This window comes from Hakea prostrata, chromosome 1 (genome assembly GCF_041222555.1).
Source record: "Hakea prostrata isolate BN-2017 chromosome 1, UWA_Hpros_2, whole genome shotgun sequence".
In the NCBI taxonomy this organism is placed as follows: Eukaryota; Viridiplantae; Streptophyta; class Magnoliopsida; order Proteales; family Proteaceae; genus Hakea; species Hakea prostrata.
The window spans coordinates 41342525-41414613 of NC_142600.1; the positions used below are offsets into that span (position 1 = coordinate 41342525).

General features: G+C 38.1%; 2 protein-coding genes across 2 annotated transcripts; one reads left to right on the forward strand and one right to left on the reverse strand.

The window, feature by feature from the left end:
* The first annotated feature begins 5685 nt into the window (after positions 1-5685).
* On the forward strand, positions 5686-24264 carry LOC149028969 (ADP-ribosylation factor GTPase-activating protein AGD5-like). Its single transcript, XM_089139754.1, has 11 exons — positions 5686-5914; positions 7575-7633; positions 8045-8135; positions 20160-20214; positions 20309-20399; positions 20510-20741; positions 22012-22231; positions 22427-22605; positions 22932-23192; positions 23293-23351; positions 23484-24264. Exons 1-11 carry the CDS (start codon positions 5864-5866, stop codon positions 23653-23655), a joined length of 1470 nt encoding a protein of 489 aa, XP_088995880.1. The 5' UTR covers positions 5686-5863; the 3' UTR covers positions 23656-24264.
* A 36292-nt stretch (positions 24265-60556) lies between these two features.
* On the reverse strand, positions 60557-61093 carry LOC149028970 (uncharacterized). Its single transcript, XM_089137579.1, has one exon. The coding sequence runs from the start codon at positions 61091-61093 to the stop codon at positions 60557-60559; it is 537 nt and encodes a 178-aa protein (XP_088993705.1).
* Positions 61094-72089: the final 10996 nt, after the last annotated feature.

Below are 72089 nucleotides of genomic sequence, written 5' to 3' on the forward strand. Positions count from 1 at the left end.
CAAACAAATGATTGGCGGTTGATTTATAATATTTATTGCATTATCCTTTGAACTTCAAGTTCACGAGTGCTCGATCTGAGGATCTAATGAGATAATGATAATGCATACAATCAATCTCTTTTTCCAATTGTTTATTCTCTCCCCCTCATGTTGGAAAAACTAATTCATCAAAATAATACTCAGCAAGTATTGCATTAAATAAATCTCCTATTCTTAGCAATATCTTGAATTATATAAGGAGATTTATATCCAACATATATTCCCAACTTTATTTTGGGACTCATCTTTGTGCGCTGTGGTGGAGCAATTGGAACGTAAGCCGTACATCCAAAAATTTTAAGATGAGAAATATTTGGCTTCTGACCATAAGCCAATTGTAATAGGGAGAATTTATGACAACCTTTTGGCCTGATGCGTACAAATGATGCTTTGTTCTCATAAACAATGGTTTAGCAATTAATTGGAGACAATTAATAAATAATTTTACCAAACCATTTTGGATATAAACATGAGTAACATGCTATTCAACTGTGATCTCAGTTGTTATACAATAATCATAAAGCCTGAGATGTAAATTCACCAGCATTATCAAAACAAACTGTCTTTATCTTATAATTCATAAATTATGCTCTTAATCTCATTATTTGAACAAACAATCTCGCAAACATCAAATTGCGAGTTCATAATGAACATACATGTGACCACTTTATAGATGCATCTATTAAAATCATATATTATCTGAATGGTCCACATGATGGGTGAATGGGCCCATACATTTCACCCTTTATATGTTTCAAAAACGTAGAATGTTCAATCTCAACTTTAGCTGGTGAATATTTAATAATAAATATTTCTTGAGAACAAACAATACAAGAAAATTCACTTAATTGAAGAATCTTCCGGTTCTTCAATGGATGACAATTGAATTTTCAATAATTTTTCACATCATACTTGATCCGGTATGGTCCAACCGGTCATGCCAAATAATAAAATTATTGGAATCAATGTTCATTTAATTTACCCAAGCATGTGTTTCAACCATGCAATATCCGTGTAGTACAAATTGGGAGAAATATATAATAATTTTGTATAGATATTTATTTATACCATTATTTGTAGTCTCAATCTGATAATAATTTTGGCAAATAGCTTTGAAACTTAATAAGTTTCTTTGAAACTTAATAGATTAGCTCTTCCGAAGCTTCCAATCAATGTTGTACTACCGATTTTATATGAACATTGGCTTCCGCATCATCAAATAAGAGAAATATGTATATTTTTCTCTCAGTATAATATGCGTCACAGCATATAAGAGAATATTCACATTCTTCATCAAAATGAAACAAAATATATTAAAAGATATATAGAAAGTCAATAAAAAAATACATAGAAGAAAAAGATTAAATTTAAGATAAACTAACATATGAGATGAGATTTGAAGAGAAAAGAATTACATAATCAAATCTTCAACTATTATCTTCAAAGAAGTTTGCAGCATCTAGATATGTAGTATCTGTGAAGCCATCAAAATCATTCCTTTTATAGGCAAAAATTGCTCAAGTATCATGATTTTGGAAAATCTAATTTATCTCCACATTATTTTTATTTCTTTAATTAAGGCTTGACAAATCTTAATTAAATATTGTGGAGTATGACAGATACATGTCTAATAGCTTTCATATCACATTGGTAACAAATATTATCTTCACTCCTTGAATTGTTATATTGAGAATCCTTATTATTCTCTTATTTATTTTCATAATAATGACTGTAATTATTCCGTCTTTTGTCTCATCCTCTTCCACAGTCATGACCATAATTTTAATTCTGCCTTCTTTCAGGCATATCATGAATTGTTGCTTTCACTTCAGGGAATGGAATAGAACCAATAAGACGAGCTTCATGACTTTTCATTAATAGTCCATTATTTTACTCAGCCACAAATAGGCATGATATCATTCAGAGTATTTCTTAAAACTCCTTTTACAATATTACTATTGTAACAACAAATCTGAAACTTGAAAATTTGCTGGGATATTTTCATGAATAATATTTTCTCCTTATAATTTCAAAAGAGAATTAATTTAAAAAACTACAGAACTGTATTTATTTACAGTTTCAAATCTTGCAACTTCATGTGCATCTGCCGAACTGTATTCATTTACAGTTTCAAATCTTGCAACTTCAAGTGCATCTGCAGAACTGTACTTATTTACAGTTTCAAATCTTGCAACTTTATGTGCATCTGTAAAACTGTATTCATTTACAGTTTCAAATCTTGCAACTTCATTTGCATTTAATAATATTTGTGGTGCAAAGCTAGCAACCACTATATACAATAAATAAAACCACAATTGTTAAAGCAACATAATATCTTATTATTTGATTGATTATTAGATTCAATAAAACATATACCTTTTTATCATGATGCACTTACATTTCAAGATGGACAAGGTAAACTCCATTGTTTACAAAAACGTGCGAGGAGGTCGATCATTCTTTTCACTTTGGAATAGAAAACATAATGATACATAGTCTGCTGTCTTTCTTTTCAAAACGCAATACTTCGAGCGGATTCATTCTTCGAGCGGAATCGTGCTGATAACGTATTATAAAATAAAGAGAATATATCAGAGACAAAGAAGAAAACTAGAACAAGATCAATCAGAAGTCATTCATTCAGTTGAGTGCATTACATATTTATAGTAGAAGGAGCATCTACTCTGATATGGAAATACAATATATGATTCTTGCACCCAATAAGATATTCTTGATATGGAAAGATAGATTACCGCCCAAGATAGAAGGTGCATGTAATGGAAATGTTGACTGCCAACATTGTGTGTTGAGATCACTGTAATCTTCAATTAAGATGAGAATGTGAATCACCAAGATTGTATGCTGAGGTGGTTGAGATCTTCAATTGGAAGTATTGTCTATTTGGGGGTGATGGATATCCATAATCAATATTATTTATAACAATTTTGAGAAAGTATCATACTAATTGGTAATCTAACTCTTAAGTAGGAGTGTAAATGGATAACCAAAATCCTCTCCCGAATTAGTATCAGCATCCATTTAGCGGTATCAAAATCGATCCAATTAAGTTACTTATTTGAATTTTATTTTTCGTGATTTTATAAATTTTTTATGTGACTATTTTTATAAATTTTTACTAAAATAACTACCAAAGTTGCTAAATTCTTAAATTTCAAACCTAGCCTCACAAATAAAATTCTAAATATGTCAACATGTAGTCAAAAAACTTAGGGTAAATATCACTTACCTCCTCTCTTATCTAACAAATATATCAAATACCTCCCCTCTGTTGACTTTCTTGGTTAAATTTAACTTTTACCGTTAAATGTTTTTCTAAAACCCCAAACTACCCTTGGCTGAAAACATTTTTTTAGCTTAAACCCTAAATTACTGTAATCACCTTAACAATTAAAATACTAAATTACCATCAATTAAAATAATTGTTAAAAACCAAAATACTATAGTTAAAACCCAAATTAACTTAAAGATAACATTAATTGAGGGTATTTTGTGCTAATATATCTCAATTTAAATTGCATTTTGATATCAAGTAGTATTTTTTTTCCGATTATTTTAAAAAAGAAGAAGGATATGTTGGGGTTTTAATAATTAAATATAATTTGGTTTTTAACTTTTAACTATGGTATTTTGGTTTTTAACAATTATTTTAATTGAGGGTAATTTATAATTTAGTATTTTAACTGCTAGGGTGATTATGGTAATTTAAGGTTTAAAATAAAAATATTTCAGCCAAGGATAGTTTGGGGTTTTAGAAAAATATTTAACAGTAAAAGTTAAATTTAACCGAGAAAGTTAACAAGGGATGTGTTTGATATATTTGCTAGGTAAGAAAGGAGGTAAGTGACATTATCCAGGAATTGGCAGCTCTTTATTTCCGAAGAACGACGTCTATCTTCCCAACCCTAGCGACTGAAGACGCCGTCCGCCGCCACCGCCCTTTGAGGTGGAGAGACTGTCTCTCCACCTCCTCCTCCACCTCTTTTCTCATCCACTCCCTTCCTCTCTCCGCCTCTCTCTGTTTTTTCTGGTTTTTTCATTTTTTATCACTGCTGCTCCCCTCCCTATCTCCGACTCTCATCCGTTTTCCTTTTATCTCCCTCTCTCCGCCTCTCACTCTGTTTCCTTTTATCTCCCATGTTCTGATTTCTCCATCTCCATCTCTCTCCAAGTGAACGTTTATAGTTTTCTCCACTTCTCTCCTCACCCTCTCATCTTCTTTATTTCTCGAATTCTTCTATTTCTTTTGTCTTCTCTGCTTCTGTTTTCGCAACACAGCTCTGAAGTTTTTTAAAAAACTTCGATCTGTTTCTCTGGTTGTCGATCTCTCTCATTGCCTCTATATTTTTTCGTTTCTTTCTTCTCTCCCTCTCTTCGTTTCCCATTTCTCTCCATCTCTGCCACATCTATATTTCGCCATTTTTCTTTCTCTGATTTCAACTTTTTCTGTTCAAAAAAAAAAAAAAAAAGAGAGAGTGGTGGTAGATGCAAGTTCTTGGACGAGTTTTCTGCCGTTTTGGAGTTTGTTTTGCTATGTTCTGTTCGTTTCGGATCGCTGGTGGTATACTAGGTAGCGGCTTCAAGATGGGAGTTCGGAAACGGGTGCTTTTTGCCTCAACAATTGAGTTGGGGCCTTTGTGGCGTGTTCTGTTTTCGCGTTTGTGGCGTGCTAGTTTGTCACCTTTGTGGTGTGTGGTTTGTAAGCCTTTGGGGCGTGTGTTTTGTCCGCCCTTGTGGCGTGTTCTATCTTTGCCTATGAGGTGTGTGGTATGTAAGCCCTTGGGGCGTATGTTTTGTCAGCCCTTGTGGCGTGCTCAAGTTTTGCCTTTGAGGCATATGGTATGTAAGCCCTTGTGGCGTGGTCATGTCTGCGTCGATGTCCGCCTTTGTGGTGTGTCTCCGCAGGCGGTAGTGATGATACCCATTATGTTTTTCTGACTTTGTGGTTGTCACAACCAGTATTCTGAGGGTTTATCGGGCTTGGCCCATCCCTTAGTTCTTGTTATTTTCCTTTTGTTCGGTGTTTGTGTCTGTGTTTTATTTCAATTATAAATGAAATGTTTGACCTTTTGACCAAAAAAAAAAAGACATTATCCAACTAAGAGGGGTCTAAGTGCTATTTGTTCAATTAAGAGGGGTGGTAAGTGATATTTACCCAAAAACGTATATTCAATTTTTATACATGTCCATTTAGAAGAATCTACTTAAAAAAATAATTATCTGATTATCATCTAAATTCTAAAAATTGATAAATTAGATGTGGATATGATATGTCCATTTAGAAGAATCCACTTAAAAAAATAATTATCTGATTATCATCTAAATTCTAAAAATTGATAGATTAGATGCAGATATGATATTACCACTATTCAATCCGAATCCAGCTGTTTACACTCTTAATCTTAAGGAAGAAAAATGCATTTATACCCCGCCCAAAAAAAAATAAAAATACATAGATAATCATAAAACATCTGAAAGAATAAAAAACCAATTTCTTTTTGGTACGGAAAAAAATAAAATCACAGACAACGGACCTAAGTGGGAATCTCCAGGTGTCGGGATTTTTCTCTCTCTACTTCTCATTCGTCAGATTTTGGAAAGAAACCTTCAAAACTTTTAACGGTTCAACCAAAAACAAGAAAAAATAAGAGAAAAAAAATTCTGGAGAGGAGATAGAGAGAAGGTAGAGAGAGAAAGGGTGGGAGACTCGTTGGTTGTCTCTCTCTGCGTTTCTCTCCTTCAGGTTGATCAGTGCAGAAATAAGTTCGAATTTTAGGCAACCCAGGTAGCATCGACGAACACCAGCATGAACGAGAAGGCCAACGTCACCAAGGAACTCAATGCTAAGCACAAGAAGGTTCTTCTCTCTCTCCCAACTTAATTTAATTTTCTACTTCTTTTGGTTTTTGATTCTGACCTTAATTCTCCTTGATTTGAATTCCTTCACTCTAATTCGTATCAGTTTGATTTGTGTTTTTAAAACCCTAAGTTTTCCCATTTTCCCTCTCCCTTCTCTCTTCTTCCCTGGTTGTTTATCGATCAAATATATATATATATATATATATGTATCAATATTTAGATCTGCCATGGATCTAAAAGTCACTCATGAGGAGTTTTTGGCATTTGGGAAATCATTTTTACGCATCGAGGGATTGGATCCAGCATCAGAAATTCGTTTACCGTTCCCCACTTTGTTTTCTCCAGCGACGTGAATTTTCGACACATTTTGACTCTTGGGTCATCTTGATCGTGAGTCTATGGTTTCCACGTAATCTGAAGGCTCTAATTCATTTTTTTCATTAGCTTACGAAAAAGAAAATTCTTCTACATTTATATGCGTAGTAGTGAATATTTCAAATAGATCGCTGTTTAATTAGCACGTTAGCAATTGTGAATGCGTATTATTCAAAATGAAAACTTGATTGGAGAACAGCTTATTTGTGTAGTACATCAGTTAAGAGACTCAAGCCTAGAACGTATGCTTCTCCTGGGGGGAATTTTGTGTTGAAGAAAATAAAATTGATCCTTTTCCTGTTATGCCAATTTTGTTTCTTTGTACATATTACAATTTACAAAGTTGCCCGACAATCTATTCAAAGGGTGAACCCGGTGCTGAAGGCTTCTGCACCAGTAGAGTCCGGGGGAGGGGAGGGGGGCAATTTCCCTATGCAGCCTTACCCCAGCAATTTTTTCTGGGAGGCTGTTTCAAGGCCTTGACCTCAGGCTATACATCTGTGTCCACCGACTTATTGGTTTTATATTGTTAACATCCCCATGTGTCTTGCCACTAATCAATCTGGGAATGATTGTGTTTAGATGCAAGATTACCTCAACAATGAGTCATAAACATTAAAAAACTGTTTAAAGAAACAGATGGTTCAACCAGAGCCAATTCCAGTAGCTAAGTTTTATAGACCTGATGTCTTGTTATTTTATAGTGAATCTCATTATTTCACCTCTGGTATGACATCCATAATTCACTCACTCATCTATATTGTTGATTTGGAAGATGGAAATGAAGTAATATTTACTTTTCTTTTCCCTTTCCCTGTGTCTGGTGGCTATAATTGTTCCTCCCCCTAAAAAAGAAAGTTGTGGCAACCGTCCTATTAAATTTTCCTTTAAGCTTTAAAGAGATATTTCGATTTATACAAGATTCCAGTCACAACCACCTTACTTTAATCCTTTGGGCAACATCATCATCTAAGGCTCCCTTCTTGTTTACGATTGAACCCAATTATCTAAAATGATCACTTTGCAGTCGGGCAAGTTATTGGATGAAGATGTTAATTTGTCTTTTTATCTATGAGAACATCTTTAAATAACGTTACTGCAGTTGGGCAGCAGGGTAATGTCTTGGATTACATGTATTTGTGCGTGCATGTGCATGTGTGCTTCCTTTTTTTTTTTTTTTTGGGGGGGGGGGGGGGGGTGTTGTCTTTGGTCCTGATTCTCTCTGTTTCTTGTCAAATTTGTTTTGTTAAATATTTTATTCAGTCTTATGTTTTTATTTGCAGATATTGGAGGGGCTTCTTAAGTTGCCAGAGAACAGGGAATGTGCTGACTGTAAAGCCAAGTAAGTATTTGGAAGCAATGAGGACACCATATGAATTGCCCCTTTTTAGACGTTGGGGGAGGGTTGGGGGTGAGAGGTGAATAGTATCCAAGGGGAAAGCTTCCCCACACTGCCAAAGTGCATTTTCCCTGACACATGTATTTTTATTTATTTTCTCTCTCCATAGTACATTTTTTAAGACAGCCATAGCTTTGGTGTTCAACTCTTAACCCACTTGCAGAATAGAAAGCCCTTTCCTAATATTTAATTTTTTGTTTGGATCACATTGACAATGGGATGGTAATTATTACATGGTATTGTTACACAGAATTATATAAAGTTTTCTGATTACTTCAAAATTTAAGATCTCCTTATTTTTATGGCTTTACCTATTCTGTTTGCTCATCATGATCATTCTTTTTTTATATATAGAGGGCCAAGATGGGCGAGTGTGAATCTTGGAATCTTTATATGCATGCAGTGTTCTGGAATCCACCGAAGTCTTGGGGTACACATATCAAAGGTGTTATTTTTTCTTTTGTCGACTGTCTATTTTGCATATGAAGTATTTGATTTCTATTCTAAATTCTTTTTTTCCTGTTTACATATGTAAATATTTTATTTGGAAATGCAGTAAATTCTAGTGAAAAACCTTGTTTAGAGAACAAATTTTTTCAATGGAATGTCTGCAAGTAATGCTTGTCAAATTTTTAGAATTTCCTGTTGCAATGATGCTGCAAATTGGTTGCTGGTAAGAATAATGATTCAACATTTAAGGAGGTGGGGGCTGGAAATTTTCGCATTTGGTTTGTTTCATGTGTGTATATGTTTTCATGTGCACTCCTCCACGGTTCTCAAGTTGTGGCCTAAGTATCCACACACCCTGGTTTCTTGGACATTTGGATGCCTGGGCAGGTGTCCTGGCTGTTTGGCAAGAGGCTAGGGCCCGATCTATGTTGGTTCATCCAGATCTGGTAACAACTATGTGCCTCCAGACATCTAAATGGGTTCCCCCTTTCATTCTCTCTCTCTGAGAGAGGGATGCAGCTGATGGAATTGTGTGTGTTGTGTGTGAGGAATTACAGATAAACTACAGCTGTTGGTTAAGCACAAAGCTTTGTATACTGCTTAGATGTTTATTACTGACCAGAAGTGCAACTCTTTATCCACATCAAAAATGTAATTATGAGCCTAGTTAAAAAGTTTTTTAATTTCTGCCAGGCCAAAAGGATATGCTATGTTAAAATGAAAAAGTTGCAAAGTTTTGAAATTTCAATTTAACTGTTCGGGTCAAAATTTTGGTTACTTCACATTTGGGAGATGGGGAATGCCTAAGTTTACATGGAAAAGAGAAGAAGCATGAGAAAAGAGGGGGAGGGGGTACATGCTCAAACCAGCTATGCACTCTCACAAAAATAAACTCAATTTGTATTTCCATTTTGTCTTTTAACACTGAGGAGTTACATCTCTCTTATAGAAAGGAAAATAAAAGACTACTAAAATACGACTGACTTTCTAACTAGGACACTAATTCAAATAAGGAAACTATAAGAATTTGATACCAAATATTTATCATTCTAACTTCTAATGAAGAAATTAAAGTATACAAAACTTTTCCCAAATAAGGTAAATTCCTAAAGACCTACCTCCATGACTCAAATTACCATTTCATCTTTGTCTGGAAACCAAATTGGGTTTGGGTTGGTCCAAGGCAGTCTATTTGCATTATTTACACCCCAAAATGGCCCAGAAAAGTCAGAGGAAAAAAATACAATGTTTTGGTAAATGTCAGTTTGGCTCCAATGTCCTTTTGAAACAAGATTTAGTGGTGCGGTTATGAGTAGATATTTCAGGCATTATCAAGGAAAGGAATACATTATATGATTCTCTCCTTTTATGGATAGATTGAGAACTCACGAGATCTCGCAAGGCATCTCGCTCTTTCAGGAAGGTGAGGTGAGATTATGGTTGAATTAGAAGAGTAGAGTAACTTGGTTGAATTGAGATCTTGGTTTGACTAGGTTTTGAAGCAGATCAGTGTAAAAAGATCCAAACCCAATCGAGTTTTGCATATTTTGCTTGCTTTTGCTGTTGGAAGCTTCATTTTCCAAATTTCTTCGATCTTTTTGCCTGATTCTTGGTCGGACACTCCACTTTATGTGGTTTATAGGATATGTAAACCACTTTGAATTTGAAATTTGGACATTTATATTTTGAATCATAGACTTGTTTGGACATGAATGTATAAGTTGATTACTTGGTACAATTATTTGATGTGTAGAATAGGGCATTTTAGCCTTTTGCTTCATCATGGAAGTTACAACTTGTGGCTCAAAATAAAACTCTGTTTGGACTTGTTTTCTCATAAATCTTAGGGCATCACTTTATTCAATAGTCTGAATGGCAAGTTTCAGTCCCAAACAGCCATCATGCACTCGTCAAGATGGATATTATTAGAGTTGAAAAATAAAATTATGGTAACTTGCCAAGATCTTGAATCAACTTGGTTTTTTGGTGGTCAAGTTACCCCTTGAGTTTGAGTTATTGATCCATGCTTTTTTCTCTTGATACATGCTTTAGTACTATTATCATTGTCTTTTGTCCTCCCTATTTTAGATATAGTGTTTGGCTTGCTTAGCTTCTGTATATCATCTGTTTCGGATGGTGGTTGTATTTTCTATATGGTTGTCATCAAATCTTGTAGACATTTCCATATCAACATTTGGTCATGTGGCTTCATTCGATAGGCATCTCACCACCTGACTGCATGAAGCTTTTGATAATTTCTAAGAAACTTAATCTTCTTCCCCTTTTTTTTTTTGGTTGAAAAAAACTTCAATCTTTTGATGGATTGGTTTTAGTGGCTGGAAATACAGTGGGATAATTCCAATATATGGTTGGTGATTTGGGTGATTCAAAGATATTTTCTATAATGGTCAATTGGCCAGATTTATATCACTTGGACCATCAATGAAAACCTTCCTTCACAGGCAGTCAAAAAGATATTTCTGCTTTTATGATCTATTTTTTTCTTATGTAATAAACAATTGTTATACTCTTCTACATTTTAAGCATCTAACATTTCTGATGTAGCCTAAAATAATATTGCGTCCAATAATTAAGATCCCTAGAAGAACCAACTTGAACTTGGGGAAAATGAGGACCTTTCAAAAAATCAGTTAGGTTGTGTAGAAAATAGGGTATCTCAAATCAGCATCCAAGGCTTTTTTGATTAAGGATTTAGGGAAATGTCAGAGATGAGTTAAATATACGGTGTTTTTAATTTGGAATTAATCTGATATTAGGAGATAGCTTTCTTGAAACACACAGGGTTTCAGGGTGTATGGATAAAAATCGGTCTTTATTTTCCAAGTTCCCGCTGGTTGGATTTAATAGAGACTTGAATCACAACTACGATAGGTTTTGTGAAAATGATGCCTAGAGTTAGTTGGGGATTCAATGGGTGTAGATCTTGTTTCTTGATTGGATCAATTTCAAGAGGGAACAGCTGTCTTGGGCAGGGGGGTCTTTGATGGATGAATGGGCTTCAAATTAGCTTGTAATGAAGGATGAGGATGGTTGTTGAAAACTGGACAATAAACCCTAATAAAATAAAGTTGTAGGTTTGGGGAAGAAGGTTGTAACCTGGGTTGGACCCCCAAAATTGGGCCCAAAAATCCAGACCAAGAAGCTACCTAAAGCTGGCTGAACTACCCAGGTGGTATTTTGGTCATTTTCAGCTCCCTTTTAGGGCTGAATATGGGTCTTGTTGTAAACCTTACGATCCCAGGGTTAGGGATTGACTTTTTTTTTTTTTTGGGGGGGGGGGGGGGTTAGTCAATTGTGAGTTATTTTAGAGTTTTAGATAAAGTCAGTTGGGTGGGCGATTATGATAAGGTTGTTAGTTGGTTGGGATAAGGGTCTTTATCTTAAGGGACTTTATCTCTTAAGAGTTAATTTTATTCTAAAATTAGTAATTGAGTCCTTATTTACTAGGCATTTGTTAACTTAAAGTCCAAGTTATGAGGTAGTTGGATCCCTATTAGTCAGGGAATCCTTAGTGTCAGTTTGGGTTTTGAAGGCTATAAATAGCCTAGTCAATGGTTGTAATTTTTAGATTGATTTGATGAATAAAGTTATGATTTGAAGAATGGACTTGAGAGAAGTAATGGGATCCTGAGATGGGCGACTTGTGGCTGGATATGAGATAGTTTTCTGCAATTTTAGCTTTCTTCTTCTCCTTTAAGCATTCAAGCACAGTCCAACAAGCTGTTACAGTTTACAAGTACGGAAATGTCTCCACCCCTTTCCCACCTCTCCTAAGCCATCACACCCCTACCCCCCCTCTCCAGCTTTTGTGCATAACAGTAGCACCATCCCCTCACCCAGGCAAGCCCTAGTAACCCCTCACCTTGCTGTTTCAGACCTGTAGGAATCCCTTCCACCCCATCTGGTTCTCAGTTTTGGCAGTAAATAGGGAACCAGAACATAAATCAGAAGTTCCTGCACTTAGTTGAAAGGTCCAAGATTCTGAAACCCTAGATTTCTGCTACCATTCAAGCCCTAATTAGTGCTGGTTCCTATTTAAGAAGATCCTAGAAATCTAACCCAGACCCTTGGTTACATCAGTGGTATCAGAGCTATATGAACCAGCAGTAGTCAGCACCATGAGAGATTCAATGTATTGTTGCAAGGAAGAAACTGAGTTCGAAGACTCCTATGGCAGCCCCTCCATCAATGTCATCTTAAAGGTCTTTTCAGCAGAGCAAGAAGAAGACTGAAGAGGAATTTCCCCTTCTACTCTAAAAGTTCAATTAGGTGAGCACAAAGCTTTGGTAACTGTTGATGGTGGGAGCAGCTTCAATGTGGTGTCTGAAGAATTTGTAAAGAGGGTTGATTTTTAAATTGAGAGGCACCCCAACCCCATAGGGTCTCCCTTATAAACAGTGAAGAATTAGAAGTCACTTATAGGTGCCTAGTTCCCATCAGTCTCCATTCTTACTCAGAGGAGATATGGTGTGATATAGTATCCATGGGATTGTCTGACATTATTCTAGGGAGACCCTGGTTATATGATAATGATGTAAATATCATAGGGAGAGAAAACAAGTGTAAGTTAACGCCCAAACAGAATTGCACTCTAACCCTTGGACCTACCAATAGAGATCAGGAAGAAGCAGACCCTCAAAGCAACTCAAGAGGATTCCCAATTTGAAGGATCTAGCCAAGAGAACAACCAAGACACCACTACATCCAATGATAAGGCTCCACAACAAGATGGTGTACCCTCTCCACCAATCCAGAAGCTTCCTTTGTCAAAGGTGCTAGAAGAGATTGACAAGACTACTATAGGAGTGGAAGATCCCATTGATGAAGTACCCAATATGCCAGTGGTTCCCTATGCCCTTAGCATTAAGGGTAGAGTACTGCTGCCCACAAATGTCTGGACCGTACCAGCACCAATCCCATGCGAACTGGCCCTCTTTTGGGTCTCAAATTCTTTATGGGAGAAGATACTATAAACCTTCTAAGGGCATTAGCTACAGAAATGATAAAGGTCATGAGACACACGAAGACACCAAAGGCATGGTTATCGACTCCATCCTTCTTCCCACGGCTCCTAACACTCAGGCCTCTAGGATTGAGGATTACATTGTTGCCAGTCCAATTTCACCAAGGTTCTGTCAAGGAAAGGTGCAAGCAGCCACACATCTACTTCTCCTCCGCACTGCAAGATGAGAGGACGAGTTCACATGTGCAAGCCCTCTAGAGGGTTGACCCTAAAGCACATGATAAGCACATTCATCAGGAGATGAATTTTTTCAAGAAGGGGAGAACTCATGCAACATGAGTTGGACACCCCAAAATTGGGCCCAAAAATCCGGACCTAAGAAGCTGCCTAAAGCTGGCCGAACTATCCCAAGGGGTATTTTGGTCATTTTTGGTTCTCTTTTAGGGCTAAATATGGGTCTCATTTTAATCCCTATGATCCCAGGGTCAGGGATTTACTTTTATTTACTTATTTATTTTTTGGGTCAGTCAATCGTGAGTTATTTAAGAATTTTAGATGCAGTCTTTTAGTTAGTTGGTTAGGTGTTTTGATAAGATTGTTGGTTGGCTGGGATAAGGGTCCCTATCTTAAGGCACTTTATCTCTTAGAGTTAGTTTTATTTTGAAATTAGTAATTGAGTCCTTATTTAGTAAGTATTTGTTAACTTAAAGTCCAAGTTATGAGGTAGTTGGATCCCTATTAGTTAGAGAATCCTTGGTTGAGTTAGTTTGGGTTTTGAAGGCTATAAATAGCCTAGTCGATGGTTGTAATTTTCAGATTGATTTGATGAATAAAGTTATGATTTGTAGAATGGACTTGAGAAGTGGTGGGATCCCAAGATGGGTGACCTGCGGCTGGGTTGAGAAAGTTTTCTACAATTTTAGCTTTCTTCTTCTTCTCCTTCAAGTATTCAAGCACAGCCCAGAAAGCTGTTACAGTTTGCAAGTAAGTACAGAAGTGTCTCCACCCCTTTCCCGCCTCCCCTATGCTATCGGACTCCTACCCCGCCTCTCTCCAGCTTCTGCGCATAACAGTAGCACCATCCCCTCACCCACACAAGCCCTAGTAATCCATTCCCTTGTTGTTTCAGACCTGTACCCTTCCACCCCATTTGGTTCTCGGTTTTGACAGTAAATAGGAAGCAGAACAGAAATCAGAAGTTCCTGCACTGTTGAAAGGTCCTAGATTCTGAAACCCTAAATTTCTGCTACTGTTCAAGCCCCAATTAGTGTTGGTTCCTGTCTAAGAAGATCCTGGAAATCTAACCCAGACCCTGGGTTACATCAGAAGGGTTGTTTGCGTGTTCTTGAAAACTCAAGAGAAGCTGAAATATATGGAGAAAGAATGGGGATGAGGGTGATTCTCCTTCCTGATATACACTTTAATGGCACCAATTCTCATAGTCAATCCTTGAACAACCCCTTGGGGAAATAAGAATCTTCAAATAATTGACTGAATCCAGTCACAGCAGGAGCTCCAGCAACTTGAACTTGAACAACTTAGGTGCCTTGATCGAGAATTCGAATACTAGATCTCAGTTTCTCAAGGAAGGCAGCAGCTAGCGATTTCAATAAGCAGAATCGATTCACCAAGTCTGATCTTCATTGCCCATGATAGGGTATTAAATAGGGGAGTTAATTTGTTACAAAGATCTTACTGTAAAAGGGAAATTAAAATTAATATAAAACATGATTCTACCTCCTTTATGTGTGTGTGGAGGACTTAAAAGTATCACATGACCTTTACAACAACCATAAAATAAGTCACTTGAATTGAACCAGAATTAACCTGGTTCAACCTCTGAATCGAAGTTAAACTCAGCAATTAAACCTAATTTAGTGGAGCCCTTGTACCCCTATCCTAGACCTATAAAGAAGACCCATTACATTTAGAACCAAGGTACCAAAACCCTATAACCTATACAACCCAACCCCGAAAATTAGCCAATTTTGGTGGTGGATCTGCATTCTGCATTAATTTCCTTCACTTGCCAAGTCCAAAATTTGTGCCAATTTCAAGTCTTGCTTGATGTAGAAAGATGGAATGGGTGATGTAGCCTCAATAGGGTTGAGAACAAAGTGAAAGGATATGGATGAATCAGATTCGAAAAAGGTTGCTTCAGAGACCATTTGTTTGCAGCATAAAAGAGGAGAAAAGGGAAAGTGGGTGGATCCCATGTGTCCTGGGTTGACAAAAAAGAAAAGGAGAGGAAGGGAGAGATATATTACAGGTCCAAAAATGCCAGTGGTTGACATCAGTTTACAAAAATTGGAATGATTCATCTTCAGTCTCTGAACTAGATGGGCTCTCTGGTCCTTTCTTATTTGTCATTGATAAGCCCCTAATGCGAAGGTGTACACACAAAACAAGCCAAGGGGTCACAGGGGATCATCCCCTAACAGCCCATGAACATGAAAAGGGCTGAATCACCTAGGCCTATGTGGATATGAATAACAATAGCAATATGGCCTATGCGGAAGTTAATTTTTGGGGTTTCGTAGTAAGAATATGGCCTACATGGAAGTTAGTTAGGCTTTGGGAGGCTTTGTATAAGGAGAGGGAGGATGAAGAGAGGCAAGCATTGGGTGAGTAAACAGATGGAGCCTTTGCTCTGGGATAGAAGAAAAAAGGAAGAACGGAGGTTTCTGCTGCTGGATATTAGGGGAGAGCTACTGAAATTGAAGGTAACAGGTAACTCTCCTAATCTGAACTTCATTCTTCTATTGATGTATTGTTCTATGCCGGTTTTGGAGGATTGCTAAGCAGGTCAACAACACTAATTTTTGTCGTCTTCAACCCTGCAACAACCAGTCAGTGGTAACTGCAGCAATGCAGGTCTTCCGCTTATGTGCTTGTTTCAGCCTATTGAGGACATTCCTGTTGGTAAAAGGGATCTCTCTAAGCATACATTGGGCCACATTTGTTCTGAATTTGAAGAGGGTTTTGCTGATCATGGCTTCAAGGGCAACTGCATTTTCAGAGATTTTTCCTCTTTTCCTTGCAGATCTTCATAAAAAAATTGATGGGATTTTGACAAGGGCTGGGTTGGGAAAAGTAACATGCCACCAGGGTTGTTAAAGAGACAAAGCGATGGAGGGCTTCCAAGGCACTAAAGCAACAAAGTGCCAATAAAGTAATGACTAAGTGGTCAAAACATTCTAGTGTTAATTTTTTGATATTTGATCGAAAGATCAAAAGTTACATAAAATTCCTAGCATTTAAGTATGAAACATTTTGCAAACTTAATGAAAACTTCATTCATGGTATATAAGATTGAAAATGTAACATAGTCATTAACTTCAATATAACAACATCAAAGTCACAAATAAAACTTCAAAGTTTGACAACCAAATTATCAAAACAACTAAACAACCCTCCTGGGAGACACAAAGTAACTCGGACACTTGCTAAATAATTAACTTAGGCATTATGCATTGACTTCCAGTTGATAATCAGGATAAATTAAATTAAAAAAAATAAAATAAAATCTGAAACTTAGAGAAGAAATGTTATTTCAAAATCACAGGGATGTGATATTGGGTTTACCATTGAAGTATTATTTCAGAATCTCAAGAAGAAAACAAGGAATTTTTTTTAAGCGCCAATAAAGCTGTTGCTGGGCAACTAAAGGGTCCAAAGTGCTCACTCGGATGCTTACCATAGAAGTATTATTTCAGAATCTCAAAGAAGAAAACAGGGAATTTTTTTTAAGCGCCAATAAAGTGGTGGCTGGGCAACTAAAGGGTCCAAAGTGCACTCGGATGCTTTAAGCGACAAAGCAACCACTTTATTGACTTTGAAAAAAGCGACAGTCGCTTTGACTGGGCAAGGACCGCCCGGACAATTAAGCGACGCCTTGACAACTATGCATGCCACATCAGCCGAAGAAGTTGTTGACTGCCGTAGAAGTTATCTGGAACTTTTCTATCCCAAGGCAATCAAACAATCTTCTCTGTTGGTTCTTATAGAAAACATTCATATTAACTCACCCCACTCTTCCATAAAAAAATGATCCCTTAGTGTTTTTTCATAGTTTTTAAAGGGGGGGGGGGGAATTTAGGGTCTAGACTGCTTAGTTAGGGTTTAATCTGATTCTGGTGTGAGGGGAATGAGATTGAGCTCCCATCAAACTCATGGCAGATTCTGATAGTCTAAAGAATGGTTGTTGAAACTTTGATTTCAGTATAAATAAGGGTCATTCAAGAACTAGTTGATGCAGATTCAGCTATTTAGGCTTCTTAAAAATAACAGAGAGCAGGTCATATAGGGCTCTTTGTTCCATGGGTTTACTTGGTAATGCCTTCCAATTCCCCATGTGCCTCAAATATGTGTACCAAGGTGGTATACAAATTTAAGTTTAATTGCTAAAAACTGTTTCAGAGGTCATGTGACCGTTTTAAAGTCAAATGATTTAATATGAATTTTCTGGTCCACTTTAAGTGAAGATCAAATAGGTCTTAACTCTGATTCTTATTCAGTTTTAGTTCTGAATTAAGTCCTAGTATTATGAATTTTTTTCTGAAGACTGATTAGCCCCCTATAAATACCCCACTTGATGGGATGAACAGAACAAGCTCAGTTTATGTTAATTTGCTTGAGCAAAGTTGTTATGACTATCTTCTTGGGTGGAGAAGACGCTGGTGTTTGAAGCCCCGTTTCCCTGGTGGCTGGAAGTCCAGGAGTAAGTTTTGTTGTTAGGTGTTTCGGACTCCAGTTTCTCCCTCTGACTGTGGAATCAGTTATTACCGTAGGTCTTCCAGTGCCAGATTGGTGCTTGGTAAGCTTGCTGCCTTCATTAAGGAGATCTTATTTCTCAACCCACTTTTGTTCCCCCCCCCCCCAAATTTCTATTTTCATTTCAGGAAACCCCATTAATAGGGATCGACCTACAGCCTAAATCCACCATTTGAATTCATTTGAATTCAATCTATGCTTCCATGTCGTAAAGCTACATTCGGCCTATCTTGCTTCTCCGTATAACCAATATAAACCCTAATTTTCCTATTCAAGTAAACTGCTGCCCTGAAAAATACCTTTATAGAAGAACATACACAAGATGTTTTCTATGAGAATTATGCCCAGCCAAATCTTACCATTAATATCTGTTAAAGCTTTGATCCAATCTTCCTCTAAGCTGAAGAGAGACTATTCAAATTTGAGACCCATCCCACCCAGTCAATTGCCTGAAATTATATTTTACCCTTCAGTCCTATTTCAAAAGGAAACTTCCATAATTCCAGATTCAACCACCTGATTTGTTATAATTTTTAGCATAAATTTTCCTCAACGTCAATAACTTGGCATAATCCCTACATCAACCCTAACCCTAATCCTCAAGTGGGCTACACACTCAGTTTTGGCCTTACTTAAATTGGCTGATTCTGGAGAGATCTTGGTTAATTGGCCTCCAGCTGTTCTCTTCCGATATAGGGTTACATTGCTAGGTTTTGTGGTGTTGAAGTGAGATCGAGCGTGGGGACAGCGGAGGAGGTGACATCTTCTAATTTGGATGAATTTTGATGACTAAAATGTCAAAAATTACAACTTGCAACTTTTAGGGTTTTAAATGGAAAGTTGGTACTGAGTTGAGTTAGGATGATGAAACAAGGCAGTGAAGGACGCTTGTAGGTAACCCACTGTAGGAGGATTTTAGGTTTGTCTCTTCTAACTCCATTTGGTTTTGTAACTGCAAGGTTTCCTGGACTGGAGAGTTGGTTTTATTTATTTATTTATTTATTTATTATTAGGGTTTTATAGAGGGGAGCTGTAGGAGAGACAGTAGGGTGGGAGGATCCAAATGTGGGTTTGAAGGGTTTTCAATGGTATGAAAGGGGCTGGAGGTGAGAAGAGGGGGGGGGGGTTTAATCAAATAGGGGAGGGATTAGGGTTTGGGATTGGGTTCAGAAAAACTTAATTGTTCGGATGTCTCCAATGGAGATATTCTTCAATGTCTCTTTTTGATTAGTAGCTTTGGGGAAGATGGATGAGTCCATAGTTTGAAGAGTTTGAAGAGTTTGAAGTGGGGTGGGAAAGAGTAAACTTTCCACAAAATTCCAATGTCTAAGTTTGTTTGTTTAGATGGGGTGAAATAGTGGGGAGACAATCCTCCATGATTTAAGGATTCTTTTTGCTTATGTGGCAAAGCACTTTTCCCACCCCATCTCTTTTCCTTCACTTTTAGGTGGGACTTAGTGGGAAAGGAAGGGGAGTGAAAAATAAACATTATTTTATTTATCATGGGACCCACATTTTTATTTTTTCACAAACCCTTTACTTTCTTTTCCTATTCCCCCACTCCACTACCAGTGGGTGCCACATGTCTATCTTTCCCACCCTTTATCTCTCACAAACAAATGGTTCCTAACTCTGTAAACCACCTTGGACTCTAAAACACAAAGGATCTCACCCTCCTGCGCACCTGGACTTGAACCACCAAGAAACTGTTATCTAGGCTTGAAATACTATATTGAAATTCGGAGAGGAGGAAAACGGCAGTATCTTGGTAAGTAGGAATTGCATTAAACTAGTGTGTTTCTATCAACTGAGTAGAGAACACAAAAGTGCTATTAGTTAGGGGGGGGGGAACCCTAATTAAAAAAACACCACCTCCTGCTGAGTGTGGAGCCACGGGTGTGACTATCGTCACTACCCTGAAGTACAAGCTAAAGAGTCACATGACAACTTAGTGAACATGAAATAGACCAGTTGAGCCAAATGTTGGACCATGGTTCAACTGAAATTAAAAGACAACAGAAGAAAAAAATATGTATGGGTACTAATATGCTACTTCTAGTAGTACTGCTATTTGTAGTATTGCTTGGACTACTTTTTATTGGCCTTCTTGCGGGTGTAGGTCTTTAGATCTGCATCAATGTGGAATATTATTTTCTGTTAGTGCTGTGAGCTACTGTTATTTTTTCTTAATTTAGAGGTTAACCTTATTGTCAGGTTAATGATCAGTATCCTCATCAGATTCTTACTGCGTTTGTGCTGCAGGTTCGGTCTGCAACACTGGATACATGGCTTCCGGAGCAGGTTGCTTACATTCAATGTGAGATACATATTATTCTTATTCACAAATTATTTATATGTACCCTTTATTAGAATAGAGAACAGCATGATAATTTAACATCGCTTTTCTTCAGCAATGGGAAATGAAAAGGCAAATAACTATTGGGAAGCAGAGTTACCCCCAAAGTACGACAGAGTTGGGATAGAGAACTTCATTCGTGCAAAGTATGTTTTTAGTAAGAGCACTGTCTAGTTTTCTAACTCTTTAATAACAAAATCTTCGGCTTGTTTACACGTAGAAGGTACTTATCTTCTATGTGGTGATGAAAATTCAGGTATGAAGAGAAAAGATGGGTTCCAAGGGATCGGAAGCAGAAATCACCTTCCAGGGTGCAGGTAGAGAGAACTACTGTACATAGGCAGACACCTGGAGTCGGAAGTGGTGATGGATACTCTGATACTGTAGAACATTCATACGAGAAGAAGAAGATTACTCCACCAGCCACAAAAAGCAATATCTCCTCTATAAAGAATAGCATTCCTGCACCTCCTAAAGCTTCTGATCAGGTAGACCTCGTGTCTATGTTTATGGTTCTTTCTCTCTCATTTATTAAATAACATAATAAAACAGAATTTGCTTCTCCGTTATTTTTTTAAATGCGTCAATTCGTTCAGGGGAAGGAAAATGGCTAGCAGATACGCACCCGTCTTATGGACTATTATATTTATATTTATTGATGTTGACTTCAAATGTAAGTATTATTAAGTTCTAAAGCACTGTATTTTTGGGTGGGTACCATAGTTATTATACTTAGTCCCTAGTAAAGTAGTCAAGTAAGTTGTGGCACACTGGTTCATGGTTAACTCAATACCTGTAAGATGTCTTTAGTGCCACTTACCCTTTAGTAATTATTCTATGAAATAAACATTGTATGTAACTTATCAGGTCCCAAATCAAACAGTTTCACTGTCCTGATTTTCCCAGTTGGTATGTGTCATCACTAACTCCTTACAGGCTTGCCAGGTGGGCTAGGAAACACCCTTCCCCAGAGGGGGGGGGGGGGGGGGGGGGGTGGGGTGTCCAGAAGAGTTCTTGACAAAAAATAAGATTTGATTTGAAACTCCTCCGAATGATGGCTTTTAATGACTTTTGAATTGATATCCAAACTATTAATTTGGCAATAATTATGATAACAATTAAAATATTGCAAAATGTTGGAAAGTGTCAAAATCTATTAAGTTCTTTTTTTTCAACTTGTAAAATGTTGGAAACCATCTAGAACCTGGATATTTTGTTATCCTTTTACAGTTAAATCCCAGCTCAGATTCATAGCGCTGTGTTATACAGAGTTTTAGTAGTCAAATCGTCTGACGCAGCCACTTTTAATAGATGATGTCTGCAATCAGTACATACTCAAATTGGTCTATAGACTATAATTTGACCTCAACAAGTTTCAGCCTGGAATTTATAGTTTTTTTTGGATGAATTAAATTTTTATTATTAGATCGATGTGGCTGGGCCTTACGTCTTTGAGGACATAAATTCATTCCTGTACCATATGATGGGGTTAGTTAGAATCTAGGGGGATTGTAGTTTCACAAAGACGCCTTTGTGACTAGGTTCATACTTATTAAGGCTCTACCTTAGTTGCCTGGATTCACCTCATACATGGTGGAAGATCTGGTTTTACCCCATGACATTATTGGGTGATGGAATTTCTGTTTGGATCAACTTTGTTTTATTCTGATCTATTTACTTGTTCTTATAAATCCAAAATGGATTCCTTTGACATTGCAAGAATAAGATCCATCCTGATTCATGTGAGATTGTGAACAGGTGTATCCTGACCCAAGATTGCAGCATGCTGTGCCAAAGGAAGAACCAGTACTGTCAAAGTCTGAATCAACAACACAAGCAGCTAATGCTACAGCAGTTGTCTCAACCCCAAAAGTTGATTTTGCCACTGATCTTTTTGACATGCTCTCAGTGAATAACCCAACAGAAAATGGCAGTGACAAATCTCCTGTCAATGATAATGGATGGGACAGCTTCCAATGTATGCGTGTTGCTACAATCTAACAACTTCTTGTTCACCCCCCCCCCCTCTTTCTTTTTTTCTCTGCTTTCTTCTTTCTCCCCCTCTTCTTACACAAAAGCTTCCTCCAAAGACCAAATTTTCACGTCTAGAGTCAGTGTTATAGTGGTAATGATATCCACTTCTTCCAACTTTCTGAGACATTAAAATTTGCAGCTGCAGAAGCATCATCTTCAACAGAAGCTGTTAGTTCTACTAAGCCTGTTGAAAATAAGACCTCATCTACATCTGGAATTGAGGATCTGTTTAAAGATACACCTTTGGTTACATCCACTCCAGTTTCAGAGAAGCCACAAAAGGATGTCAAGAATGACATTTTGAGCCTCTTTGAAAAGGTATATGCTGAAACATTGTTGAAACTCTAGCAACTATTTTTTAAGCTCCTATGGACGGAACAATCTTGATAGTCACCTAGAAACATTGGAGAGAAACCTAGTTCTTGAAGTTGGTCTTTGGTCATTTTTAAATCAGTGTTATTTTCATTGTCCTGAAAGATGCATCTGATTTGGTTTTTGACCTGATCCAAATAAAAGTCTGATTTCACTTCTTGTTTGTAATTAGACGGATAAAGATACTAAGGATAATGAAGAGTACTTCAGCCTAATTTTTTTATAGGAACAAAGAGATACTGTCATAACTTCTACTTCTAACTATCATGCAGTCCGACATGGTTTCGCCATTTTCTGTCCATCAACAGCAACTTGCGATGCTGGCTCAGCATCAGTCCCTTCTTATGGCTGCAGCTGCCAAGTCTGGTGGTGGGGCCTCAATATTTCCTGGCAATTCTCAGCAACCTAGCTCTAATGGCATCGGTGCACTTGGAGCCAGCTTGCCTAATCAAAACTGGCCAAATGTAAGTTATCAAGTACCAGGAATGACAGTGCCCGGAATTGGGCCAAATCAGTTCCAGAAATATGTGCAGGTAAAGCTACTAAAAGCTATTTGAAATGTTGAACATATTTGCTTTTGAACATGTCAAACTTCACATCCATGACTTGGTTTTCTTTTTTGCTCATTATTAGGTGGGAAACATGACCCCACCAAACACAGCAGTGAACTCGGCTCCGTTCACATCTTCCAAGTAAGCTATCCTGCTATGGCTGCTATATCATTAGGCCTTATCTGGTCTAGCTTTGAAGTATCATAAATTATGGTTGTTTTGGAAAGTAAATTGTTTCTGATGTGCATTTCCTAATCTTGTCCCCTATTGCAGCATGTATAACATGGGATCAGCAGGAGCAGTCAATGGAGTAGTAGCTACTACTGAAGTCAATAGGCCATCTTCCTCTGCTTCTTCAGTCTCTTCTGTTTCTCTTACACAAACAGGAAAGGATTATGATTTCTCATCGTTAATGCAAGGAATGTTCCCAAAGCAGAGGCAATAAGACTATCAGGGGAAACAGATTTATTTTGTCTCGTCGCCCTAGATTACTAAATATACCGGAAATTATCCCCTTGGTTTTGGGGGATTCTGCTGTATCGGGATCATATGCTCCTTGTAGAGGCAGATTCAGTTTTTACTTTTTAATATATTGTCCCTTTTCCCCTTATTTTTTAAAGGTGGCCTCATTTGTATCAGTTGTGTATTTGGAGCAATAAAAATGGGTTTAAGATTGTTGGGATCATTGTTTCCTGTGAAATTATGATTGCAAGTGCTATTAGGATGGGATGGAGGTTATATGCACTAGCCAGTTTTTGCATTTGCATTTTTTTGTTTATGTTTTCGTTTGACGAAACTGGACGTATATTAAAAGTAAGGAAACATGATTTGTACAATGTTTTCTAGGGAAATGGTTTTTTTTTTACAGCATCGAGCAAAATAGTCTACACTATGGCCTGGTGGTGGTGTTAAATATCTCATTCGTACACCTCTTTGTTTCCTGAGCATCTAGTGAGTTATAAACAAGTTCGAAAAGATCAAATCTTTGATGATTGCATCATATATGAACGAGTTGCGAAAACTTTTGGACAAGCATCCTACATCTGAACTGAACTCTTCCCTGTTAAAAGAGTATCATTCTAGTTGATCTGGAATAATTAGGAGATTCTCTGAAAGAAATACGGGGTTTTGGCGGCAACATGTTATTGGGTGGTGGTCCTGCTTATAGGGTCAAATTAATATTAAGTGAGTTGGAGGTATCTAGATCAGTGAAAATAGAGGGTGGAACCTTATCCTGTTGAAAGAAAGTGCAGCTCTCTGATGAAGGGAGGTTGGATTAGGTAGGGGAATGAGAGATTCTGTTTTTTCTGAATTTCATTTAAAACGATAATTAGATTGGGAGACAACTCCTAACCATTTGCTTGCTTTATGCTGATCCATATAAAATAGGTTGTGATTGCAAGAATGCTAAGAAACCAGCTGATGTTGGGTTTGGGAAACTCCGGTGAGGATAGGATGTTGGAGACAATGGATGGAAAGAGGATCCGACCAATTTTTTGGCTTTCAACCCTAGACTTCTGCCAGCCCAAATATGGTCTAGAGAAAAAAGCATGAAAAGAAGATGATGTTAATTGTTAATCATAATGGTTAAATGATTTTGGAAGCAAAAAAGTTAAGCTTTTGCTCACCTCCTTCTTCTTAATACAAAATAATACCAATTGCCCTAACCATGCAAGTATCACTACATAATGATGAAGATAGAAATCTAAGTAACTGTGGGTTTTTTCTTTTTTGCCATCATCGAAACAAGATAATGATGGGAGAACCATAGACTCCTCAGATAAGGAATGAAAGTTTGAATCCAAGACTTCTTTAGTCTTACTCTATATACCTCTCTTAATTTTTAAATTCTCCCTTCTTTTCCAGTTTTTTAAAAGTTTCCTTCTTGCCCATCTCTCTTTTTATGAAATATTAGCACTTGGCCCCTCATTTTTTGAAATTCCTTCCTCTCCTTACCAATTTTTAAAAACTCTTCTTTGTGCCTTCTTTTCATGTGTGAAATATTAGTATTTTATTAGAAAAATAATTTAACCATAAAAATAATGGATAGAAAAGTCATTGTTTTTTTATGTGGAATATCAGTACTTAAGGCCGGAGCTCTTCAAGGGCTGGGGGCATGCCCCCCTCGATTTTTCTAAATTTTCTATTAAATCAATTTATTTTCCCTTGTTTTTTCTATTTTTATGTGTGAAATATCATTACTCCCCGCACCCTAACAATTGAAACCCAATTAGAAACTAATTTATGAATCCTAGACTTTCGATTTGGGAAAAATAAAAGAAAATGGGTAAACGTTCTCCCTAAAAATTTCATCCCTCCCAATGGAAATTTCAATCTTCTTAACTACCTAAAATACTTTTACCCAAAAAAAAAACCCTACTTAAAATATTCTTTTAAGAGCGGATTATATTTACACCCCTTGTGTTTCCAAACAATTACGTTACACCTTCTGGAATTGATTTTATTACAAATCTCATTTTGCAGTTGGTATATAATTCAACACATAAGTGGTGTAAACGTAATAAAAAAATTTCGAGTGGGTGTAAACGTATTTGTTAGTAAATACATGAAAGTTTTTTTCATTAATTTATTCCTACAATTTAGTAATTACTATTCACGAATTTAGTATTGCGATGTTCAATATATTTTTAATAATTTTCTTATATTTTTCATGTAATTCTCTTAATAATTTATTTACTATTTTTTATTACACGTCTACATAAAATTTAGATGTGAAATCCCTAATGGGTCCCACACGGCCCCATCCAATATGCGATCGCAACGCCGCCCTTGTCCCTACTTTGATCATCCTTAAATCCTGATCGGTAATGCGATCTTATTATTCCCTACGCCGAATTTTGGAGACAGTGGTCACAAAAAACGTAGAGAAGAAGAAAGATAGTTGCCAATGGAGGAGTAGTAGGATGGTTAGGAACCTGCTTCTCAGTGGAGAAGTCATGGGTTCAACTCTTACCTGCGACATATGTAATATCCCTATCCCTATATATAAAGAGGCCTTTGTACGGAAAAAAAAGAAGAAAAGTAGTTAGAGATTTTGAATAACTAACTTGTGACTACCCGTTCCCATTGACCTGGCGCCAGCCTTCCAAACAGATTACTTCGTACTTAACTACCTGTTGATATTCTCAATGCCACTTCTCAACAGGCGAGAGAGACCATCCAACGTAAACCTGAACGGCACGTGTTTTAGAGAAACACGTGGTAATAATCTCTGCGTTGGTCGGTGTGAATTAAAGAATGGAAATATACGGTTTTGACTTGACTATCCCCTGCGTTGATCCTTCCTTAGAGTTGTCCCTTCCTCAGCTGGCTTGTTTGTGGATAAGAGTGGAATCCTCTCTCTTTCATTCAATTTCAGTTTTTCTTTCTAAATCATGGATACATGCATGCTTGGATTCGGAGAGTCTCTATCTGTTTCTCTACTAGTGGCGAGTAGCTAACAACTGCAAGCTACCAAACGCCTCCCTAATAAGCCACTTGGTAGAAAGGCAGCAAAGAGATGAAATTTGGTTGTTGGCCGGTTTAGGTGTTCTTGAGATAAGAGAGATGTCTTTTTTTGGTGAAATAGATAAGAGAGATGTATATTTATCTATCATAGGTGATTTGTGATGAATGGCAAATAAGTGACCATTAAAAGGATTAAGATTGGTGGTTTTGTGTTGTTTCCTATCAATAAGTAATTAAACTTGCATATTGGGTTGTAAATTGACATATTTTATTGTAATATCTTAAGAGGAATATATGTACAACATATATAACAAATGTATACCTAAAATAAAATGTACAAAAAATCTATTTTCAATCAATTAGAAAGATGTAAAATCAATCAATTAGCTAACTAACATAAATAATTTTTTAACTATCAATCAATTTGCTAGGGAGAAAATAAGGTAGATTACTGTTGACTAATCAGTTAGTTAGTAGATTGGAGGGAGCAAATGCGGTAGTTTAGTAACATGAGTTGTGATACTAAGACTCCCCCTCAAGTTAGAGCATGGAGATTTTGGATGCACCAACTTAGTTATAAGTTGGTCAAAGTGTTCATTCTCAAGTGATTTAGTAAATATAACAGAGATTTGTTGATTTATGACAATTTTCTCGTACAACATGACTGTCGATCTTGATGTGCTTTGTATGCTCATGGAAGACAAGGTTTGTAGCAATGTGGTCACAATGTAAAGGAATTAGATTAAACAAGTAATCCAATGTCACATATTAGATAAGATAACCAAGTGAGTTCACATATGACTACGGCCATTGCCCGATATTCAACCTCAGCTGAAGAATGAGATATGATATGTTGTTTTTTTTGTCTTCCATGAGACAAGGCTAGACCCAAGGAAGATACAATAGCCAGTTGTGAATCGACACATCATTAGACAGGTGACCCAATCTGAATCACAATATACTTGAGGTTGAAGTATCAAATCAGAAGAAAAGAATAAGCCTTGACTGATAGCCTTAAGATAACGTAGAAGTCAATGAGCAAATCTAAATGAGGTTGACGTGGCTGGTGCATAAATTGAATGAGAATGTTCACAGCATACACAATGTCAGGTTGAGTAACAATTAGATAGATTAATCACCCAACCAAGTGTTTATAAGTGCTACGGTCAACGAGAATGTCACCCACTAAAGTTATCAATCGAAGATTTTGCTTCATTTGTGTATTAGTAGGATGCGAGATTGTAAACCCACAATTAGATAAGATGTCTAAGACATATTTTCGTTGACAAAGATAAAGTCACTTGGTAGAATGGGTAACCTCAATTCCCAAAAAATACTTGAGTGTATCAGGGTCTTTCATGTCAAAACCTTGGTGAAGCATGTCTCGGAAATATTGAATCGAAGTCTTACGAGAGCCAATGATGACAATGTCATCCACACATAAGAGAACATGTACAATATTCTCCTGATGTCTTAGTGTGAACAAAAAATGGTCCCGCTTGGGAGTGAGAGTGTCACGACCCTAGTTTTTACAGGTTTGGTGGGGCTCACATTACAAACATCCAACCAAGGCACGTGATAGTTGCTCTCAGTATCAACCTGTTTATAGCCACACACACAAAAAAAAAAAAAAAAAAAAAAAAAAAAAGAAGCTAAACTAAACACTTCCAAGAACGAAAACAGATAACCTGCTTGACAGTTTGACTCATAAATATATGTATACAGTCCAAAGCTTTATTATGTTTTCATTCAAATTTTCAACAGTACCAAGTTAAGTACATACAGTCTTAGAGGAAATATAAACATCCACAGTCCAATTAAGCAAACATCAGTTGCAACAAAAAGAAACATGTTTTCCATCTTCTACTTTAAAGGTGTAGTTGGGAGGCAACACCCTTGCCTTATCATGTATTTAAGGACCTGTCAACATTTGAAATAGTGAGCTGTGCGACCTAATAAGAAATATAAACAACCATATAAGCAAGTCAGACAATTCATCATGCATCCATTATCATATAAAATCATATAGCATTATGCATTCCAATTTTCTTTTTTTTTTTTTTCCTTTATTAAATTAGGCCTAAGTGCTACCTATGGAGAGGACACCTTTAGTCTAAACCACACAAGTGTCATCAGTTTCAATCTCAATCTTAGAGGTTCTCATTAAGAGATTCTCTTTTCAGTCTTTTGGCACAAGGCCAGGTGTTTTCCACAGGAGGCCATCATCGGTCTAGTCTATCTTTCCTTGTTTTAGTCTTGCTTCTTGCCCTCCCATTTGGGTACCTAAGTACCAGGACTTAAGAAACCATTAACATTCTATTTCTTTCTTTATTCTTATTCTTTCCTCCCTTTTCTTTCCACTTTCCAGTCTTGCTTCATGCCCTCTCATTTGGGTACATTAAGTACCAGGACTTATAGAAGCCATTAACATTTTACTTCTTTCTTTATATTCACTTTTAGTATTGCATTACTATACCCTATCCATTTCAATGTACCTCTTGCATTTCAATCATCACTTAGCATTATCTGAATAAGACTATACACAATTAATACAATCCAATCATTTAAATAAGAGAACATGATAATTATAAGTTTAACAAGCATAAGCTTCATTTCAAATTCGTAATTTAGTAGTTTGAGCATATTGTCAATAGTTCAAACACTTCAATCAAGTTCTTAAGTTGTCATTCAATCCCATGCATTTTTGTTCTATTCACAAAGCAATATATCATGCACTTTCCATCGATTGCATCAGTGAATAATTAAGATAGAGTTTATATTAACATGTGAATGCTACCTGTCTACTAAGTGGAATCACCCACTTATAATGTCACATCCACCCAGCCGATACCCTATCTGACATACCCGAGTGTGTGATCCATAGCCCCGAAGATCAATATCGAGGAAATCAACCTCCCACATTCACAATAATATAATTAAGAACAAGACTAAATCAAGTTATCAATATTATTTAGAAGATCAAAGCAATGTAACGAAATAACATCATGGTGCGGAAATGATATATATATATATATATATATATATATATATATATATATATATATATATATATATATATATATATATATATATATATATATATATATATATATATATATATATATATATACGTAGAGTGAGGCTGAATCTTACTCCATGGTTATAGCGAAAATGTAGTTCGATAGTCAAGAAGAAGATTACAACCGATTCCAAAAGAAATGAAAGAAAGAAGTAATCAAACTAAGGTAGAGTTTATTCTACTTTATAAAGAACGTCTTCATAAACATAAACTTCAGAAATTAAGCACGGCCGCTTCCACTCCATGGTAGGGCTAATCATAGTACGTAGCATGATCACACAAGGAATCATCACTGAGATCTTCGTAACTGCCAACACCTTGCGTGAAGTTTGCTTCTTCAGCTTGCGTTTCCTCGTACTGGTCGTCATAGTCATCAACACCTGTAGAATAATCTAACAAAAGATATTAGCACAAAAGGAGTGAGTTCAAGAGAACTCAGCAAGGCAAGTTATTCCATAACAACATTAATAACATGATAGTAGAAACATAACATGATGTAATATGATATGAGATAGACAATGCATGTATGAGTCTAACTCTATGTATGTTGGTCTCTATAGGCAGATAGACATGCTTTAAGTCATAGCACCATACTTCTCTGGGTAACTCTCAAATCACTCTCCCTCAACCATCTCGGTATCTTGGGTTCTCCGGTGGTAATTGGGTCTTGCATCATTCTCGAACATTCCATGGCTAGGGTTTAGGTCACCGCTCTCTCACATCATTATTGGTCTAAGTATTGGCGCATGTCAAGGTAAAGTCTAGCCAAATGCAAGTCATCTACTTGGTTATATCAACTTAGATCCAGATACGTCCATTCCTCGCCTCGGCCGATCCTTTCTGGTATCCTTCACACTAGAGTCAGCGTATCCTATGGCTACAACCAACTCGAACAACGGACTCATCAATCCTATTGGTCATCCACAAATAATAGATGGGAAGCTCTCTTGTCCTCTCACGGGTTGGCTACAGATCTTGAACGCCCATGAGCCCAAGTCTACTAAATGCGACCTACCAATGAATGGCCTCTCATGAGTATCCACAATGTGATTTATGTCCTCTCACGAATATGACTCACCGGTCTTGAGCGCCCATAAATCCCCATTGCTACCATGGGTTACTCGGTCTCAATACCTTTCCAAATTGGGTCTGATATAACAGGGAATCCTAGCCAAACGCTGCTAGACAAGTCCAGGTATGACAATCAATAATCCGGGAAAGTGTCAAAGGGCACCATCGGAAATATCCCATACTATTCCCACTAATGTCCAAGGACAGAAGTGTCAAAAAAACATTTCCCAATCCCAAATCATACCTAATCAATCACATTCCCAATTCAGTCATAACATACACAACTGATATCTCATCATATGAAAGAGTACAGAAAGATAAGATCAATTGAATAAGCAATATATATGAGTAAGAGTCCATACATGATCAAGTACATAAAGGAAATGTAAAAGTAAGATCCTACTATACTTACAGCAGTCATATCATAATTAGAAACTACAATATCAGTAGCAAATCTAGGTGTTTCCCAATGTAGAAACTATGATTCACACAATCTATGTTAATATGGAAACAACTGTTCTTACCTTAAATAGATTCGAAGATATTCTGGACGAACAAGAGAATGAATCCAAAGTTAGCAAACAAACCCTAAACAAGCATTAAAGAATCATTAGGAAGCAGTCCTAAAAGAATGGACATCAAACGGATCGAAACAGACGAAGAAATCCCTTGTTGTCATGATGGGAAGACTGGTTGGGTCGATTGGTCCAGTCGACCCAGTGAACAGTACGCATCCAAAAACTGATTTTTGATCCAAAACCTATTCTACAAGATTCGAAACACTACGAAACTCAGAACAACAACAACAACAACAACAACAACAATAAGCCTTGTCCCAACTAAATGGGGTCGGCTACATGGATTCTTGCCCTCCAATCAGTTCTGTTCGAGGCCATGCTAGATACAAGGCCTAAGCTATACATATCCTTTCTCACCACTTCTCCCAAGGTTATCTTAGGTCTACCCCTTGCTCTTCTAGTTCCTTCAATATGGATTATATCACTTCTCCGTACAGGAGCATTTATAGGTCTCCGTTGAACGTGGCCGTGCCACCTCAAACGACTTTCTCTAAGCTTATCACTTATGGGAGCAACTCCCAGCCCAACTCTAATATGATCGTTTCTTATCTTATCCATCCTAGTTTTGTCACTCATCCATCTTAGCATCCTCATTTCTGCTACACTGAGTTTATCTATATGATTCTTTTTAACAGCCCAACACTCTGCACCGTACATCATAGCTGGTCGAACAACGGTCCTATAAAATTTTCCTTTAAGCTTTAATGGAATACGCCGATCACATAAGACCCCGGACGCACCTCTCCACTTCATCCACCCTATTTTAATTCTTTGGGAAACCTCATCTTCCAAATCACCTCTTTTACTTATGATTGAACCTAGGTACCTAAAACAATCACTCTGAGAAATCTCTTTATCGTCAAGTATCACCACCTCATCATCTGGCCGATCATGACTAAAGTTACAAACTAAATATTCTGTCTTCGATCTACTAAGTTTAAAGCCTTTTGATTCCAAAGCTAATCTCCATGATTCTAATTTGGTATTAATCCCCACTTGGGTCTCATCAATCAACACAATATCATCCGCAAAAAGCATACACCAGGGGACCTCATCTTGAATGTCTTTGGTTAATTCATCCATTACCAGTGCAAACAGATATGGGCTTAAAGTTGACCCTTGATGTAGCCCAACTGTTATCGGGAATTCATTACTTTGTCCCCCCACTGTTCTAACACTAGTCACCGAACCATCATACATATCCTTAACTATATCTATATATTTACTTGCAACACTTCTTTTCTCTAGTACTTGCCAAATTAACGCTCTAGGGACTCTATCATAAGCTTTTTCTAGGTTAATAAATACCATATGAAGATCTTTCCTACATTCTCTATACCTTTCCATAAGTCTCCTAATTAAGTAAATAGCCTCCGTTGTAGATCTTCCTGGCATAAACCCAAATTGGTTCTCCGTAACTGTAGTTAAGTGTCTCAAACAGGTTTCAATTATTCTCTCCCATAATTTCATCGTATGGCTCATCAATTTAATGCCCCTATAGTTATTACAACTTTGAATATCTCCTTTATTTTTGTAAATTGGAACCACAACACTTTTCCTCCAATCATCTGGCATTTTCCTTGTGCTCATAATCTTATTAAACAACTTAGTCAACCAAACTAGTCCATGAGTTCCTAAGCTCTTCCATACTTCAATTGGGATTTCATCAGGACCTTGTGTCTTGCCGAGTTTCATCCTCCTTAAAGCTTCTTTTACTTCGGACATCGAAATTCTACGTATATAAGTTCGGACCTTGGTGCCTTGGTGAAAAGTGTAATCGTCCGAAACATAAGTGCTTGAAGAATGCTCATTTAGTAAACTAGAGAAATAGGTTTCCCATCTTTTCTTAATATCCTCCTCACAAACTAATACTTTACCATCTCCATTTTTAATACATCTAACGTGGTCAAGATCTCTACTCTTCCTATCCCTCATCTTAGCTATCTTATAAATAGATTTTTCCCCTTCCTTTGTGCCCAATTTATTATACAACTCTTCATATTTCCTTTCCCTTGCTTTTCCTGCAATTTTCTTAGCTTCATTTCTATCCAACCTATACCTATGAAGATCCTCAACATCTTTAGTTCTTTGCCATGCCTTAAAACTAGCTTTTTTATTCCTAATGGCAACTTGAACCTCACTATCCCACCACCACGTCTCTCTATAAGAATGAGTCTTTCCTTTTGATTCACCTAGAACATCTTTAGCCACCTTCTTAATACACATAGCCATCTCATTCCACATTGCATTGGTATCCCCTTTAAAATCCCATTTTCCTTGTTTGACTACTTCATTAATGAAGTATTTAGAGTACTCTCCTTTCAAATTCCACCATCTTATTCTGGGATAGTTTACCTTGGACCTTTTATGTGTTCTTGGGACTAAGCACATATCCAAGACCACAAGTCTATGTTGTGCAGTTAAGCTTTCCCCCGGTATCACCTTGCAATCCTTGTACAACAATCTATCAGTCCTTCTAGTTAAGAAGAAATCTATTTGGCTTCTATGCTGTCCACTTTTGAAAGTAATTAAATGTTCATCTCTCTTTTTGAAGTAAGTATTTAATATAGATAGATTAAAAGCAGTAGCAAAATCTAAAATTGAAATCCCCTCCTCATTCCTTTCTCCAAAACCATATCCTCCATGAACACTCTCATATCCTCTTTGATCTTTTCCAATATGTCCATTTAAATCACCTCCTATGATAATCTTTTCTCCTTGACGAATTCCTTGCATTAATCCATCCATACTTTCCCAAAATTCTAGCTTTAGACTTTCATCTAATCCTACTTGAGGTGCATATGCACAAATTATATTTATGCATTCTTTCTCCATTACTAGCTTGATAGCAATAATCCTATCACCCACTCTTTTAACATCCACCACATCATTTTTTAAATCTTTATCCACTATTATACCCACTCCATTTTTATTTGTTTTATCCCCAGTATACCAAAGTTTAAAGTCATCCAACTCTTTGGCTTTTTTACCCCTCCATCTAGTCTCTTGGATGCAAGCTACATTAATCCTTCTTCTCCTCATAACATCAATCAATTCTAAGCTCTTACCAGTTAAAGATCCTATGTTCCAAGATGCCAATCTAATCCTACGCTTATGGACTAGCTTCTTTACCCGCACTCGTCCACGGCGCGGGAACCCTTGCCTACTTATCACCGCATCCGGGCGCCGATGCGACGCGTCGCTTACAGGGGACGCCCTAGCTAACCCTTGCCCACTTATCACTACACCCGGGCCATAGTGTAGCGCGTCGCTTCTTTTGTCAGGGAACGCCCTAGCATAGCTTTTATCATATAAGGTCGAATCCATGAAAAAAGGTTTGGCTAGATTTTTTCTGGTGCCGGCTGCCGACCTGACGCACCAACCCTCCTCCTTTACCCGGGCTTGGGACCGGCAGCAAAACACTGGCGGAGTTACTACGAAACTCGAAGGAATCTTTAAAACCAGTAATCTAAGACTAACTAGCATAGATTAGACATCAAACAACGATCAAAACCAATACTTACTAATTTAGAATCATACTTTCTAATTTGATAAAATCATAGTTTTCAATGAAAACAAGCTATGAACTCAAGAGAAGAACTAGAGATGATGAGATCTCAATGAACTCAAGAGAAGAACTAGAGATGATGAGATCTCATTCTAGTAAATTAACACAGTAAATCAAGGATATGAATAATCATGAAGATGCATCTATAATGCTAAAGAAATCATAACAAGAGTATGATCATAGTTTCATGAAGAAAACATAAGAATCATGGTTAAGATTGAATATGAAGATCATAGCATGAAAGAATGAATGGAGATTGTAGAAGAGATGTTTGCAAGGATGCAACATCTTCTTCATAATCTCAGTACAGCGAATAGATCATAGTAAGAGTAGATCAATACCATACAAGAGCGATTACTAACCTTTGATTGAAGAACAAGAGAGGAAACTTGAGAATTGCAAGAGTTGATCTACTTCCACACTAATGGAGGCTTTAAGAGGAGTTCCCTTCGTTCTCTAGGTGTTTTGGAAGCAAGGGAAACTAAAAATACAAAGTCCTATATAAATATAGCAACATAAACCTAAATAGAGGATCTTGCAGAGATTCTGTCTCTGTGGGTCGATTGGCTTGGTCGATTGGCCCAGTTGACCCAGGCAGTCGACCCAGGCTGTCAGCAAAGCCTGAAACAGGGAAATGAAGGTCTATCTCTTATCAAAATCAAATGTGCTTCTCACAACATAAACTATAACTCACCTAGCATGGAGGAATGCCTTCAAATAATGTCCAACAAAGCTCTAAGGTCATCAACCAAACTTCTCTTCATCAAGGTGTAGTCTCTTTTCCAATTCCATCAAGGTCTTCAAGTATGGGGCATCATCGTCAATCTCCATAGGTTCGGAGTCGAACACCATGTCTTCTACTGATATGGCCCATAGTTGGCTTTCACTTCTCCTTTGGGTCTTCAGACCTACAAACAATAGAGTTTTCTGGTTAAGGTTAGGGCCGGGTTTCACATTCCCCCCTCAAAAGAAATTTCGTCCTCAAACTTGAAAGCATACCTGAGCTTCCAAAGAGATGAGGAAACTTCTCCTTCATGTCTTCTTCCTTCTCCCAAAAAGCTTCTTTAGGGGTATGGTTCTTCCACTGAATCTTTACCAAAGGGATGGTACGATTCCGCGACTGTTTGTCCTTTCTATCTAGGATTTCGGCCCGTTCTTCTTTATAAGAAAGATCAGCACTAAGTCCTTCAGGTTCTTGCTGTAGTATGTGTTCTGGATTCTTTACATACTTTCAAAGCAGCGAAACATGACATACATTATGAGTTTCAGCAAGTGATGGAGGTAAGGCAAAACGGTATGCGATTGGTCCAATTCTTTCAAGAATCTCATAAGGTCCGATGAACTGAGGGCTAAGTTTTCCTTTAACATTAAACCTCATTACACCTTTCATAGGAGATACCTTTGGAAAATGTTCTCGCCAACTAGAAATTCTACATTTATCTTATTCTATCAGCATAAGATTTTTGTCTTGACTAAGCAGACTTAATCCTTTCTCTTATCATGTCTATCATCGCACTTGTAGCTTCAATCATTTCTGGATCTAACACTTTCCTTTCTCCGGTTTCAGTCCAATACAAGGGTGTTCTACAAGTGTTTCCATACAAAGCTTTAAATGGAGCCATGCCTATTGTTGACTGATAACTGTTGTTATAGGCAAACTCAACCAAAACTAAATGTTCATCCCAATTGCCACCCATATCCACAACACAAGATCTTAGCATATCTTCCAAAATCTAAATTGTTCGCTCAGACTGTCCATCTGACTACCCTATCTGTTTTGGGTGAAGAAAGGTTAGTTTAAAGTTACATCTTGAAGTTGGACCTTGATTTCAGTGTTCTATCTCCTTCTTCTCTCTTTTCTTCTTCTTACTGTTCTATCTTGATGTTTTGATTGTGGAGAAGGTGTTACACTACTATAACTACCTATTCTCTAATCTCCTTATGTCTTAGAGTGAACCCCCAATCACTCTATGCATTCCTTGAAACCACATGGTGAATCTCTTTAATTCTTCATTGATTTTGATCGAGTTTTGGACAACATGATCATTCTACTATAGCTTCTTTTCTAATTAATGTTTAACATGTTTGATCTTAGCCTTTACTGCTATTCTAATGTATTTCATCTATTTGAATCAATTCCCCTTTCTTTCTAGCCATTTTAGCCTTCTATGTTGTCCATTGATATAAGCCTTCTAGTAAGTTTCTATTTTTGATTCCTCTCATTCTAGGATTAGTATTCTTTTGATTTTCTATTTAGTTATTCTTGCCTTTGATATGTTCTTGATATTCCATTAGAGTGAAGCCTTGTTCTCTCTAATTCTTCCCTTGAATCCATGGTGAGTTTGCTATGAGAACCATGTTGTTTCCAATTTAGGAACTCATGTTCCCAATTTATAAAGTACTGATTTTTGGACCATGGATGATGTCCAATTCATTCTAGATAGTCTTAGTATATTTGTGTGAAGTTCCCTTTCGAATTTTGGATCAATCGGACTTCAAACGAAGAAGTTATGACCAAGACAGTGCATTTCTGTACCTTGCTGTCTCCATTGGTCGATTGATTGGGGCCAGTAGACCAATCAATCGACCAATGAGATCTGTTTTGCAGATTTAGGTCTTTGCTTGCTCTATTTAACTCTAATCTCGAGTCTACTTCGTATTTTCTGCCTCCTAAGCCTCTGGAACGAGCCAAAGCTCCATTTCAACTATTTCTTTTGCATTCAAGGTTGGATTCTTGCAAGGACTCTTGCGTTTCTTCTCTTCTTGCATTGAAAGGTATGTTACGCTCTCTTCTTCTTCTCCATCTCTGATTTTCTTTCCTTTTTGGGCCGAGACAGTAGAGAAGATGCTGCATTCTCTGTTGCAAGCATCCCTCTACTCGTCTCTCATGATTTCCTAAGGATTAATGGCTAATGCAATGATCTTAATCATGATCATTGCAAGCTTTTGAAAGAATCATGATCTAAATCATGATCTTGTCTTCGTTCATCTTTTGATTCAAATTCTGATCTTCTTAGATCTGTTTTATTGATCATATTAGTAGTCAATCGCTGTGTTTTCTTTACAAGAGTTGTAACCTATCAATCTGTAGTTCTTTCTTCTTGATCATACCATTCTTTCTTCGAAAACCATGACTGATACATTTATGGTAAGTTTTGTTTCCTTATTTGTGTCTTTAGATTTTTGATCAATGATAGTGTTAGGTTTGTTCCTTAGCACTAGAATACTATCATGAAGATTCCTTTCTTGTTTGGTGGCGATTCGAATCACAAAATTCGGATTTCAGACCAAAAATCCCTGTTTTTGTCTGTCACTAACCCTGTTGGTCGATGGGTCCAGTAGACCAATCAATCGACCAATGAGGATAGCAACCTCATATTTGGTCTGTTTTGGATGATTTGATCTCTTACCTTCTAGGTTTCTTTCCTAATATGATATATATATATACTTGTTTAGGACCTTCTTGTCAAGTTTGGGAAGATTCTCCTTGATCCTTGGAGATTCTCTTCAAGTTATATAAGGTAAGGATGGTTACTTCTATAATAGCATAGATTGTGTGATTTTAGTTTCTATATTAGAATCTTTCGGATTTGTTATCATACATAGATTCTTTTATGGATATACTACTGTTGCACTTACTTTAATTACAATAGCTTTATTTACTTGTATTCTTTAGTTTATGAATGTCTTTATTTGTTAACTGTATAAGATGGATCTTATTATGGTATATTTTCTATATACTGTAAATGTATATGATATGATTGATTTGTGATTGTGACTGATTAGTATGGTTCGGGAAGGAGAGGTGTCCTTTTGACACTTCTGTCTTTGGACATCGGAGGGAATAGTATGGGATGTTCTCCGAAGATGCCCATTGACACCTTCTTGAATTGTTGGTTGTCATACTTAGGGCTGTCTAGCAGTGTTTGGCTAGGAATACCCCGTTATATTAGACCCGATTTGGAAGGGTATTGAGACCGACTACCTGTGGCAGCAATGGGGATTCATGGGCGCTCAAGACCGGTAACCAACCCGTGAGAGGACGTGAATCACATTGTGGGGGCCATTTATTGGTAGGGTTGCATATGGATAGACTTGGGCTCACGGGCGCTCAAGACCGGTAACCAACCCGTGAGAGGACATGAGAACTTCCCGTTTACCATATGTGGATCACCTATAGGGTTGATGAGTCCGTAGTCAGGGACTATGAGGACTCTAGTGTGAAGGATACCGGAAAGGATCGCCAGGGGCGAGGAATGGACGTATCTGGAACTGAGTTGATATGACTAAGTAGATGACTTACATTTGGCTAGGCTTAACCCTAACATGCGCCAGTACTTAGACCAATGGTGATGTGAGAGAGCGGTGACCTAAACCCCAACCATGGAATGTCCCGAGGGTTACCGGACCCACTACCAAATGGCGTTGTGTGTTGAGACCTTCCCAAAGAAGTATGGTGCTATGGCTTAAAGCATGTCTGCCAATAGAGACCAGCATACCTAGAGTTAGATTCATACATGCATTGTTTGTCTAATACCATATTGCATTCATGTTTTGCTTTGAAATCCTGCCATTTATGTAATTATGTATTTAACTGCCTTACTGGGTTTCTTTCGAAACTCACTCCTTTTGTACCATATCTTTTTTTAGACTTCTCTACAGGTTTGGAATACTAATACGGTACGTATGAGGAAGCACAGGGTGAAGAAGATGAAGACTGAAGAAGAAGAAGAGCTGACTGAAGATGTGGATTATATTTCTCTTGTTTCTTCTAGACTTATCTTTTCCTTTACTTGTATTAGCTTAGAGCTTTACTTAGATTTCGATCTACCTTCCGCATATGTTGTGGAGTATATTTCTGCTATACTCTACAGTTGCCTTTTTATTTGGTATCATGTTTTCCGCACTCTGATATTCTTAGTGATCCTTCTGAGATATTTTCTTGAATTTTATTATTAACTTATTAGAATACAATGATTTGTTCTTGCTTTTGATTATGTTATTGTGTTAAATGGATATGATCATTCCTAAACTTGATCTTTTGGGCTGTGCATCACTCCCCCGGGTAACCCAGATAGGGTATAGGCTGGGTGTATTTGGGCGGGATGTGACACTTGAGGTGAACCTAGGGTCATGATCAGAAACAATACTCACAGGCACTCCGTGCAGACGAACTACATTGTCCACATAAAGTCTAGCTAGCTTATCCATAGTATGAGTGATCTTCATAGGAATAAAGTGGGTTGCTTTGGTTAACCTATCAACAATTACCCATACTGTGTCATTACCTTTACTTGTCCGAGGCAAGCTAGTCACGAAGTCCATAGTAATGTTTTCCCATTTCTAACCAGGTAAGGGAAGGGCCTGCAAAAGTTCAGGCAAGGGTTGTCGAACAGCTTTAACATGTTGACAAGTCTCACACTTAGCTACAAAATCTTCTGCATCAGCTTTCAATCCAATCCACCAAAAATGTTCCCTTAAGTCCTTGTACATCTTAGTACCTCCTGGATGCACTATAAAAATCGACTGGTGTGCTTCCTTCAAAATTCCCTTTTTAACTTCATCGACTGTAGGCACACAAAGTCTTCCTTTAAACAACAAGGCACCATCCATAGACATACTAAAATCAGGGTCCAAGTCAGAATTCAAAGAAATCTTCTCAATCTTCTCTTTAAATTCTGGATCAGAATCTTGCAAAGCAATAATACTATCCCTATGGGTGGATCTTGCTGTCATGGCTAAAAGCACAACATCTAAACTTTGAGGGACAACTTCCAATCTAATCTGCTATTGACCACAACAACGGCTTACTTAAATCATTCAAATCTAACTCCTTCTTGTTACTTTTCCTGGTAAGAGCATCAACAACTACATTTGCTTTACCATGATGATACTGAATGTCATAGTCATAATCAGAGACCGGTCCCAACCATCTACTTTGTCTCATGTTTAACTCCTTTTGGGTAAAGAAGTACTTCAAGCTTTTATGATCTATGAAAATGGCAATCTTTCACCATACAAGTAATGTCTCCGAATCTTTAGAGCGAAAACAATGGCTGCAAGTTCTAGATCACGAGTGGGGTAATTCGGCTCATATTCCTTCAATTTCCTAGAAGCATAGGCTATCACCTTCCCATGTTGCATTAGAACACAACCTAAACTTGTGAAATCTAGCCCTAGCCTAACCCTGACCTTGAACCGGTAACCCTGATGTTTGTAGGTCCGAAGACCCGAAGTGGAGGAAGAAGACAATTGTGGGCCCTCTCAGTAGAAGACATGGTGTTTGATTCCGAACCCATGGACATTGATGATGGTGCCCCATACTTGGATGCATTGTCAGTGTTTGATAAGAAGTTGCACCTAGAAGAGGGGGAGATTAGTTAACGTACCTAATGCACTTTCGGACTTGATTCGAAGGTAATTTTCTGACCTAGACTTGTTGATTGAGTCATAGGAGAAAGCCCAAGTGAATTTGAGTTGATCTGGCCTTCCATTTCCATGTCTAAAGTTGTTGTCCTTGCTTGGTCGACTGGGCCAGTTGACCAGCTGGTTATTAAATACGAAAATTCTGATTTTTGGATTATTTTATACTCTACTTAAGGGAGCCTCATAGTTAGAACCCTATTCTATTGCTAAGACCTCCTAAAAACATGGAAACAGCCTCCTAAGACCTCTCCTTGGTAGTGGTGAAGTATTCTTACAATAATCATAGTCTCTCTTCTCAAATTTCTTCTACAAGGTATGTAATCTCTCATTCTCTCTCTAATCTACTCTCACCTCTTCTCTTTCTTGCTATTGAGACTATGAAGATGGTGCTGCAACCTTGCAACCACCTCTTCTTGTGTTCTCTCCTTGCATTTGTATAAACCCCTCTTATTCTATCAATGCTATGCTCCCTATATTGATTCTTAACCTTGCATTCTCATGATTTTCTTCATAGCAACATGATTTCATCTCCTAAACTGATTTCTATAGTGTGCTAAGTCTGAGTTCATGTTAGTAATTGATTCTAATCTATTGTTCATCATTCCCTTAATTGATTCCCTGATTTTCCTTGCATTTGCAATTGATTTCATTGAAGAACATGATGTTTAGCATTTAGAAGCTAGGGTTTCAAATTGGGGATTCTTAATTTGACTATTGATTGATGTTAAATCTTTGCTTGATAGTCTTCATTTATTGTTCCTAACATTCCTTTCAAATTTCGGAGTGATCCAAGTCTCGGAAGCTAGGTTTCAGATAAAAAATCTCAATTCAGCCCCGTTACTGTTCACTTGGTTGACTGCTTGGTCGATTGAGTCAGTCAACCAGCCAGTCGATCAACTGAACACAACTTTGATGTATTTGTCCGATTTGATCCATTTGACCTCCGATTTGCTTTTCTATGATTGTCTAGGGTGCAAGTACTAATCTTGGGACCATTCTAATTGATCTTTGGATTATCTTCAATCCGATTTAAGGTAAGGACGGTTGTTACCATAATTAAATAGAGTATGTGAATCTTACTTTGATGTTGGAAACTTAGTAGATTCACCTTCTTTATCGTATTTCTTACACTACACATGTCACATCCCCCCAGCCGGTACCCTAACTGGCATACCCGGGTGTGTGATCCACAGCCCTGAAGATCAAGTATCGAGGAAATCAACCTCACACATATGCAATAACATAATCATGAACAGATAAAATCAAGTGTAATATTACAAATAAAAGATCTAATCAAGAAATGTATATCAATATAATCAGAGTGCGGAAAATGATACCAAATGTAAGCACATTAAAAAGAAGTAGAGTGAGGCGGAAACTCACTCCACAGTTACAGTGGAATGTAGTATGTAAGTCTAAAAAGAATTACAACTGTTTCTATAGAAAAGTAAGGAAAGAAAATCAAATTGAACTACGAGTTTTATATCCTATAGATAACATCTTCAAAGTAATGGACTTCATCAATCAAACAGAGATGTTACAACTCTACGTTACGCCTAATAGTAGTATGCAACTTGATCGCTTGAGGGATCATCAGTGTGATCTTCATAGTTGCCAGTACTTTGCGTGTAGTACGCTTCATCGGCTTGCGCTTCATTGTACTGTCCTTCATAGTAGTCAGTACCTGTGGAATAATCTAACCAAAAAGATTGCACAAAAAGGAGTGAGTTCGAATGAACTCAGCAAGGCAAGTTAACTCATAACAACATAAATAACATACAACAGAACATAACAAGATGCAATGCAATATGAAACAGATAATGTATGTATGCATCTAAACTCTATGTATGCTGGTCTCTATTGGCAGACATGCTTTAAGTCATAGCACCATACTTCTTTGGGAAGGTCTCAGTCACTCGACTCCGGTTGGTAATGGGTCCGTCATCCCTCTCGGACAATCCATGGCTGGGGGTTAAGTCACCGCTCTCTCACATCACCATTGGTCAAGTACTGGCGCATGTCAGGGTTAAGCCTAGCCCAATGCAAGTCATCTACTTAGTTACATCAACTCAGCTCCAGATACGTCCATTCCTCCCCTCTCGGGATCCTTTCCGGTATCCTTCACACTAGAGTCAGCGTATTCCCTCTCGGACTACGGACTTATCAACCATATAGGTCATCCACATATAGTAAACGGGAAGCTCTCATTTCCTCTCATGGGTTGGTTACCGGTCTTGAGCGCCCATGAGCCCAAGTCTATCCATATGCAATCCTACCCATAAATGGCCCCTACAATGTGATTCCCGTCCTCACGGATATAACTCACTGGTCTCGAGCGCCCGTGAATCCCCATTGCTGCCACGAGTCGTCCGGTCTCAATACCCTTCCGAATCGGGTTTGATATAACGGGGACATCCTAGCCAAACGTTGCTAGACAGCCCTAGGTATGACAACCAATGATTTGGGAAAGCGTCAATGGGCATCTTCGGAGAACATCCCATACTATTCCCTCTGATGTCCAAGGCAAGAAGTGTCAAAATGATACCTCTCAATCTCAAACCATACCTAATCAAACACATTCTCAGATCATTCATGACATACAAAATCAACAACTCATCATACAAAGAGAATGTAAATGCATAATTCAATCATTAAACCATATGCAGTAATAAGCATTTCATATAATCTTGAATAATGAAAAAGAAGACATAAGTGAAGTGCTACTATACTTACAGTAGTACATCAGAAGTATAAAATACAAGAACAGTAAATAAACTCAGAGTTTCTTAAAGTAGAAACCAAAGAGTACGCGATCTATGTTATTATGAAATAACTGTCCTTACCTTGATTATCGTCAAAGATAATCCAAAGATCAAAGAGAGAGGCTCCAAACTTAGCAATTAAACCCCTAACAATCATAGATATAGCATTAGGAAAGATGCTTAAAAGATCAGAGAGAAAACGAATCAAACTGAGTGAAAAACAAAGCTACTGACTTCATTGGTCGATTGATTGGTCTACTGACCCAGTTGACCAATCAATCAACCAATAGAGTTAGTACGAAGCAAATACAGGAATTCTGATCCGAAACTCAATCTATAGGGTTCGAAACTTCATGAAACTTGGAGGAAAACTATAGGATAGTATTCTAACACTAAGGGAGTAAAGATCGGGCACTAATAATGATAAAAAACATTACCTTCAAATTAAAATCATGGTTTCCCCAATTGGAAGAAAACCCTAGAATTCGATAAAAATATACTATGGAACTCACAGAAAAGACAAGGGATTATTTAGATCCCATCCAAGAAAAAGGTAATCAGAATCAAATACAAGTACGTCATGAAAATTAGATTCGGTCGGCTAAGAAATCAGATCCATAAGAAGAACTAGGGTTTCAAACGGATCTTACAAGAATTAGGGTTGAGATCTCTATGCTGATCATAAACCCTAAAGAAAGAATGAGATCATGGAAGAGATGGTTGCAAGAATGCAGCATCTTCTTCCCAATCTCAGTCAAGAACAAGATCGAAGAAAGAATAAATTACAATACAGAAGAGATACTAACCTTAGATTGACAGATCGAAGGTGAGAGGCTTCAGATCTTGCAGAGGAATCTTCGAAATCACCGAAGAGAGTTTCAAATGAGTCTTCCCACGTTCTCAGAGTGTTTTGGAGGCAGAGGATACTAAGAAACATGAAGTGTGTTTAAATAGAGAGTGAAAAACCCTAAAATTGGAGTTTCTCGGATTTAACACACCATTGGTCGAATGCTTGGTCGACTGGCCCAGTCGACCAATTAGTCGACCAATAGAGTTAGTAAAGTTCAAACAGGGAATTGGAGGATCAAATGAACACCAAACCTCAAGGGCTTTTGCACACACATCAAGTGACATACCTAGTGTGTAGAAATGCCTATGAACCAAGTCAGATAATACTCTAAGTCCCTTAACTAATCTCATCTTCAGACAGGTGCAATTTTCTTTCCAAATCTGCATCGACTTCCAAGCATGGAACTCCATCATCAATCTCCATGGGTTCTTGGTCAAACACCATGTCTTCTACTGAGATGGCCCATAGTTGGCTTCTTCCTTTACTCCGGGTCTTCGGACCTATAAACAACCGGGTTTCCGGGTCAGGGTTAGGGCTAGGATAGGGCTTGATTTCACAACACAATTGCTGTAAGTACTTCAAGTACAGTAGTACCATGTTTATACATTCTTTTGTTATCATGATTATTCATTCTTGTTAATTACATATGTGATTGATCACGTTATGCTATATCTTTCGATATGATGAAGTATCATTTACGTATGATATGATGGAATTGGGAATGTGATTGGATAAGTATGATTTGGGATTGGGGAATGTCCTTTTGACATTTCTATCCTTGGACATCAGCGGGAATAGTATGGGATGTCTCCAATGATGCCCATTGATGCTTTCCCGGATTATTGGATGTCATACATAGGACTTGTCTAGTGGTGTTGGCTAGGATGTCCTTGTTGTATCAGACCCAAATCGGAAGGGTATTGAGACCAAACGACTTGTGGTAGCAATGTGGATCTGTGGGCGCTCAAGACCGGTGAGTCATATCAGTGAGAGGACGTAGATCACATTGCGGATACTCGTTAGAGGCCATATCCTTAGTTCTTTTTTATGGATCTGATTTCTTAGCCGATCGAATCTAATTTTCATGACGTACTTGTGTTTGATTCTGATTACCTTTTTCTTGGATGAGATCTAAATCATCCCTTGTCTTTTCTGTGATTTTCATAGTATATTTTTATCGAATTCTAGGGTTTTCACCCAATTGGGGAAACCATGATTTTAAATTGAAGGTAGTGTTTTTAATCATTATTAGTGCCCAATCTTTACTCCCTTAGTGTTAGAATACTATCCTAAAGTTTTCCTCCAAGTTTCGTGAAGTTCCGAACCCTGTAGATTGAGTTTCGGATCAATTTTCCCGTATTTGCTTCGTACTGATTCTGTTGGTCGACTGGGTCAGTAGACCAATCAATTGACCAATGTAGACAAAAGCTCTATTTTTCGCTCAGTTTGATTCGTTTTCTCTCCAATGTTTTAGGCTTCTTTCCTAATGTTTGTCATACCTAGGGCTGTCTAGCAGTGTTTGGCTAGGATGTCCCCGTTATATCAGACCCTAGTCGGAAGGGTATTGAGACCGAACGACCCATGGTACCAATGGGGATTCATGGGTGCTCAAGACCGGTAACCAACCCGTGAGAGGACATGACTCACATTGTGGGGGCCACTTATTGGGAGGGTTGCATATGACTAGACTTGGGCTCATGGGCGCTCAAGACCGGTAACCAACCCATGAGGGGACATGAGAGGTTCCTGTTTACCATATGTGGATAACCAATAGGGTTGATGAGTCTGTAGTCCGGGACTATGAGGACTATACTGTGAAGGATACCGGAAAGGATCCCGAGAGGGGAGGAATGGACATATCTGGAACTGAGTTGATGTGACTAAGTAGATGACTTGCATTGGGCTAGGCTTAACCTTGACATCCGCCAGTACTTAGACCAATGGTGATGTGAGAGAGTGGTGACCTAACCCCCAGCCATGGAATATCCAGAGGGATGCCAGATCCATTACCAACCGGAGCCGAGTGACTGAGACTTACCCAGAGAAGTATGTTGCTATGACTTAAAGCATGTCTGCCAATAGAGACCAACATACATAGAGTTTAGATTCATACATACATTATCTGTTTCATATTGCATTGCATCATGTTATGTTCTGTTGTATGTTATATATGTTGTTATGAGTTAACTTGCCTTGCTGAGTTCATTCGAACTCACTCCTTTTTGTGCAATCTTCTGTTAGACTATTCTACAGGTATTGACTATTATGAAGGACAATACGATGAAGCGCAAGCCGGTGAAGTGTACTACACGCAAGGTACTGGCAACAATGAAGATCACCCTGATGATCCCTCAAGCGATCAAGTTGCGTACTACGATTAGACATAACGTAGAATTGGAACATCTGTGTTGGATTGATGAAGTCCATTACTTTGAAGATGTTATCTATTGAATAGAAAACTCTTAGTTCAGTTTGATTTTCTTTCTTTACTTTTCTTTAGAAACAGTTGTAATTCTTTTTAGACTTACGTGCTACATTCCGTTGTAACTGTGGAGTGAGTTTCCGCCTCACTTTACTTCTTTTTGATGGGCTTACATCTGGTATCATTTTCGGCACTCTGATTATACTGATATTCATTTCCTGATTTAGATCTTTTATTTATAACATTACCCTTGATTTTATCTGTTCATGATTATGTTATTGCATAAGTGGGAGGATGATTTCTTCGATTCTTGATCTTCGGGGCTGTGGATCACACACCCGGGTATGCCAGTTAGGGTACCGGCTAGGGGGATGTGACACACATCACCTTTTGAGAATAAGTACACCTAATGGCATCACAAGTTTTTTCCATGTCCTTGATCCACCGCGTAGCAATAGTAGGATCAGTGCTATCTCCTTTAAATTCCTTCTCATAAAATTTCTTAAAATTCATTAGAACTCTTAAATAATCTTCAAATTCTTCCTCAATTCCCTTTTTTCTTCTTTTGCTTCCGCCCTCAGCTACTTGAGTAACTTGATCTACATGATCAGCTTGTCTTTGTACTGCACTAACTAAATTTCTAAGTGCTCTCAGAAATTCTCCAATCTGTGTTGCACCACTAAGGGCCGAATCAATTGTTGGATTTGGTGTAGAAACCCTAGCTTCTCCTCCTGTCCCCTGGCTAGCTCCTTCACTTTCTGCTATTGAAGCCATGTCTTGTTACCAAACAAAGCTCCAAAAACTCTCCTAAATCACAATTTATAATTCTCACATAATTTAGCTTGATAATTGCAAAAATATCATCATATCTCAATTCCAATTACAAATAATCATTTTTTTTTCAATTTAGCCATCATAATCTATGACATTACATAATCAATGTTTTCACTGGTTTTTCATCTTTTCTGACTAGTCAAATCCTAAATATTATTAGTCAAACAATTGATTCTTAGGTTAGTCCATTCATTTGATCAAAATTAACTTTCTCCCTGTCTAAGCCTTCTTCTATCAATTTCCTATATCATTGGTCATGATAGTCTACAAAATCAATTGCTTTGATAACACCTCTGTCACAACCTCGGTTGTCATAGGCTTGTTGGGGTCCACATTAAAGACATCCAACCAGGGAACAATGACAATTCCTTTCAGTATCAACTTGTTTATAGCCACAAAAAAAGTTAAAGTAAACATTTCCAAGAACGAAAATTGATAACCTGTTTGATATGACTCATAAACATATGTATACAGCCCAAAGTCTTGTCATGTTTTCACTCAAATTTTCAACAGTACCTAGTTAAGTACATATAGTCTCAGAGAAATATACACATCCACAGTCCAGTTAAGCAAACATCAATTGCAACAAAAAGAAATAGGTTTTCCATCTTCTACTTTAAAGGCGTTGCTGGGTGGCAACACCCTTGCCCTTGTCATGTATATGAGGACTTGTCAACATTTATAATAGTGAGCTTTGTAGCCCAATAAACAATATAGATAACCATGTAAGTAAGTCAGGCAATTCATCATGCATCCATTATCACATCAAAGTCATATAACATTATGCATTCCAATTTTCTTTTCATTTTCATTTTTCTTTTTCTTTATTAAACCAATCCTAAGCGCTACCTGTAGAGAGGACACCTTCAGTCTAAACTACACAAGTGGCATCCGTCTCAATCTAAGTCTTAGAGGATCTCATTAAGAGATTCTCTTTTCAGTCTTTTAGCACAAGGCCAGGTGCTCTCCACAGAAGGCCATCATCGGTCTAGTCTATCTTTCAACTTTTCAGTCTTGCTTCATGCCCTCCCATTTGGGTACACTAAGTACCAGGACTTATAGAAACCATTAACATTCTATTTCTTTCTTTATTCTTATTCTTTCCTCCCTTTTCTTTCCACTTTTTAGTCTTGCTTCATGCCCTCTCATTTGGGTACACTAAGTACCAGGACTTACAAAAGCCGTTAAAATTTTATTTCTTTCTTTATATTCAATTTCAGTATTGCATTATTATACCTGTCCATTTCAATGTACCTCTTGCATTTCAATCATCACTTAGCGTTATCTGAATAAGACTTTACACAATTCATACAATCCAATCATTTAAATAAGAAAACATGATAATTATAAATTTAACAAGCATAAACTTCATTTCAAATTTGTAATTTAACAGTTTGAGCATACTATCAGCATTTCAATTCCAGCACTTCAATCAAGTTCTTAAGCTGTCATTCAATCCCATGCATTTTTGTTTTATTCACAAAGCAATATATCATGCACTTTCCATCAATTGTATCAGTGAATAAATAAGATAGAGTTTATATTAACATGTGAATGCTCCTTGTCTATTAAGTGGAATCACCCACTTATAACATACATAGTTTGGTCAATATCACTTAATTGTTCGTGTTCCATGTACATCTCTTGATCTTGACTTAGTGAAAGCCTGCCCTTTCTCCTGTATTTAGGATGATTATCGACTATTTTCGAGTATGCGAAAACCAAACAGGCTTTCCCTCTCTTTCTCTTTCCTCTCCTCTCTGTCTTTTTCTCTTTGGGTTCTCTCTCTCCTCTCCATTTATCCTCTCTCTTCTCTCCACTTCTTCTCTCTCTTTTCTTTATTAAGGTGACACCTCTCTCCTGTAATACCCACATTAGGTGGGAGAGAGAGGGAGGTGTCACTTCCTTCTCTCTCTTACCTACTTATATATATATATATATATATATATATATATATATATATATATATATATATATAGACACACTTAACTAATGGGTCTAGTTTATAGGTTTGCAAGCCTACTCTATTTTCTTATGCAGGGCGCACTCTAGGATGCAAATATTAATACCTCTAGGTTCAGAAAATTATGCTGATCATTTCTTTGTTTTCAGTTCAATCTAATTTTACCATTGTGGGACCCACAAGTGATGTCAGATCTCGTCCAAAATACCAATTGGAATTCAGTTCTAAACTATAATTTAATTACACTCAAACCATTTGGTTAAACCATCAAACAAACCGTTTGGACAAATAATCCAACCACCATGATCCTTATTTAATCTTAAAGATTGAAACATTTCAACACAATGATAAAATAATAATATAAAAAGATGCAGGGCATCACAGAGAGAATTCAAATTCATTTAATATAGTGGAAAACTTAGCAATCCATTGCCTATAGGCTTGTTTGAGCCCGTACAAAGATTTATGTAAGTGACATTGGGTTCTCCCCCTTTCAATGATAACTTGGTGGGAGAACTCCTCATTAAGATCTCCTTGGAGGAATGCATTTTGAACGTCCATTTGGTGTAAAGGCTAGCTACATGCAACAAAAAGAGTAAGAAAGATGTGATTTTGGGGGCTTCCTTATGCTTCAACAACATCAAACAATGTGATCCTTATCATCAAATCACAAGTATGTTATTAGTTTTTCTTAGATCATCTCAGATTGATGTGGTTTTTGTTTCAAAACTTGAGATAGGCTAAGGTTGATGTTTGAAACATGTTTAGAAGTGTTTTTCTTTACTTCCAAACCTATTTTCACCATATACGTTACCTCTTAAACTTCTTTCTTGCATTCTTTGACAAATTTTTACTATTCATCTTAAATTGGGCACTTTCTTGATAAGTTTTCTCTCTAACTGAGAATGCTATGAGATTTTTGCTTGAAACCCTCTCTTATGCATCAAACATAATTCAAAACACAATCCCAAGCCTTTCAAATTCTTCTTGCATCAAATTTGTAATTTTCCAAAAATCACTATTTTCCTTCTTTGCTCAAATAAGGCTTTTTGCTGAATTTTTCATCTTTAATGGAACTTCTCCTCTTCTTTTCATGCCAAGGATGCTTCATGGCACACAGAGGAGGATGTCATGGACCTATGCATGGTAGAGGTTATGCACCGGGTACAAGACAAGGTATTGGATGTCCAGACCTTTTATATTACCAGCATGCCGAGTACTTATACCACACTTTCTTCGAGGATTCCCCTATTGAGTATGGGAGACTAGTCATCGTCGAGGATATGGTAGCCTTCAAGATAGAGGAGAAGTTCTGGGCCTTCAAGATAGAGCAATTGTATCCAAAGTTGGTCACGTATTTCTTTAGCATCCTGACGTACGAGGAGGATGGACAGGGTAGTTAGCAACTTATGATCTCTACTAGGGTATGAGAGACTCCATCCACTTCTCCACTAGAGTTTTGTCCTGCATCCTACGTGCACCATACATTCTAGATCAACATTGGTGAGTTCTTTCTATTACAGAGGAGGGACATCTCTTACCCTTCAAGCATTCGACCATCAATTCTATTTTATGCGGCAACGAGGATTGGGACTGCTTTGATAATGCAATAGACATGGTTCCATCTCACATTCTTGCTCACATCATAGGCAAGAACATAGTGCCCAAGGGAGGGCACCATGGTAGGATCTCACTGATGCAGGCCTTCGTGACATTCTCTTTATACATAGGCTACCGCAACGACTTAACCTACATCATTCAGTCCAAACCTGTGTAGAGGACCTAGGGCTCACGAGTCTTGCCTTTGGACGAATTCTTACTCATATCTGTGAAATCCAGCCCAAACCCTAACCTGGACACCCTATCTATTTGGGTGAACAAGGGCTTGTTTGATGTTTGACCTTGAAGTTGGACCTTGAATACAATGTTGTTATCCTTGGAAGGTCCTAGGAAGTCAAGTCAGACCTCTCCCTTAGTGTAGATCTGAAGTCCTGAAGTGAAGGAAGAATTATTTGTCAGCCATCTCAGTAGAAGACATGGTGTTTGACCCAAAACCCATGGATATTGATGATGGAGTTCCCTTTTGGAAACCTTATCTGTTTTGAAGTTGAACTGCATCTTAGTGTTGAAGAGCTTGGTTGATTGACTTAAGGCCTAGTTGGATAGATTTTGGAAGTTCCCTCAATGCTAGGTAAGTTGCTTGTTGAGTTGGGAGAAGCCCCATTGAAAATCTTGAGGTTTAGAGCTTGAAATCCCTAAGTTTGGGCAAGCTGCCCAATGACAGGGGGCTGTTTTGTAAAACTCGATTTTTAGGGTTTTTGAAGCTCTATTTATTAGAATTTCATGGTGATCAGCCCCATTATGTTCCTAAGCCTCTGGAGAAAGTGGGAAGGACCTTAGAACCTCATCTTCGAAGCCAAGGAAGACCCCCAAGTATCAGTTAGAGTTTCTCTGTCGAATCTTCTTCTGCAAGGTTAGTAATTGATCTGTTTCTTCTCTGATCGATTCTCTCTACTATTTCTTCTAGTGCCTTCTATTCCCTTTGATAGGAGGGTGATCTTAAGTCATTCCTATGACTGATCCTTCTATCCCTGCTATTCTAGAGTGGACCTCCATACACTCTATAACCTTGTGAATTCTCCACTTGATGATTTCAAAGGGGAATCAAGTGTGATCTTCATGATTTGTTAACCCTTCTAATTGTTTCTGATTTCAAAGAATGTTAGATTTACTCCTTTGTTTATTCCTACAAAAGACTTATTGTTATTTGTTCCCCATAATTTTTGGGTGAATCTCTTTTCCCTTTCTACTTTGTGAATCTACTTTGGGTTTATTTTTAAGGAAAATTTTGGGTAACCTTCAAGGTATCCCATTTGAGAACCTTGATTTTCTTTTATTTTTTGGATACTTTCCAATACCTTTCTTGATTTTGAAATACTATTCTTTCTTTCGTAGAGTGAATCCCCCATTTCACTCTATGTTTCTTGAAACCATATGGTGATGTTTTATGGATTTGATCTTACATGAAATCATGAGTTACCCTCTCCTTAATTTTCTTCCTATCTTTATAATTGTGGGAAAGGTCTCACACCATTGTTACAACCTTTCCTTCTATCCCCATAATTTTTGGGTGAATCTGTGAGATACACGAACTCTCTTCGGTAAAACCCTAATTGTTATGGTTTGATTAAAATTCTTTTCCTTTGATTTTATTTGATGCTTAGATCTTCTTAGATAGTCTTAGTATATTTTTTGGGAACTCCCCCTTCGAATTTCGGAGTAATTGAACTTCAAACGAAGAAGTTATGACCGATTTAGGGTTTGCTGTCGCGTATTGTTCACTTGGTCGACTGGGCGAGTGTCACATCCACCCAGCCGGTACCCTACCAGGCATACCGGGTATGTGATCCACAGTCCCAAGGATCAAGTATCGAGCAACCATGCCTCCCACATACGCGATAACACAATCATGAACAATAATAATCAAGGTAAAAGCATATGATAAAAGAATCATGAATAAGATAAAACAGATAATTAGAGTGCGGAATAAAAAGATACCAATATATATATATATATATATATATATATATATATATATATATATAATCCAAAGAGAGAGAGAGTGAGCGGGAGTCACTCCCTCAGTGGCAGCAGAAAGTAGTCAATCAAAGTTAAGATTACAGAGCCAAGTTCCAAAATAATAGTATAAGGGCCTAAGCTAAGGTCTCCTTGGTTTTATACAATATGTCCTCATAGGTGTACACAGAGGAAACTAAGCAGGGCCTTTCCCACACCAAGGTTGGGCTAATCTTGGTACGGAGGGTAACCACCCTCGGTATCTTCACCGTAACCTTCATGGTGGCTAGGACCTTCAGAGTAGTATGTGGGATCCTGGTCCGTCTCGAGGTATGAGCCATCAGCTTCTTCAGTACCTACAGAGAAATCTAACAAAACAATTGCATAGAAATGAATGAGTTCAAAAGAACTCAGCAAGGCAGTTATTCCATAATACACAAGTCATATGATACAAAACATAACATGATGCGAAATGATATGAGACAGATGATGCAAATATGATTCTAACTCTACATATGCTAGTCTCTATGGTAGACATGCTTTAAGTCATAGCACCATACATCTTTGGGTAGGTCTCAATCACTCAAGCCGGTGGGAATTGGGTCCTGCATCCCTCGGGACAAATCCATGGCTGGAGTTTAAGTCACCGATCTCTCACACTCCATTTGGTCTAAGTATTGGCGCATGTCATGGTAAAGCCTAGCCTAATGCAAGTCATCTACTCAGTCATATCATGTCAGATCTAGATACGTCTATTCCTCCCATCTCGGGATCCTTTCCGGTATCCTTCACACGAATCAAGGATATTACTCACTGGACTCATCAACCCTATTGGTCATCCACAAATAGTAGACGGGAAGCTCTCACATACTCTCACGGATATGACTCACCGGTCTCGAGCGCCTGTGAGCCCAAGTCTAGCTATTTGCAACCCTACCAATAAATGTCCCCTTTCAGGTATCCGTAGTATGATTTATGTCTTCTCACGAGTTGGTTACCGGTCTTGAGCGCCCATCAAACCATATTATTACCACGGGTCGTTCGGTCTTAATGCCCTTCCGATTTGGGTCTGATACGACAAAGACATCCTAGCCAACACATCTAGACAAGTCCTATGTATGTCATCCAATAATTCGGGAAAGTGTCGATGGGCACCTTCGGAGAATATTCCATACTATTCCCTCCGATGTCCAAGGACAGAAATGTCGGAAGGACATTCCCCAATCCCAAATCATACTTAATCAATCACATGCTCAATTCCATCATATCATATATGATTGACATTTCATCATACAAAACAAGATACAATGTAACACAATTGAACACATATGTCATTATAAAAATAAGTAAGCATGGTAATCCAAAATGATATATAACATGGTACTACTGTTATGAAGTGTATACAACAGTCACAAGATGTCTAAAATATTTCAAAGAATGTAAATCTACCACATTTCCATCATAGCGTCAAGATTCACATAATTCATGTAATTATGACAATAACTGTCCTTACCTTAATCGAATAAAAAATAATACCAAGTATCACTTAGAATAGTCCCCAAATCAGTGCTTGTACCGTAGACAACATATAAGCAGCATTAGAGAAGGAAACAATCAAATAAGAGTTCAAATGAAGCATATCAAGCAAGAACAAGATTTATGTTCTCAGCTGGTCGACTAACTGGTTGACTGACTCAGTCGACCAAGCAGTCGACCAAGATGAACAGTGATGGGTAGAATAGTGATTTTTGCCCGAAACCGATCTTCCGGGGCTCGGATCGATCCGAAACTTGGAGGGATTGTTAGGAACAGTATAAGGACACTACCTAGCAAGTATTATGATAATCTAATAGTCCAATTAGGGATTCCCAAATTGAAACCCTACGTTCTATATGCTAAACATCAAGAATTGAATTGGAATTTGTTGCAATGGCAAGGAACAATGGGGAATTAGCTAAGGGAATGATAAGAAGTAGATAGAATCATAAACCAACAACAAATCAGACCTAGCATACACATACACATCAGTTTAGATCAAAGAAACAAGTTGGAATGAAGAAAATCATAGAAATGTAATTCTAATAATCAAAATGGTAGTATAGCATAGCAAGAATGGAAGGAAACTAATGGAAATGAAAGGGGAAACACATGACTAAGTGTTTGCAAGGTTGCAGCACTTTAGTCATGGTCTCAATAGCAAGAAAGAGGAGAGGAATGAATATAATATAGGATGAGAGAGAGAAATCATACCTTGAGGAAGCAAATGGAGATGTAATGCAATGATTGAGACAAATATTCTTCACAAACTCCAAGAGATAGCTTTGGGAAGCTCACTCCTTGTTCTCTCGAGTCCAAATGATTAGGGTAGGGTTCTATTCACGAGGTCCCAATAAGTAGGCTTAAAATAATCAAGAAAATTGGAATTTTCGTATTTAATAATCTGCTGGTCGACTGGGCCAGTTGACCAAGCCATGACATCAACTTCAAATAGGGAAATGGAAGGCCAAACTGATCCAAATTGAGTTGGGTTTTCTCCTACAAGTCAATCAACAAGTCTAGATTAGGGAAATACCTTCGAAACAAGATCGGAAGTGCATCAAGTACTTCAACTAAGCTTCCCCTCTTCTAGCTACAGTTTCTCACCAAACACTGATAGTGTATCCAAGTAAGGGGCATCACTGTCAATATCCATAGGCTCTGAGTCACACACCAAATCTTCAACTACGAGGGCCCACAAGTCTCTTCTTCCACCACTCTAGGTCTTCGAACCTACAAACATCAAAGGATCCAGGTCAGGGTCAAGGTTAGGATAGGGCTAGATTTCATAGTGAGGCTACCAACCAATCAACCCACAGAGTCAGTAACCTCAATTTTGCTCTATTTTGCTTTTGTTTCGTCTCCGATCGTTGGGGTTTGTTCCTTAAGCAAATGATAGAATAAAATAGCTTTGAGGTAGTAGAAAAGAAGAACAATACAACAGAAATGCAAAGTGATGCAACTCTTCTCACATTAATCCAAAGGCTGCATGTCTTTTACAAAGAGAACAAGCTGAATATATAACAAACTAGACTCCCAAACCCCACAACGGATACCCACTAACAAACTTGATAACTACTAACAACTTGATAACCACTAACAACTTGATAACATGGAAAATAACGTGGACTACAAAATCAGCTCCTAAGATAAAGGAAAGCTATTCAAAACAACCTTCAACTAGCTGTTACTTGCAAACAACCTGGACTTCTTCAGCTAGTTGTTACTTGCTTCTCAATCAACCACATGGGACTCATTCAAACTAGCCGTTGCTGATTTGAATCACATTCTTAACACCCCCTCTTGATTCAAACCCCCCATCCCAAGCTTTCTTCGCAAGTGACTGAACCTAGAGTATGATAGTGCCTTTGTGAAGACACCTGATCATCTATGCTGCAAAACTTGAGATAAATTTCACCCTTAGCTACTAGCTTCCTTATAAAATGATGCTTAATTTCTATATGCTTAGCTCGACCATGAAAGACTAGGTTTTTGGTCATAGCTATAGCAGAACTACTATCACTTTGAACCTCAGTTGCCCCTTCTTGCTTCATACCTAGGTCAAGTAAGAGTTTTCTCATCCAAACAGCTTTGCATGCTGCAGCTCCTGCAGCTACATATTCTACCTCGCATGATGATAAGGCAACTGTAGATTGTTTCTTTGATCTCCAAGTAACCGCTCCGGATTCAAGATTAAAACAAAACCCTATTGTACTTTTTCTATCAACTGATGAGCCTGCCCAATCACTGTCACAGTAACCTTCCAGTTCTAGAGATTTAGTTTGACAATACCAAATCCCCAATCCTAGAGTTCCTGCAATATACTTTAATACTCTCTTAGCTGCTCCATAATGGTGTTTTGTTGGTTTTTGCATAAACCTTGATATCAAACTTACTACAAACATAATATCCGGCCTTGTATGTGTAAGATAAATTAAACCTCCAACTAAACTTCTGAATTTGTGCCCATCAACAACTCCGGATCCATCATCCTCCTGAAGTTTCTCATTCACATTCATGGGAGTCTCTACAGCTTTGCAATCATTTAAATTGAACTTCTTTAGAAGATCAATTGCATATTTCCTTTGAGCTATGAAGATCCCCTCCTTACATTGCTTTACCTCCATTCCCAAAAAATAATGAAGCTTGCCCAGATTTGTCATGTCAAACTTCTTCATAATTTGGCTTTTAAATTCTGCAACCAAAGAACTATTAGTCCCCATATATATCATATCATCAACATACACACATACTAATAAGAAGTCATACTTCCCACAATTCTTTATGTATACTGTTGGCTCATTTTCACTTCTTTTAAAGCCAAATTGCAGAAAATAGGCATCTATTTTCATGTACCATGCCCTGGGAGCTTGTTTAAGCCCATATAAGGCTTTCTTGAGTTTATAGACCTTATCTGGACTCTCTTGACTAATAAACCCATCAGGCTGAGCTACGTAGACTTCCTCATTTAGTTCACCATTAAGAAATGCAGACTTTACATCAAATTGGTAAACACAAAGCTTGAGAAATGCTGCTATTGATAGCACTACTCTAATTGTTTCAAACCTTGCCACAGGAGAAAGGTTTCTTCAAAATCTATCCCTTTCCTTTGTGAGTAGCCCTTCACCACTAGCCTTGCCTTATGCTTAAGTAGAGACCCATCTGAATTATATTTAGTCTTGAATACCCATTTCAAACCGATGGTTTTCTTACCCTTTGGTAGATCAACCAAACTCCAAGTTTCATTCTTCTTAATTGCTATCATTTCCTCCTCCATTGCTAGTTTCCATTCTAACTTCTCTGCTGCTTCTTCATATGAGGAAGGTTCAGATACATAAAGAGCAAATGTGCAAGACTCATAAATCTCTTTAAGTAACCTTACCTTCCTTGGTGGCGTCTCACTATCATCATCATCATTGTCTGTATATCCAACAGTGGAACCTGCACTGTTAGATGAATTTGAGTTACTGCCCTGGTGAATTGAGGTTGTGCTATTTGATCTGTCCACTGTGTTCAAGCTGTCTCAACTCGCGACTGAATTTGATCTTGATGTTGTCATACTCTTTGTCTCCTTGCTATTCAACTCTTCACCATCTTCGATCTAAACTGTAGGTGCCTTTCCTTTGTCTTCCCACTGCCAGTAAACTTTCTTCCTCATTAAACACTGTATTCCTGCTTATAATCACTTTACCAGTTGTTGGATTATAGACCCTATAAGCCTTAGATTGTGAGCAATAACCAATGAAAATGCACTTAATTGATTTTCCTTCTAACTTATGTCTTTCATGCACATTAATCAATACATACACAATAGAACCAAAAACTTTAAGATGCACAACAAAAGGCTTTTTACCTGACCAGACTTCATCGGGAGTTTTGTTAAGAACAACTCTTGTTGGTGACAAATTGATCAAATAAATTGCAGTAGCCACTGCCTCAGCCCAAAAACTATTAGGTAGCCCCTTACTCTTTAGCAGACTTCTTGCCATTTCAACAATTGTCCTGTTCTTCCTCTTCGCCATTCCATTTTGCTCTGGAGTGTAGGGTGTAGTCAGTTCTCTGTGTATTCCATGTTTCTCACAGTACTGATTGAACTCTTCAGAAATGAACTCTCCTCCTCTGTCAGTTCGGAATGTCTTTAGATTGCTGCCCTTCTGCTTTTCCACAAGAGCCTTGAACTTGATGAAGTGTTCAAAGGCTTTTGACTTAAATTTGAGGAAATACACCGAGCTCATTCTACTATGATCATCAACAAACAATAGAAAGTATTTGTTACCTCCTAATGATTCAGTTCTCATGGGCCACACAAATCAGCATGTACAAGCTCCAACTCCTCAGTTGCTCTCCAGGATTGACCAATAGGGAACGACCTCTTGCTATGCTTCCCATACATGCATCCCTTACATACTGCCGCAGACATTTCAATTTGTGGAAGACCACTTACCTTCTCCTTTTGATTCAACAACTTTAATCCAACTATGTTTAGGTGACCATATCTAAGATGTCATAATTGAGAGGCATTCTTAGACATAGTGACCATTGCATGACCTTCCAATTTGCTGAAAACTAAGGGAAACATGTGGTTGTTAGTCATGTTTACTTTGGCCAAAACATGACCAGTTGCCTTTTCAATAATGGTGCAATAGGTTTCATCAAATAATATAGTAAAGCCACTAAGTAAAAGTTGTCCCACACTCAAGAGGTTGTGGGCTAACTCTGGAGCATATAAAACATTAGAAATGTATTTAATATTTCCAGAAATAGACTTTACCTCAATTGTTCCCTTTCCTTCTTCTTGGATTTGCTTGTTGTTCCCCAAACTGATCACCCTTCTTTGAGTTTCATCAAGCTCTTTAAACATCTCCTTCATTCCAATCATGTGGTTAGAGCAACCACTATCTATGAACCATACAACCTTTTCTTTCATGTTCCATTAATGCCATGAACAGAAAATCTTCTTCTATTGCTTCAGTTTCCTCAACAAACTCAGCTAGACTGCTCTTGCAGTCTCTTGCAAAATGTCCTTGTTTACCACAAGTGTAACATCTCCTTTGCTCCACCCAACCTCTGCCTCTACCTCTTCCTCTTGAACTTCCACGTGCCCTTCCTCTACTGCCATTGTTGTTTCTTCCTTCATATTGGGTAAAGTCTTTTGCTGCAAATGCTTTTTCTTCATTCTTCTCTTGTGATCTATTCAATCGATCCTCATGAGCCTACATGAGTTCATCCACAGTGAAGATTGACAGATCCTTTGACTCCTCAATTGCTGCAACCACGTGGTCGAATCTTGGAGTTAGACTTCGAAGTATCTTTGCAACAAAAATCTCATCCGTGATGTTCTCTCCATAGGACTTCATCTGATTGACAACTGCTTTTGTCCTTGATAGGAAGTCTTGAACAGATTCGTTGGATTGCATTGATAGTGTCTCAAACTCCCTTCTCAATGATTGGAGTTTAACAATAATGACTTTGGATGATCCCTGAAATTCAATTTTCAGGGTCTCCCACGCCTCCTTTGCACTTTCTGCTGCTGAAATTCGTGAGAAAATACTTTCATGAAATCCCTGCTGAATGAAAAAAAGAGCTTTTGCATCTTTTTTCCTATTCTCCCTCAACTTTGCTTCATCATCAATCTCATTATTGCCATCATCAACCACCTCCCAAAGCTCGTGAGACTTGAAGAGTGTTCTCATCTTGATCCTCCAGAAATTGAAATTCTCACCCTTGAAAACTGGAATCGAAATTCTCATGTTTGTTTAGGGTTATTTTGGTGATCTTGGACTTGCCCATTGATATTTTTCTCGAAGTTTACGAAGTTGAATTCAAGGTGAGTACTTCACTCACAATATGCATATTTACATACCTCGTTATGATATGATTTGAATGCATGATTTAGCTATTGTTGTTTTACTTTTCTTTACATAATGTTGCTTCTGCAATTATAGTAGGTTATTCATATTGTGATTTACATATTGGAATGAATCATGAATGATGTTGAATGCGATTTGGACTATGGTGTGACATGTATGGAATCATGATTGGGATGTGATGTGAATGCCTAGGTTGTGATCGGGGGATGGGGAATGCCCTTTTGGTGTTTCTGTCATTGGACACCAGTGGAAGTGGTATGGGACCCATTCCTATGGTGCCCCTTGGCGCTTTCCATGATTACTGGTTGACATATCTAGGATTGGTCTAGAAATGTTTTGCTAGGTAAACCTATGTCATATCTGACCCTATCGATAGGGGAATTGATACCGAGTGACCCATGGCAGCAATGGGGATTTGTGGGCACTGAAGACCCGTAACCAACCCGTGAGAGGATATGAATCACATTGTGGGGGCCATTCATTGGTAGGGTTGCATGTGGTAGACTTGGGCTCATGGGCGCTCGAGATTGCGGGAAGCATGAGAGGACACGAGAGCTTCCCGTTTACTATGTGTGGATGATCAATAGGGTTAAGAGTCTACATGGCCGGGAAGGAGACGGTGACTCTAGTGTGAAAGGTACCGGAAAGGATCGTGGGAAGCGAGCAATGGACATATCTAACCCTGAGTAGAGTGACTTAGTAGATGACTTGCATTGGGCTAAGATTATCCCCGGTACACGTGCCGTACTCAAGCCAAACGGTGATGTGAGAGAGTGTTGACCTAAACCCTAGCCAAGGATGTCCGGGAAGGTTTCAAGACCCATTTACCAAACAGAGAACCCAGATGCCAGGAAGGCTGAGGGAGAGTGATTTGAGACCCACCCAGAGGAGTAAGGTGCTACGACTTAAAGCGTATCTGCCAATAGAGACCAGCATACATATATAGAGTTAGAAGCATACTTGCACATATCGTGTCATGTCATTGCATTTATGTTTGCCTTGGATTGTGTGTGAAGATGTTTATTGTGGTTGGATTATTTGCTAAGTTCTTTTTGAGCTTACCCTTCGGGGGACATGTTTTTAGATGGTATTGCAAGTACCAATGACTTTGAGAACCAAAACTATGAAGCCTCGATGGGTGACTTGTTGGGTTTCCAAGATGTTGGTGACTACGAGCAATGCAATGAAGCATACCTGTGTGATGATGGAGCGCATCAGAATTAGCTGGATCTTGAAGCTTTTTATTATTTTGTTTAGTATTAGAATGACTCTTAATTTCCTTTCATTTTTCTTCAGTTGTGATAGCTTAGAACTTGCTTTAGATTTCTAATCTACCTTCTGCTTTGTTTGTGGAGTATATTTCTGCTATACTCTACTGTTATCTTTTAATCTTGTTATCCACACTCTGATATTCTTTTGTGATCCTTCTAAGATCCTTTCTTGACTTTTATTATTAAATTACTTGAATACAATGATTTATTCTTGCTTTTGATTATATTATTGTGCTAAGTGGATATGATCGTTCCTAAACTTGATTTTCGGGGTTGTGAATCACACACTCGGGTATTCCAATAGGGTACTGGCTGGGTGGATGTGATAGTATCTTTTGTCACTTTGACTTACGTTTAAAGAAGATGGAGGTATTGCATACTAGTTTGGCTGAGCCTATAGGAGAGGATTGATCTCTATGATGGATCTCTAGGGAGAGGTAGGATCACCATTATTTACAAATGTGGAGGCTCAAGATGTAAAGGATGACAAGGATGAGGAGGATTAGGATGTACAAGATGATGAGAATGAGGACCAAGATGCAGAGGACGATGACTAGGAGGATGAGATCCAAAAGGAGGAGATTTAGGAGGAGGAGACTCAGAAGGAGGAGCATGATGATGTTCTGCCTCGCTAGATGGACGTTGGGGGTCCCCTCACGTCAGTCTTTTCTGGATCAGACTACAGATGCGCCACCTACAAATCCCTCATAATGGTCCAGGCTCTTCTCCACTTTAGACAGGATTGCGACTCGCTTGACTCAGATGCACGATTGACTTAGGTAGAGGACGACGTTCGTACTTATATTGATTGGTGTAGTACCTGGTTCCAGGGACATCCATCGAGATAGACAACTAGCAATATGATTTTGATTTTCTGCCGATTTCATATGTATTTATTTAGCTTATCCTATGCCAATCTTGTAAAAATTTTCCCTAATTAATTAATGAAGTTCAACTTATGCTTGTTTTACATACTTACTATGTACTATGAATTTCTTTCCTTTTTATATATAATATACACATTTGTTTCACCATGGTTACTTTACATTATTCAAACTTGATGTTTTATACTTCATTAAGTCTAAAAACTAGTTCTCAGTTGTCTATTATTTTCTCTGAGAATGCTTGGTCACTTCTGGATTTCTGACCAAGAGATGCTCAGTTATCATATTTTGTGGCTAGGATGTTAAATGGAACATTGCTCTAATACCATTCCGTCACACCCCTTCAGTTGGTACCCATTTACTTGAATACCTGACGGAGTGATCTACAGCTACAAGATTCGATTTCGTGTCCATCACACACCATTCCACGGAATAACACAATCATGAGCAAGAATGAATCAAGTGTTCAATGTTACAAGAATAAAGATCATAAGTATTCAAGAATCTCTAAAGGATCTAAAAAAAAAAAAAAAAAGTGGAAGCGAAGTCAAATATAATAAAAACTAATCTTCATAAGAATGGTAAACTGGAGAAGAATAAATCAAAACGAAGTCTATTTCTTCTACTATTTGGCCTTCTTCTCCAAGTGTTTATACACTTGCATCTTTGGATCAATGTTTAACTCGGATCCCAATGGCGTGTTAGGCATCTCCTATCATTGTTGATCGAGGCTGTAATAGTATGGCACTTGGATCATACCATGAGCCAGAGTCAATTTCCATTGCTTCCTTAACTATATAATCAAGGAAAAGTATCTCTGAACTCGAGCTTGGGTTCTCTTCTTCACTTGTGAATACATCTAAAAACAACAAGCCATGAGAAAAGAGTTCCAACAAACTCAGCGAGTAATTCAAATAAACATGCATATCCTTCATTCATACAAAAAGTAATAGCAATAATATGCTGACATGGTATGAAGTGTTATCAATAATGCAAATGTGATGTAATAATGTTCATACACTCTAACCAGTGCAGGTCTCTATCTAGGTAGATACACATTAAGATATCACACCAGCCTCCTCTAGGTAGGTCCCATCACTTTGGTCCTTCTCGGATACCTAGTAAGGCGGTATAGTCTATATTATAAACCTTGGATGGGGTTTACGTCACCGCTCTCTCCCCACACCATTGGCATGAGTACTTACGGTGCACATCAGGGTATTACCTAGCCCAATGCATAGTCATCTACTTTAATATGATGATGTGTTTGGAGTCATATTGTAATGTGAATGCTTAGGTTGTGATTGTGAATTGGGGAATGCCATTTGGGTGTTTTTGTCTTGGGTTATCAGTGGAGGTGGTATAGGACACAATCCTATGATGCCCCTTAGTGCTTTTCATGATTACTGGATGTCATACCTAGGATGTCTAGAAGTGGTTGGTTACAAATCCTGTCTTATAACACCTTATCGGTGTGAGTATTGAGGCCAAGTGACCCATGGCAACAATGGGGATTGTGGGCGCTCGAGACCGATAGCCAACCTATGAGAGGAAACAATCACATTGTGGGGGCAATTCATTGGTAGGGTCGCATCATTATAACCCTGGGCTCATGGGAGCTCAAGATTGGTAGACAACCCGTGAGAGGAGATGAGAGCTTCCCGTTTATTATTTGTGGATGACGAATAAGGTTAAGAGTCTGTAGTCCGAGTTGGTGGTGCCATAGGACACGATGACTATAGGGGGAAGGATACCGGAACCGATTGTGAGAGGCATGAGGGGAAGTATACAACCCTAAGTTGAGGTGACTCAATAGATGACTTGCAATGGGCTAGGTCTAACCTTTACATACACTAGTACTCATACCAAATGGTGTGGTGAGAGAGTGGTGACCTAAACCCCAGCCATGGTGATAGTCCAAGAGGGATGCCGTGAACCCCTTACCCATGATCCCAAAAGAGGTAGCTAGTCCGTGAGGGATCAGAATGACAAGACCTTCCTAGAAGAGGCTGGTGTTCCATGTTAATGCATGTCTGCCATTATAGACTAGCATCTATTAGAGTTAGTTGCATTTTGCATATTGTCTCATATCATATAGCATCATGCTATGTTCTTGAATTGGCTTGTAATTGCTATTTGTATGTGAACTACTCGTTGAGTTCTTTTGAGCTCACCCTTCAGGGACAATATTTGTTTTAGACTTTGCTGTAGATGTTGATGATGTCTAGACCCAGGAATATTAGACCCCGATGAATCATCCATACGTGAAGAATGTTCATGTGTCGAGTGCGTGTACAAGGATTAGCTCGACTTTGGAGCTAGTGGATATGGAGATTTTTGAATTTAGACACTACTTTTTTGATAAGGAAACATACTTAACACTTAGAATGATTTTGATCTTTCTTTATTTTTCTCAATTGTAATACTTTAGTTTTAACTATTCTTCCACACTTGATTATTTGAGTTTACTTCCGCAAACTTTTACTCTTATTTTGGCATCACTTCTGCACTCTGATATTGTTTTGAGATCCTTTTGCGATCCATACTTTGATTATTCTTTTAATTACATTAATACAATGATTTATTCTTGCTTATGATTGTACTATTGTGTTATGTGGGAGGATGATTGTTGAGACTTGATCAGGGTTGTGGATCACACCTCCGGGTATTTCAGTTAGGGTACTAGTTGGTGGTTGTGACGAAAATGTTCTATGTTTCATGAATGGTGTTAACCAACTCATGAATTGCACTAATCCTAGTACACGCATTCATGACACGAACATTCGTCACAGCGTGCGTCATAGTCCCCAAAATCTTGTACACTGCATGGGACCTTTTCCAAGGCTTCGATCTTGATACACAACATCTGTATTTGCAATAAGATCTAAAGTAACAAATTCCCCAAAGAGTGAACTCAAAAGAACTCAAGCAAGTAGTTCGAAGCATAAAACCATAATCACAGTTTAAATCAAAAACATCATATAGTGTATCATGATATGAAGTGAAATGCAACAATGTTTTTATAATCTAACTAATGCTAGTCTCTATATGGTAGACACACATTAAGATAGAACACCAACCTCCTCTAGGTAGGTCTTGTGTAAAACCCAGCCCTAACCTTGACCCGGAAACCTTGTTATTTGTAGGTCCAGTGACCCGAAGTAAAGTAAGAAGTCAGCTTTGGGCCATCCCAGTGGAGGACTTGGTGTCTGGCTTTGAATCCATGAGAGTTGATGATGAAGTTCTATTTATGGAAACTGAATCTTGATGAAGATCGGATTAGTTGATGGACTTGGAGTGCTCTTTATCATGGTTTGAAGGCATTTCTACCTATTAGGTAAGTCACCTGATATGTGTGCAAAACCCCTTTAGGATTGGAGTTGATCTGGGCCTTCAATTCCCTGTTTTGGAATTGCTGTCTGCATTGGTCGACTGATTGGTCGATTGGACCAGTCGACCAATCCACTCGACCAATGGGTGCTGTCTTTGGCAATTAGGTCTTGCTTGCTCTATTTAAGTCCAATCTCGAGTCTACTTCGTATTTGCTGCCTCCAAACTCTTTGGAACGAACCAAAGACCTCTGCAAGTCATCTCCCTTGCATCCTTGGTGATTTTCTTGACGGATCTTCGTCAAAACTCTTCCTTTTGCATCAAAGGTATGTCTACACTCTCTTCTTCTCCTCCATCTCTATTTTTCTTTCCTTTTTGAGTTGAGACAGTAGAGGAGATGTTGCATTCTCTGTTGCAAACATCTCTGGACTTGTCTCTCATGATCTTCCTAAGGATTAATGGCTAAAACAATGATCTTAACCATGATCATTGCAAGCTTTTGAAGGAATCATGATCAAACCATGATCTAGTCTTTGTTTAACTTTTGATTTGAATTCTGATCTCCTTGGATCTTCTATATTGATCATGTTAGTAGTCAATTGCTGTGTTTTCTTTTCATGATCCATGATCTATCAATCTCTAGTTGTTTCTCTTCTACCATACCATGTTTTCTTCATGAATCATGATAGTTACATATATGGTAGGTTTTGTTTCCTAATTTAGATTTATGCTCTTAGGTCTATTTTCTTGAAGATCTAAGTATGCTTTTCATGATACCTTTACCTGAATCAATGATTCATTCTCCTATTGTTCTTGTCTTTGATTTCTATCTTGAATTCTTCAAGATCCATGATTGATCTAATTATGGTAACTTTTTGTTTCCTAATTTGGATCTTGATGACTTGATTTGATTAGTGTTTTGAGATCCCCTATATGTTAGGATACTACTGATGTAGTTTACCCCTTGATTAGTACCCTTTTGAACCACCAAATTTGGATTTTATATCTCAAAACTCTGTTTTTTTTAGGCTCTTTATCTCGCATTGGTCGATCGATTGGTCGATTTGGACCGATCGACCAATCCACTCGACCAATGAGTACAAGCAACTCCGAATTGGTCTGTTTTGGATGTTTTGGTATCTTTTCTGTTAGGGATCTTTCCTAATATGTTGTATACACTTGTTTAGGACCTTCTTCTCAAGTTTGTCAAGATCTTACTTGATTTCTTAGGATTCCTTTGCGAGTTATAAAAGGTAAGGATGGTTACTTCTTTAACAACATAAATTGCATATCTTAGTTTCTATATTTGAATCTTGTTAAGTTATTTCTTTAATTAGATTCTTATAATGTCATACTACTGTGGTACTGTTTTGATATCAGTAGCATTACTTATTCATATTGAATTGACTCATGTATGATTTACTTACCAGTTATATACAAATTGATTGTAGTTATTGATTTCTTTCCATATATGAAGTTACCATATATGTGATGATATGAATTGATGCATGTGTATGCTTAAGTATGGTTTGGAAAGGAGAGGTGTCCTTTTGACACTTCTGTCCTTGGACTACTACGGGAATATTATGGGATGTTTCCGGAGATGCCCTCTGGACACCTTCCTAAACTGTTGGATGACATATCTAGGATTTGTCTAGTAGTGTTGGGCTAGGATGTCCCGTTATGTCAGACCCTAATCGGAGGGGTATTGAGACCGAACGACCCGTGGTAGCAATGGGGATTCATGGGTGCTCAAGACCGGTAACCAACCCGTGAGAGGATAGGAATCACATTGTGGGGGCCATTTATTGGAGGGTTGCATATGGATAGACTTGGGCTCACGGGCGCTTAAGACTGGTAACCAACCCGTGAGAGGACGTGAGAGCTTCCCGTTTACCATATGTGGATGACCAGTAGGGTTGATGAGTCCGTAGTCAGGGACAATGAGGACTCTAGTGTGAAGGATACCGGAAAGGATCGTCAGGGACGAGGAATGGACGTATCTGGATCTGACTTGATGTAACTAAGTAGAAGACTTGCATTTGGCTAGGCTTTACCCTGACATGCGCCGGTACTTAAACCAATGGTGATGTGAGAGAGTGGTGACCTATACCCCCAGCCATGGAATGTCCCGAAGGATGCTGGACCCATTACCAACTGATGATGAGTGATTGAGACCTTCCTAAAGAAGTACGGTGCTATGACTTAAAGCATGTCTCTGCCAATAGAGACCAAAGCATATGTAGAGTTAGATTCATACATTCATTGTTTGTCTCATACCATATTGCATTTATGTTTGTTCTGAAATCCTGCCATTTATGTTATTATGGATTTAACTGCCTTACTGAGTTTCTTTGAAACTCATTCCTTTATTGTACAATGTTTGTTAGACTATTCTACAGGTACTGAATATTATGACGGCCCCTATGAAGAAGCGCAAGGAGAAGAGGCATATCTCCAGGAAGGTGATTGCGGTTACAACAATTACACTGAAGATCCCGCGAGTGGTTATGCTCCGTACGATGCTTAGTCCGACCATTAAGTGGAAGCGCCCTTGTGCCGTTTATGAGATTTATACTTATAGGGATGTTGTCTATAAAGTTGTGAACAATTTAGTTACCTATTGTACCTGCTACTGGGATTAGATTCTGTCTTGCTTATTCTCTTTTAGAACTACTTTTCCGCTGGTTGTAGAGTGGGATTTTGCCTCACTTTACTTATCTGTTTTAGACACTCTGGCTATATCTAGTACTCTGATTTATATATGATTCATTCTTTCCTTATTTGGATCTATGGTTTATCTTCCGCACTTTTATTATTATTGTTCATGATTATGTTATTGTTTATGTGGGAGGTTGATTACTCGATACCTAATCTTCGGGCTGTGGATCACACTCTCGGGTATGCGAAATAGGGTACCGGCTGGGACGATGTGACATCTTGTCACTCTGATCTGTCATGGGTTGGTTACTGTTCTTGAGATCCCGAGTAAGGGTAAAGTCACCTCTCAAACAATCACCATAGTTGGAGTTTAGGTCACCACCCTCTCACACTCCATTGCCATCATAATTGGTGTGTGTCAGGGATATACCTAGCCAATGCAGGTTAATTACTCAGTCACAATGATCGAGGCTCAAATACCTCCCCTCATGCATCCCACACTCTTGGTTCAGTATCCTCCCCTACTAGAGTCAACGTATCTTATAGCTTCAACCAACTCGGACTACGCCTCCTCTTAACCCTATTGATCATCTACATATAATGGGTAGGAAGCTCTCATGACCTCCCACTAGATGGTTAGCGGTCTTGAGCGCGCACCACCCCCACACTGCTACCATGGGTCACTCGACATCAATACCCATGCCGATAGGGTGTGATATGACAGGTTGCCTAACTATACTCTTCTACGCCTCCTAGTCATGGCAAACAGTAACTGTGAAAAGTGTCGGGGACATCAAAGGACAATGTCCCATAGCACCACCACAAATATCCAAAGCCAGGAGTACCCAGATAGGTATTCTCCAATTCACAATCACAACATTCATTAACCTCCCACAAATAAGTAAAAGGTTCAAATCAATATTTACAATCCACAAACCAATTTAAGTTCATAATGCCTCAAGTTTGATCCATACATCAATATCAATAACAATTGACTTGTATTCTGTATTTTCAAAACATAAACATTATTCTTTGTCACATCCTCCAAGTCGGTACCCTAATTGGCATACCCGAGAGTGTGATCCACAGCCCCGAAGATCAGGTATCGAGTAATCAACCTCCCACATAAACAATAACATAATCATGAACAATAATAATCGATGTGCAACAGATAAACCAAAGATCCAAATAAGGAAAGAATACACCATGTATATTGTCACACCCCACCCGTCGGTCTCGGTTACCCGGCCGGCAACCGGGGGGGGGGGGCGGGCAAAAAAAAAAGGGTTTTTTTAAAAAAAAAAAATATTTAAGACAAATACAGATAATCATGAGCAAGAATATCCAATAACTAAATTAAATGAATTACAGAAGCCCAAAATGCTCCAATAACAAAGGAAAGAAAATAAAGAATAATGAATAAGTCAAAAATGAGGGCAGCGGAATAAAAGTGTTTAAATCAGTTTCTTTCCAGTTTGTTTCTCTAAGTTAATGAACTTAGATTCCAGTTTAATGAGGTGAGGGGTCCTCCAATTCTTCTCCAGTCAGACCATCAACCGGTGCGATAAGCGCACTCCATGCACCCGCAGAACTCCCGCACATGCTATTTCCATCTCCCCTTTGGCGGTGCCACGTCTTCTTCAAACGGGATGGTTCCTTCATAGGGAACCAATCCATCTTCGAGATACAATTCCTTCCTCTCGTATAGGCTAAAAACATACAAAGAATAAAGGAATGAGTTCTAAAGAACTTCGATAAGAAACAATCATATATCTCATCCATTATCCAAAAATACCATGATACAACAAGTAATATGAATGAATGCAAAACATGAATGATGCTATGATTTCTAACTATGCAAGTCTCTAATAGCTGACATGCTTTAAGATAAACACCAGCCCTCCTCCCGGGTAAGTCTCATCACTCCGATCCGGCAAGGACTGGTTACCTCTGTAGGGATCCAGGGAAAAAGGGAAAGTCCACACGGCTCACAAACCATGGTTAGGGGTTAAGTCCACACTCTCTCACCACGACCATTGGTAATGAGTCTTGGCGCATGTCCGGGTTTCTAATCCAATGCAAGGTCATAATGGTTACATGTCTACATGAAGTCCGAGATACATCCCCTATGGCACCGACCAACTCGGTTCAGTATCCTTCGCAACCTAGGAGTAAGAATCCTCACGGACTGGCTACCTCTGTTGGACTCTACTCCATAACCCTATGGTCATCCACATATCATTGGGGCGGATGCTCTCATGATTCCTCCCGACACCCGGTCCGGTCCTTGGACATCCATGAGCCCAACCCTAACATATGCAACCCTACCATTTCATGACCAACGGTGGACCACCAAGTCACATCACCTGTCATCACGGGTCACTCGGTTTCAATTCCCCTACCGAAAGGGTAGTAGCATGTGGGGTACCTAGCCATGCAATCTAGACTCATCCTAACAATGTCATCAATTAATCATGATAGTCTTGAAGACATCAGCGGGCTTGTGTCCCATTCCACGACCTCCCGATAACATCAGCCAAGATATCCCAAAAGGAATACCCCAACTATCATAATCATATACCAACTACCACCATCTCATAACAATCACAAACCATAAAGTACACATGAAATCAAAGTAAACAGCAGTAGTATGACGACATTATATATGAAACTACAGCAGTATATATTGGTACAGATTAAGAATAACAATTACTAAATCAACATCTGTGA

What these genes read in the sequence shown, in the direction of transcription:
- LOC149028969 (XM_089139754.1), top strand. Translation starts at nt 5,864, where the DNA reads ATGAACGAGAAGGCCAACGTCACCAAGGAACTCAATGCTAAGCACAAG. An exon ending in TCAATGCTAAGCACAAGAAG is followed by an intron (nt 5,915 to 7,574) that starts GTTCTTCTCTCT and finishes TTTTATTTGCAG; the next exon opens with ATATTGGAGGGGCTTCTTAA. An exon ending in TGTGCTGACTGTAAAGCCAA is followed by an intron (nt 7,634 to 8,044) that starts GTAAGTATTTGG and finishes TTTTATATATAG; the next exon opens with AGGGCCAAGATGGGCGAGTG.
- LOC149028970 (XM_089137579.1), bottom strand. Translation starts at nt 61,093, where the DNA reads ATGAGAATTTCGATTCCAGTTTTCAAGGGTGAGAATTTCAATTTCTGG.